General features: G+C 35.2%; 1 protein-coding gene and 1 pseudogene across 1 annotated transcript; both read right to left on the bottom strand.

The window, feature by feature from the left end:
• Positions 1-21272: 21272 nt before the first annotated feature.
• On the bottom strand, positions 21273-32246 carry LOC115960345 (annotated as a pseudogene).
• A 2345-nt stretch (positions 32247-34591) lies between these two features.
• On the bottom strand, positions 34592-44029 carry LOC115960332 (probable DNA primase large subunit). Its single transcript, XM_031079175.1, has 22 exons — positions 43613-44029; positions 42916-42975; positions 42754-42832; positions 42649-42658; positions 42587-42606; positions 42042-42103; positions 41863-41966; positions 41700-41781; positions 41567-41626; positions 41304-41366; positions 41094-41222; positions 40942-41006; positions 40296-40343; positions 40164-40212; positions 39982-40071; positions 39717-39776; positions 39000-39068; positions 38478-38552; positions 38066-38151; positions 37181-37274; positions 36977-37084; positions 34592-34897 (listed from the first exon to the last, which is right to left on the bottom strand). Exons 1-22 carry the CDS (start codon positions 44027-44029, stop codon positions 34703-34705), a joined length of 2025 nt encoding a protein of 674 aa, XP_030935035.1. The 3' UTR covers positions 34592-34702.
• Between the last annotated feature and the right edge of the window lie 18536 nt (positions 44030-62565).

Here is a 62565-nt window from a genome sequence, read left to right as displayed (position 1 = left end):
TTTTGACCCATGATCTTTGTACGATCACTTCTTGGGGCCTGAAACTTTGGCTTACATTAGTCGGTTAATTCATAGGGAAGAGAGAAGTAAGCGTTTGGATTTTGTGCTTTTACCTTGTCAATTTTTTACCTTAGTCAATATCTTCGTGGTTTTCTTACTTTGTTTTATAGAGATGGCTACTAGCTTTAGTTAGGATAAATATGTTTGAGCTAAAGGGAAAAAGAATGAGCCTTTGTCAAAGATAGCTTTGCCTTTGAAAAAGCAAAAAACTGGGGGCATTTCTAGGATCATCATTTCCAACCCCATCCATACCCCTTTGCCCTTTTCTCCTACTATGTCGATTGAAGAGTTTCCTTCTCCTCCTCGGACTTGGAAAGGGAAGAAGAAGAAATGTGAGAGTGTTTGGACTGATCCTGTGACGGCCCTTGGATGGATGCACAATATCATCTCTGAGGACGAGCTTAAGGCCTTGTCTTTAGTGCCTTCTCATGAGCCTGTTAGTCGTCATATTCACAAACTCGTGCAGGTGGGGTCTTCTTTTCTATTAACACTATTCTCTTTATTTTATTATTTTAAACATATTTACTTGTTTCCTATAGGTTCTTGGAGAATCATTGCGTATGATGACTGATTACCTCACGACAGAAGAGAAATTGGTGATGGCCAATTCTTGGGCTGAAGCTACAAAGGCCGAGAGCTCAAAGCTAAGGAAGGACCTGATAGAAGCAATGGGAGAAGCTAACGATGCTAAGACCAATTTGAAGGAAGTCTCTGACGAGCTAAGGATAGAAAAGATGCTCGTCATTCAGAAGGAATAGGAGATTTAGTCTGCCATGTTGAAGCTTAACTCTGAACATGAGAAGGCTGTGGTTGAATTTTTGTTGTCAAAAGACTCACTTAATTACCAATTTTGATGAATACTTTAACGGCTTTGAGCTTCTCCGACAATGGATAATGAAGCATCACACTGAGTTCGACTACTCTAATATTGAATTTGAGGCCATTAATAAGGAGATAATGGCTGATGAAGTTGCTAAACAGGCCTGAGCCAATAAGCAAGCTGGAATGGAAGGAGGAGATGAAGGAGAAGGCCAGGAAGATGCGCCAGTTAATCCCCCTGTTTAAACTTCATTTTTATTTTTGTTTTGATTTGCCCTAGTTTTTGGGCGAGTTCTCACCCATGTTTTGACGAGTATATTTCGAGAAGACAATATTTGTGTTCTTTATTTTGTGAACAACTGAAGTATTTTAAAACCTTCATATGCTTCTTGCTAATCTTGGTGCTTCTTTGATACTTAGAATATTTCGCTACTTCATAAGAATTTTGCTTCGTCAATATGGTTGCCCTCGTCGGTTTTACACTTCATGAATTTAAACATAGTACTTTGTTAAAATGGTTGTACTTCATGAATTTAACCACATAATATTTTTTTTAAAACTTGTGAATTTAATCATATAACTTACTCTCACTTTGAGAATTTGGTTGTCAATATGATTTTATTCGTTGGTTTTAACCTTGTGAATTTTATCATATGACTTACTCTCGTTTTGAGAATTTGGTTGTCAATATAATTTTACTCGTTGGTTTTAACCTTGTGAATTTAATCATTAGACTTTTATTCTCATTTTAGGAATATAATAGTCGGTCTGATTTTACTCGTTGGTTTTAATCTTATGAATTTAATCACATGACTACTTTCATTTTGAGAATTTAATCGTCAATGTGATTTTACTCATGCAGATTTAACCTTATGTGACGATTCTATTCTTGTTAAGGATTTTTACCGTCTACATAGTTTTACTCATTGGATTTTGGTGATGAACCTTCTGCTTGGAAACTTGCCTTTTGTATAGTAAATGAACTTGATACAGGACTTTTAGATCTTCCAAGATAAAGACATTTATTCATGTAAGGAAACTTGTCCTCATATTCATTCCTGTTTACAAAACAGTTTTGTAAAAGAAAACTAAAAACATTGCTTAACTAATAATAGTACCTCTTGAGGTGTTTTACATTCCATGGATGAGGTAACTGTTTCCCGTCAAGTAACTCGATGTAATAAGAGCCTCTTCTGGAATACTTGACAATCTTGTAGGAGCCTTCCCAGGTTGGGCTCAATTTTCCTTGTGTTGGAACTTTCGTGACTTCTATTTTGCATAGTACTAAGTCCCTAGGATTGAACCTTCTGAGCTTGACCCTTTGGTTATGATACTTAGTCAACTTTTGGTTGTACTTTGTCTTTATTTGCAAAGCTTCTTCTCTAACCTTGTCTAGAAAATTGAGGTCTAATCTGCAGCTTTCTTCATTAGCCTCCTCGTTGAAGGGTTCTCTTCTGAGGCTGGATAGGTTAACTTCCATTGGGATAACTGCTTTTGAACCAAAAACTAGTTTGAAGGGAGTTTCTCCTGTGTGAGGTCTTGCTGTTGTTTGATATGCCCATAACACACCAGGTAGTTCTTCTGGCCATGCCCTCTTTACCCCCTCAAGTTAAACATTGATGATCTTCAGTAATGTCCAATTTGTTACCTCCGTTTGTCCATTGGCTTGTGGGTGTTTTGGAGGAAAAATGATTCTTGATTCCTAACTCGTGACAGAAATCTTTGAATTTGAAATTATCAAATTGTCATCTGTTATCTGAGATGATGATCCTTGGAATGCCGAACCTATAAATGATGTTTCTCTAGATGAAGCTCTGGATTTTTTCCTTCGTGATTCTTGCAAGGGATTCCACCTCGACCCACCTGGCAAAATAATCAATTGCAACAAGTAAAAATTAAGCTTGCCTTTTTACCTTGTATTAGTGGTCCAACGATGTCAATTCCCCATTTTGTGAATGGCCAAGATGAGGAAATACTCAACATGTTCTCTACTGGAACTCTCTGAACATTTCCAAAACGCTAGCACTTGTCACATTTCTAGACTAGGGAGTGTGCATCCTTTTGCATTGTTGGCTCGAAATACCCAACCTTGATGACCTTATTTACTAATGACCTTGGACCTGAGTGGTTTCCACATATCCCTTAATGTACTTCCTTGAGTGCATAATTTGTTTCTTGTGGGTTCAAGCACTTAAGGTATGGTAGTGCATATCCTCGTTTGTACAAATGGCCGTTGAGGATGGTGAATCTTGCTTATCGAACTCTGGTTCTTCTAGCTTTGTCTATTTTCTCTGGCAACTTCCCTTCTTGAATGTATGAGAGAATTGGAGACATCCAAGTGCTATTGAACTCAACTGGTAGAATTTGAATATCTTCAATGCTCAACTTTTTTTGTATCTCCATCATCAAGCCTTCATCCTATGTTGTTTGTATGGACGAAGCTATCCATGCAACCTCGTCTGCTTCTGAATTCTCTTCCCTTGGCACTTGAATGAACTTGACCTCATCAAAATGATTGGCCATCTAGATGGCTAGTCTTTGGTACTTCTACTTCCTCTTTTGATTCACACTTATAGTCACTTGTCCAATGATCAGCTTGGAATCGCTTTTTATCACTAAGTTTTTTACGCCTAGGGCTTTAGCTAGTGAGTATTGCTTCATACTCTGCTTCGTTATTTGTTGTTAGGAACTGAGGCTGTACTCCATATTAGAGGACATCCTTATCAGGAGATATCATGATGACTCCCATGCCTCCTAGTTCTTTGATGGATGACCCATCGGCATGAATCGACTAGAGCTGTGTTTAATCATCACCTTAAAAAGTGAATTCAGCAATAATGTTTGCTAATACCTGGGCTTTGATTGCTAATTGAGGTCTGTATTCGACGTCAAACTGATTGAGCTCGACAACCCACTGTATGAATCGCCTAGCTGCGTTTAGTTTTCTCATGGCCTTCTTGATGGGTCGATTTGTCATTACAATGATTGGCTATGCTTGGAAATAAGGACAAAGCTTTCTTGAAGCCACAATAAATGCAAATGAGACTTTTTCTAGACTAGGATACTTTGCTTTTGCATCTTGGAAGGCTTGGCTTGTGTAGTATACTGGTCTTTGTACCTTGTTTTCTTCTTTGATCATGGCCAAGCTTACTACTATCTGGGAAATTGCTAGATACAGATAAAGGTCCTTTCCTTTTACAGACGGGCTTAGGAATGGTGGCTTTGACAAGTATTCCTTTAAATTCTTGAAGGCAATTTCTCATTCCTTAGTCCACTCGAATGCTTGTTTGAGTGTTTTGACGAATGGCAAGCACTTGTTTGTAGCGTTCGACACAGACATGTACAAAGCCGGGACCTGTCCCATTAGTCTCTGAACTTCCTTCATAGTTTTAGGCGAAGTCATTTCCAGGATAGCCTTCACTTTCTTAAGGCCTCAATTCCTCGTTGTTAAACCATGAAACTAAGGAACTTTCCAGATGATACCCCAAAGATGCATTTTGTTGGATTGTGCTTCATCTTGTACTTTCAAAGTGTGTTAAAGGTTTCTTTTAGATCGTCCAGATGTTCCTTAGTTGTCTTGCTCTTGACAAGCATGTCATCAATATAAACTTCTACGTTTCGCTTGATTTGTTTGTTGAACATCTAGTTCACCAACCTTTGATATGTGGCCTTGGCATTCTCCAGCCTAAAAGGTATCACCTTATAGCAGTAGAGCCCTTGGCTTGTGACGAATGTTGTTTTCTCTTAGTTTTCTTTGCTTATGCGAATCTGGTTATACCCTAAAAAAGCATCCATAAATGTTAGTAGTTCATGTCTTGCTGTTGAATCAACTAATTGGTCGATCCTCAGCAGGGGGAAGTTGCCTTTTGGGCGTGCATGGTTGAGGTCAATGAAGTCAACATACATCCTCCACTTTCTGTTTGATATCGTCACCATGACAACGTTTGCCACATTTATCATCCATTGAAATATTCCAAAATACAAGTAATCTTAAAAATAAAAATAAAAAACTTAAAAGTACTTATACTTTTCTATTGGAAAAGCTAAAAGCAAAAAGTGAGGGGGGGGGGGGGAATATGAGATTTTTGAAATTACTATTATAAATAATTATTCTAATGAGAGTTTAGTTTGAATTGTGTTTTACTCAAGTACAAATTTGACCTAAAATTTAGGTGTTTAAAATTTATTATTCCCTTATTTGATCATATTATTGGAAATTTTTTAATATATTTTGAGTAAGAAGGGAGGGTATTTTGAAGCATTTAAAAAGTAGATAATAAAAAATATATTTACTCTATTAAATAACTTTCTCCTCCATCCTTCTTCTTTACCAAAAATGAAATAAACTCCAAAAAAAAAAAAAAATGAAAATAGATATTTTTATGATTTTTTTTTTCAGAGAAAGATATTTCCATGATTTAAATGTAAAAAATCATCCTAAAGTATAAGGTACTCGCACTTTGCATCCAAAACAATAAGTCTTACATTCATTGTCCTAATTGTAGCAAACTTTACAACTTTCACCCCATGTAGCGTAATTGACCGTCAATATTAACAAGAATGTACTTGTCACATGATTATAAAATTTTAGTAAAATAACTAAAAGTAAAGGCCAAACGAAGAATTCAAATTTTTATGGTCATGTGACCGTTAATTTTAACAGTCAATCCGGCAATGAAATGAAATTTGCAAAGCTTGTTACAACCGAGGTGGTGATTGCAAGTTTTTATAGTTTGAACTCTGAGGTGAAAAGTAGTTCCTCGCAGGTTTTTTTTTTTTTTTTTTTTTGTGTGGTAATTAACCCTATTTCGTTTAATATTTTCCCACTTTCATATTCTCTAGAATTTTTACCGAATGCCTACCATTAAAAAAACAAAAATATCTTCTTTTGGCTCACTTTTCTATTCGTACTACACATTTTTTTTTTCTATGTTCCCTAATCCCTATCTATGAATCTTCATTTTTCTACTCTTCTGTACGCCCATCTCCCACTTTTTCTTCCTCCACTACCACTACCAACGAATGACAAAAAAATGGCCCTCCCAACACGTAATGAATCGAAACGTAGTCGAACACATTGAGGCACTAGAAACGGTTGGTATGCTCTATTGATTAACACATTTCTAGTCAATGTGCAGTGTTGCTGGAATATCTAGTCAAATCTCACTTATGAAAAATGCAAACTGTATGACGCAAAACCGTCCCCACTAGACTCAATTAGTCTTCTCGGTAGTCCTTCCCCCATCTCACACGGTTGGTCGTCTTACTCATAGATGCCACATGGACCCACGTCTTATGAGAAAAAATTATCTTATCGGACAGTTTTATGAAATCTCTTTCTTACAACATATAAAATCACACATATCTATATATAAAAAGCACGAATGCGCAAATGCACAGTAGTTACAATGCCTCTTGGTTTGTTCAATTGGCATTGTAACTACAGTGCCTACCTTTTCTTTTTTTTCTTTTTTATTATTTTTTTTAAATATTTATTTGAGTTGGAAATGGCATATATATTGTTATACTAATACAACAAATTTTGTAATATTTTCACAATTATTGAGGTGTTAATTTCTTATAGGTCGAAATAAAATAATAAAATATGAGATTGTGACCCACCATAACAGAAAATACATGTTTTATGAAAATGTTGTAACACTTGTTGTGTGAGTGTGTAAAAGCTACAATACTTTTTGATTTGTTCAATATGTACTGTTCATCACTTCATTGGTTTTTTTTTTTTTTATATATATTTTTTTATTTTTTAGTCATCGGTTTGTGCTCTTTTAAAAAAAAAAAAAATTATATGAACTGGCATATATATATATATATTGTTATACTGACACAACAATTTTTTTTTAGTCATCGGTTTGTGCTTTTTTGTTTTCTTTTAAATATTTATATGAGTTGGCAAATATATTATTATACTGACAACAAATTTCACAATAATTACACAATTATTGAGATGTCAATTTCTTATAGGTTGAAATAAAATAATAAAATATGAGACTATGACTAACCACAACTGAAATTTTTTTTTTCTTTTTCTGAAAATGTTGTAACACTTGTGGTGTAAATGTGTAAAAACTATAGAACATTCTGGTTTGTTTAATATGTACTGTTCATCACCTCATTGGTTTTTTTTTTTTTTTTTTTTCTTTTTCTTTTAAATATTTATATGAACTGGCATATATATTGTAATACTAACACAACAAATTTCATAATTATTGAGGTGTCAATTTCTTATAGGTTGAAATAAAATAATAAAATATGAGACTGTAACCAATCACAACTGAAAATAAATGTTTTTGAAATTGTTTTTATACTTGTTGTGTGAATGTGTAAAAGTTACAGTACTTTTTGGTTTGTTCAATATGTACTGTTCATCACTTTGTTGGCTTTTTATTTATTTATTTTTTCAGTCATCAATTTGTGGTTTTTTTTTAAAAATTTATATGAGCTGGCATATATATTGTTATACTAACACAACAAATTTCACAATTATTGAGATGTCAATTTCTTATAGGTCAAAATAAAATAATAAAATATGAGACTGTGACCAACCACAATTGAAAATAAATGTTTTGTGAATATGTTGTCACGCTTGTTGTTATCACAATATTTTCACAATTGTTGAGATCTCAATTTCTTATAAATCAAATAAAAAAAATGCTAAGTCCACAACTTTTTTTACATTAATTTCACAACAAATCATAGGTAAGCTACTATTGATGGATAAAAAATTGATATTAGTCGTGGGTCCATTTTAAAATTAGTAACAACTTGCCATTTAGAATTTGTTATGAGCCAAAGGCCTTGTAACTGAATTGGCACCTCCCCACGTACAAAGTGCTTGGGGGTCTAGGGGGGAAAAAGTTCGAGTTGCGGGGTTAGCAGCATATTGTAATTATTTCCAAAAAAAAAAAAAAAATTTATTATGAAAATATTATAGAGATAGCATTTCTATAAAATAAATAATAATATATCAAACTGAAACTTACCATGATTGAAAATAAAGGTATTGTGAAAATATTGTGACATTTTGTTGTGTTCTTAGACTTCTTTTTTGGTTTAGTCAAATTTGGTGAGCAAAAAATCACAGTTTCAGGCACAATTTTCTTTTGTTGGTTTTTTGTTTGTTATTTTATTTTAATGCGTAGTTTAAAGTGGTTGTCCCAATTAAAAACCAATAACAATTTACCACCTAAGATTTGTTGTATAAATGTTATGGATGTAGCATTACTCTAAAATGAAATTATAAAATATCATACTAGAGCCCACCATATGTCATAGTAAAATTGTAAAATTATAAAATGGTTTTAGGTATTTAATTTGATGAAGAGTTTCAATTGTATCATATGTCATTATTTATTGCGAAAATTAAAATATTATGACAATATTTTATCAAAACTTAATTATTTATTGTTAGAAGATGACGACATTTGTTATCATTCTTAGTAGATTTTTTTTTTTTTTTTTTTTTTTTTTTGTGAGTGGGTACTGTCTTTAGTAAATAGGTTCTAAGAAATGAAAACGTGTTTTATATCAAATGATATCACGTCATCCGTATCAAAATCTAATGAACAAAAGACATGTACAAAAATAACTACCCACTAACACGTGTCTTTCAATTGTTAGTGTGTTAGTTATTTTTTGTTGACATGTCCCGCACTTATTAGATTTTAATGCCGCTGACATAATGTTATTTGATACCAAATACTTTCTCCTAAGAAATTATCATACTAAATAGATAGTCATATGTTAAATAACTATTCTAAATTTAAACACATGGTTTGATACTACTTCAAAAAACAATTATATCTTAAATTTTCTCACTCAAGGGGTAGCACGTGCCTTGCACCTGCAACCCTTATTAGTTATAAAAATAAAATGTCTTATGAAACTATCTCATAAAATAATTTTTCTATTACAAGAGAAGCTATGGTGTAATGGGCATATATAACTCCTTTCTTGTATAGGGATGAATCTTACTTTTTTGGAATTCACGGATCTTATGTTTGTGGAAATTCCACAGTGGAATCCGCCATTGTGTGAGAGAAGTAATGTTACACAATAATTTTCGCAAAATTTTTTACAATAATTGAGTTGTCAAGCTTTTATTGATTCCTATCTAGTCTCACAATTAATATTACTTTTTAATTTACCATTAACCACTTGTCATTTTGATAGTTTTTGTGGAATTTTATGTTGTTGCGTGTGTGAATCAAGATGACAATTTTGGCTCGCCTCACTTGGCTTACTCCTCTCCGCTTCACCTTGCACGGGTTTTTCCCGTCCTGCAAAGGTGGTGGGACAGGGATGGGGCGAGATTTTAGCCCCGCCCTGCAAAAGTGACACTAATTTTCAGCAAAAACTGAATAATATTATCCAATTTTGGGTGTCTTGGAAGTAGGTATACAAACAGATAATTGCATTTAAACCTTTATACCTTTTCTTTTAGACAATATTTGTAAAGGTCCATTTTCAAAAAGTAGGGAAAAAAAAAAAAAAAAAAGGTATCAAATCAAAATAAAGCAATGGGAGAAAACAGTTCAAACTAAACAATCCAGCTTGCTTGGAAAATATTCCAAAGAGAAACTATGAAGCTTGACTTTGACTTGATTTGCCAGACGGATTATGTTAGATCGGATCTTTTATATGTTTGTTAGTTTTATTCTCGATAACCTATGTCGTGGCATGTTGAAACTTAAATTATGCTTTCAGGAGCTAGGAGAGATGAGCCAATCAAATGAATAATGCAGGGCTATGTACTTCTGTCAGACGTGAATTACACGCACTTCTCTACTTATTATTCAACCAGCTCAGGTTTAGTGAAATTGGCTGGATCAAAAGACTAAGGAGGGCAACTCTTCGTCTTCGTCTTCGTCAACATCTTCCGTCTCTACACCCCACATATGATGTGACACTAATCCGTGTGATCCACGGGGATGTACTCACCCGTGTGATGCACGATAACGTATTTGAAAACATTGTAAAGTCGGATTATAACATTTGCATGTGTTTTGAGTTTAGTTTAGATCATTCTATAGTAATACCATATCTTCCGTATAAAGGTTAGAACTTGGTGTGATGACATCTGCTTTCCAACCTCTCCAGAATTAAGAATAGAACTGCCTACTACTAACCACCTATTTCAGATTCAAAAATTGAGTATGAACTTGTTTTATCATATATTTGATATCAAAATTTATGCAGTGAATAATACGAAAGAATAACCATTAATCCACCCGCAATTTGTCAAACATCATTACAAATTCAGTCATTTCATCCATACATTTCAACAACAACCGAATTTAAGTTGTCAGTTGTAACTAGTGTGAAAAAAATATTGAGGCATCAAAGGCGAGTTTCTTATCAAATATCACTCTAGATTTACATCAAGTATTAGTATTAAGACAATATACCTTTGTACTAGTGATGGAAAAGTTGACTAGAACTTTTCAAGATCAAGTCTCTTGCATATGCCTTTTGCAAATGATATAGTTCTAGTGAATGAAACTAGACAAGTAGTTAATAATAATATCAAGTTAGAAATTTGAAAAGATGCTTTAGAATCTAAACGCTCTAGGTTAAATGGGACCTAAACAAATATACTTTAGAATCTAAGGACTAAAACAAAGATGAAGGGTTTGTAAGACTTTATTGTTAAGATGTACCAAAAAGCAAGAGCTTTTAATATCTTGGATCAATAATTCACAAAGATTGAGAGATTGAAGAAGATGTGAATCATAGGATAAGAGTGGGGTTGATGAAATGGAGAAGTGCACAGTAGACTACATATTAAGTTAACCAAAAAAATTTATAAGCCTGCTATGAGACAATTATACATTATGGTATTGAATGTTAAGCTGTTAAGAAGCACCATGTTCATGAAATGAGTGTAACTGAATTGAGAATACTAATATGGATAAGTGAAAATACAATGAAAGATAGCCTTCGAAAAGAGAATGTTCACTTAAAAAAAGGATGGTCCATATTGATGAAAAAATGGAGTCACTCAAGATGGTTTTCTCAAGTGCAAAATGATTTTTTTTTTTTGATAAACTTCAATATATTTCAAAGTCAAACTGAAAGTAACAAAGCCTGGGCATCTTCCTTACAACCTGAAGCCACTCTGGCTGGAAGATTGTCCAAACACAAACAAAAGGAAATAAAGGACTCTAGTGCCTACTTTGCTGCTTCATTAGCAGTAGCATTTCCACTTCTTTTTACCCAAAAAAACAAACATGAATCAAAAGATTTTGCCAAAAACAAAATGCCAGACACTAGAGAGGAGATAGCCCATTGGGGGCAACCCATGTAGTCCAGGATAGCATCAGTACTGATTTTTGAGTCACTTTCCACAATGATAACCTTCCAGTTTTCACCTCTGGTTAGGTGCAGAGCCCATAAAATAGCTTCAGTTTCAGCTGCAATTGGTGATCTCTTTGGCAGAATCTTGGACCATGCCTTCAGTACAGTTCCATGTTCATTTCTAGCAACAACTGCTAAAGCTGAGTTATTTTGAGCGATAGCCGCATCCACATTGAGCTTGATAAATCCCAAAGGAGGTGGGGACCATCGGATCATTGTACCATAATAGGGGCTTAAGGTTTAGAAAACACTATAGGACATTCTTTAAACTTTGCCTCGATTCTACCAATGTATGCCTGAAGGTCAACAGAACCTCTTAGGTGGATAACAGCATTACGAATACACCATATCTCCTCCATAGTGAGCGCCATTTTAAGTGATACAAGCCAAAGATCTTGCACTTGACAGAAGGTTGATGGTGGTTCCAGGATTAACTTAATGATGTCACAGGGATGGGCTAAGTGATCTTCATCTGACTTGAATCCCCAGCATGTTGTGAACCATAATGGCTTGGCAGCAGGGCATTTAAGGAAAAGATGAGAGGCAGATTCCACCTCCTGGTTACACAGAACACACTATGGCTCAGGAATGTCCATTCGGCTCATCAAATTTTCTCTTGTGAGGAGTGCATTGGCGGCAACTCTGTAGAGGAACGTTTTGATTCTTTCGGGACCTCTAATCTTCCAGCGTTTTGACCAATTTACTTCAGTGGCAGCCCGGGAAGGGGTGCTTGGCAGAAGCTCTTTATAAGCCGATTTTATCGAGAATAAACCTTTTAAGTTTGGAATCCACATAAGCGTGTCTGGGCTCAGCCTAGCTGGGATGGGAATGGAGAGGATAGCTTGAGCCGACATGGAGTTGAAAATATCCAAGACCATGGATGTTCTCCGAGTGTGTAGCTCATGGTCAATAAGTTGAGATACCTTCATATCCGATTGAGTATATGACTCATCTTTTGGGGAGGGGATGAAACCTTTAATCCAAGGTACCCAAAGGTCCAATCATACATCAACCGATTCACTGTCTCCAATAATGAAACATGCTCCCTTCCAAACCACTTCCCTTGCTTTCTCTATAGCTTTCCAAATGGAGGATGCATATCTAGTTGCTTTTGTCCCAAGCCAATCATCTTTTACCTTATATTTTGCTCTGAGAATCCTCATACAGAGGCCATCTCTTTTGGATGAGAGTGATTAATGCACTAGTGAGGAAGAGTTAGTTGATTCAAGTCAAACGAATGAAAAAATATAGAGAAATACCTAAAATAACATTAGTAAAAGTTATAAAAATAAAATGACATGTCAATTTAGCAAGTAACAAGGAGTATGACTTTGAATAGGATAGAATGACATAAAAGAATACTAACTCCGATTAGTCTATTGAGGATCCATAGCTAACCCAACATTTTTAGGACTAAGGTTTAGTGGTTATTGTATCAAGTCCTGAATTGATTATGAATATGACAAGAAGCTGATTACAGGAGTTACATTCACTTCAAACTGAAATCCCTACCCAGAGCATTGTATTTTTGTTCCTACTTTCAATAAGAAAGTGGGATATGAAATCCTACAAATTCACTTTCATTCCATTGGACTCAGTGAAAGAACTGCCCAAGGAAATTGTGATAATATGTCTCAGATCATTAGAGGACCAAAGAATCAACTTAATCTAAGTTATAAGCACCTAATCTAAAAAGTATCAGGTTGTTCTTAACCAAACAGAAGCAATACACAAAAACAGCATTAAAAAATTCAGAGAAACGTGCATACCTGAAAATGGAGGCAGACATTTGATAATGATGTTCGAACATGAAATTATGATGACTTTGACTTGACTTGACTTGACCAGACCTTGTGTCACTAACTTGACTAGATCTTGTGTAAAGTTCGATTGGATCTTTTTGTTACCTTCATCCTCAATAACCCATCTCATGCCAGGTAGAATCTTAAATTATGCTTCAGGTGAGCTGAAAAAACCCAGCAAAAATCTCCTTTAGTTGAACATTAGAGGGCTTGGCTTATATCCAGTTGGCAAATGCACCAGACATGCATCCATCTCTGCAAGTGTGATGCGTCCAGCGCCAACTTGCATCTAGTACACAAATTCACAGAACAACTATTAGTAGTCTCATATCTTCATACCCCACTATCAATGAGGATGGGTCGTGTTTCCCACAGCCACAAGATGGCAGACTGCATCTCCTTCTCCACCCTCACCATGCCAAGAGAGGAGGGAAAAAAAAAATTAAGGATGGCATTAAATGGTACAGATTGTGAAGCAGATACAGGCATATAAAACTCCAAATGCATTTCCTACATTAAGTCTTGAATAAATCCTGAATATGACAGTATGCACATTCATATCAAACTAAAGTCCCAACCTGAGCCAAGATTCAGAGCGGTCTTTTTTGGTTCATTCTCTTCAATAAGACCATGATTTGAAATTATATGAATTCCCCTTCATTCTATTGTGCTAAGTGAAGGAACTGCATAAAAATCCTATTTTGATCCATTCTCAAAATCCAAGATTCAAGAGTGGGTAGTTTGTCTATGAAATATTTGGAGATGCCGTTGGGAACTTCTTTTAAGACAGCCTCGATTTGGAATCCTATTTTGGAGAAAATGGAGAAGAAGCTTTTTGGGTGGAAGCGTCTCTATTTATCTAAGGATGGTAGGCTCATGTTACTAAAGAGTACTCTCTCAAGTCTCCCGACATATTTTTTATCTCTTTTTACTATTCCTAAAGCTGTAGCGGCTAGATTGGAAAGTATTCAGAGGAATTTCCTTTGGGGGTCTTCTGAGAGGTGCTTCAAATATCCTTTGGTAGCTTGGGATAAGGTGTGTTTACCCATTGAGATGGGTGGTTTGGGGATAAGAAATGTGATGCCGTTTAATCAAGCTCTATTAGGGAAATGGCTGTGGAGATATGGTCATGAAGTTACCCATCTATGGCTTATCTCGTCAAAATATGGCGAGGGTCAAGGGGGGTGGAGTACTAATGTTTGCAGGAGGTCTCATGGGTGTGGCTTATGGAGAAGCATTAACGAAGGATGGGAGAGCTTTTCTAAGCATCTGTCTTTTGTAGTGGATGAAGGCACTCGTATCCACTCTAAAAGATCTCTTTCTTGAGCTCTATGTGTGTTCAGTGGTCAAGGATGCTTGTCTCTCTGAGGTTTTGTAGATTCCAGAAGGGGGTATTGTTAGAGTGTGGAATTTAATGTTTTATAGAGCTTTTGAAGATTGAGAGTTGGCTGCATTGTATTCTCTACTTCAGCTTATCCAAACTCGTATTCCTCAGGGTACTAGGAGAGATACCCTTTACTGGCAGCTTAAAGGGGATGGTAAGTTTGACACTCGGTCTTACTACCTTGCGATCTGGGGTGCTTTGAATTCTTTGTTTCCTTGGAAGGGGGTTTGGAAACCAAAGATTCCTAAGCACATGACGTTCTTTCTGTGGATTGCTGCACATGGTCGGACCCTCACTTTGGATAATCTAAAACTTAAGGGTTGCCCTTTGGCTAATCGGTGTTGTATGTGTTGCTATGATGGGGAGTCGGTTAACCACCTTCTTCTTTATTGTCCTGTGACCCATTCCCTTTGGACTTGTATGCTTCAGGCCTTTGGTATTCTTTGGGTTATGCCAGGATCGGTGGCAGGTTTGTTGTCTTGTTGGTATTAGTGGCATGGGAAGCATAACTCGGACATTTGGAACTTGGTTCCGGGGTGCTTAATGTGGATTGTGTGGTTGGAACAAAATCGTCAATCCTTTGAGGACAAAGAGAAGACGTTGGATGAGTTAAAAGCTTTTATGCCATCGTAGTCTTTTGGAGTGGTCTCATTGTTGGGGTTTTACTGATTGTTCTTCTCTCTCTGAGTTTTTGTCCTCCCTTAACTTAGTTTCCTGATTACCCTTCTTGTTCATCATCATGAACTTCTTGTATTTCTCTTTTTTCCATCATTTATAAAAGTTTTCTGCTTACCTATATAAAAAAAAAGCCTCAACCATTTTATTCCGCACTGTTGTGGGGGGGGGGGGGGGGTTAGGTTGTGGGATCTATAAACTTTAGTGAAATCACATTAAGGTCCACATCTGGGTCACATGGTTCTGTAGAGAATTGAAAAATGATTAGAAATGTTTCTGAATGAAAAAATTAAAAAACTTAGCCAAAACGAAAATAAAAGAATGAGAAACTAATATTGAAAGAAACAAAAATCTAACCTCCTAAAGTTCACGTAGGAATTAAGACCACAAATAAAAATAAAGAGAGGGGGGGGGGGGGGGGAAACCTCATGAACAAAATTTGCATGCAATTTATGAGTTTAAACATGCAAGGCACCAGCAAAAGTAGATCAAAGGATAATAAACTTAAAAAAGAAAAAGAAAAAAGAGAGACACATAATAGAAGCCAGTTCTAATAAGAGGACAATCTCATTCCCCTTGTTTGATAGAATTATACACTTGTATAAAATTAAGTAATAAATAAATAAATAAACTCCTTATAATATTCTGCTAGGTATAAGACATTTGAGAAGTTTTAACTCTACCTTGTTAGGCAAGTGGTTATGGAGGTATGGTATAGAGACAGATGCTTTATGGAGGAAGGTTATAGAGGCGAAATGTGGGAATGTTTGGGGTGGTTGGTGCACAAAAAAGGTGACAAGTGCTTATGGTGTTAGCCTTTGGAGGTATATTAGAAGTGGCTAGTTGATCTTTTCTAAACTCCTACGGTATGAGGTGGGGGATGGTACTACAATGAAATTTTGGAAGCATGTGTGGTGTGGGGATTGTACCCTCAAAGAGGCTTTTCCAAAACTTTACTGTCTTAGTAGGGCAAGAGATGCTTCGGTGGCAGAGGTGATGGGTTGGTCTGGTGGGAGGATTCATTGGGATGTTAGATTTCGTCATCCACCATAGGATTGGGAGCAAGAATCTTTTGATCGGTTTATGGGCATTATCTACTCTTTGACTGTGAGGGGGGTTGGCCCTGACAAAGTTTGTTGGAAAACAGCTAGGAGTAGAGGTTTTGAGGTTAGAGGATTCTATCTTTCTTTCTACCCTCCTACTCTTACTTCTTTCCCTTGGAGAATGGTGTGGCAATCGAAGGTTCCTCCAAGGGTAGCTTCTCTTCATTACCTCATAGCTTTTGAGTTGTGGTCTTTAGTGTTTTGTTTGTTTGGAATTCACTGGGTTATGCCACATAAGGTAATTGAGGTGTTTGAATCTTGGCAAGGTAAGTTTGGGCGTCACTGCAATATAGGCCTTTGGAGACTAGTGCCACATTGTTTGATGTGGTGCATTTGGAGTGAAAGGAATGCTAGATGTTTTGAGGGATGTGAATGGTCCTTGCTAGAGATTAAATCTTTTTTCTGTCACACTCTCCTTACTTGGAGTGTGGCTTTATCGTATTTTACTTGTTCTTCCATTCCTGTTTTATTTGATCATTATAATTTTGTTTCTTGATTTTTGCCCTCACAGTACATCCCCAATGTACTCGGGATGACTACTTTTTTAATAAAATTTTTCGTTATCTATCAAAAAAAAAAAAAAAAAAGGAAATCTTTTGAACTATGGTTACATTAAAAGGCATTTGTGCTTTTATTTTATTTCCTTTTTTCCTATAGCAAACAAGATAATGAAGACAATCTGCTTTACTTTGTCATTTCCTTCTGGCATATTAATGCAAGGAGCCCAAGTAAAATCATCTATTTTCTTCTGGGTTTTATTTTGAATTTTGAACCAAACTTCTTTTTAAATTTGACTTTACCGTTGTTGAGAATCATGAGGGATTTTTTTTATTAATTATTTTCCTTATTGATGTACTCCTTGAAAGCCCTTTTAAGAAGGCTCTAGTTAACATAGAAGAAAGAATATTGAGTATTGAAATTTCATATTGGAATTTTTCCAGTTGCTGAGTATTGATTCTTAGCAACTTAGGTGCTGTTTCTAAGTTTTTAGCTTGGTGCTGAATCATAAGGGTCTATCCTTTATTTTTTGTTCAATTTTATTCCTTATATTCAATTCTATTTCCCAGTCCTATACCCTCCTGATCTGGACCTGCTCCAACTAACATGAAGCCCTGATGGCTCATGCAGTAAAGAGTTCAAGGAAAAACAAAATCAAATACCAGAAGGTTGAAGAATTGTGGTTTAATTTCAATATAAGGCCTTCTTGGAACCTTTCATAGGCTACTTTAGTTATTATTGACTCTTATTAGTATTATATTCCTTTAGGTTAGAAAGTTCTTAGTTCAGTTTTAATTAAGTTTTACTGAATTAAGGCAATCTTATAAATTCAAAATCTTTTGTCCTTGGATGTACAAAAGGCCCATGAGATTTTGTTTTGGGTCATTTTTCTATTTGATTTAGTAGTTCTTAAGTACTTTTTTCTTTGTTATTGGTAGTCTTAATTTTTCTAGAAATAACTTATTTAGAGTCCTAGTCCTTCTAGGAAAGAATTTGGCAATAACCTATATAAAGGCTTAACTGAACTCAATAACATTAATAGCGAGATTGATTTTATTAAAATTCATCAACTTACTTAATAAAATACAAAGGGTATTAAATGCACATAGAATTCTTAAATTTAACTCAAACCTGTTGTGTTACCTTAGAGGTTCTGTTTTACCTGATTTTGTGGGGGGGGGGGGGGTGGTGAGGTGAGAAGAAAAGTTAAAAGCCCTTTATATAGGTCTAAACATGCCCCCTGTAATAATTAAGGGAAAAGGCCTAGCATGTGATTGTCTTCTCCTGCCCATGTGTATTGCTTGGGAAAACTGAGGTGTGATTGCCTTGTGTTTATCTTTCTTTATTTCTTAACACCAAACAGCCATCAAACATATTCAAAATCCAATCTTTTTATTACCTGAACCTACCTAAACCCTTAAGCATCAACACTTATTCAAGAACCTTTCAAGATCTGATAAAAAAGTCTAATTTAGCATTGAACTACTAAAGATCCTACATCACTTGAACATATCTTAATGGATGTAAGTAGCAACACTTGGTCAACCTTCATTAGTAGAATTAAAGAACAAGCTTCTTAGACAGTGAATCAGAAATCATATGATTATTGTTGGGAGAATCATAGGGAGAAGTAAATCAAACATCTGTTATGATCGTTGAACTTCTCAAATTCCTCAAGGGAGATGTGTAAAAGGACTCTTCTTTTTGTTTTGATATCCCAGTTACATGCTAGGTTGCAATCAAAGCAAAATGAAACCGAGTATTTAATAAGGGATTCACCTGTGATGGCAATTACCACAAAGTAATATGTTTACTGTCCCAAACATAGAAAGAGATAGAACCATTACATATGCTTGACTTCCTAGCTTACCACTCAAAGGTTGCAGAAAATCAATTTAAAGCCCATATCAATATATGCCTTGTTTGGTTTGATTAAACAAGGATGGTTAGTGTATGCTGATTTAGCTTCTCAAGGCAAGTAGGACCTTAACCAACCGATATATTCTTTTGATATATACCTTACACCTTGAATTTTAGAATTTGGGAATTGTTAGAATACATCCTGAACGTGACATTTACAACGTAGCAGAACAAATGTAGGGAAGAATGTGCAGCATTCATGAATCATATCTAAAAATTCACCTATGAGTGGTGTGGGGAACATGTAATCACTAGGCATATGGTGCAAGTGATGATATTTCTTCTTCAATACAATGTACAAGAATTATGCAAATTGCTGTATCTGCTTCTTCTTTCCCCATAGGTTGCTATGGTACAACTTTCACTGTATCACATAAGGTGTCTGCTTGCTCGTGGCTAGAGAACATAACCAAAAGGTAGGGGAGCCAAGACCAAGATAATTATCCCTTTCAGCAAGTAACCTTCTTATGTTGTCCCCATGCAAAGATCATGGAATCAAGCTAAAAGGCTCTTTCAACTTAGCAAGTTATTTATACACTCACTAGCTTTTAGTCACATATACCTATAGAAATTATTTTGGCTTCCATAAACTAATTCTGCATCCAGCTTGACATTAAATGTCAACAACTTGCCCTACAGTGTACAGACCACTCGTCAAGAAGACAGAACCATATCCACATAAGTAAAGCACCAGAGTTTTTTTCTTATTGGTTGTCCTACATGTCCTAATGTCTTTCATGCTTGCTCCTCTTAATTCCAATTCAATCCTAAGAACTTTGGAACCTCATAGTTTCTAAAATGTCAAAGTGACCATGATAACAGCAACATGACATCATGAAAGCAAAGCACAGTTTCTTAGGAATCTCATGAGATCAAATGCCTCAAAAGACTAAGTAGCAAATCATCCTGCAGAACACAATGCACAAACTAATAATATTTAGCATCCTAAACCACTTAAACTGAACACATTTGGTTGGCTGATGACTAGGATGTTAATACAAAAACTCAAGCATATAATGCCATATTCCCGATCCTCAAATTTCTTTATTTCCACAATATGCGTTACAGCAACAAAAAACTTTGTTAACAAAAATATCATAGACTCGAGAGCAGCAAATAACACACATAAGGAGATGGCGAGCAAAGTCTCAAAATACCCAATGCCAAAAATAAAAAACCAAAAAAAGAAGAAAAGAAATATGTCCCAGTTTGAGACGAAGTAGCCGCTGCAGATTCATTCAACAGAAACAAACTCACATCGAGTTTAGCCTTGTGAGCGTAGACCACCAATCCAATCCAACATCGTGATCTTAATTCGACCTTCGCGAATTGGACTTTTCCAGAGGCTGGACACCCATGTAAATATAATTAAGTTTTATCCAAAGAGTGGGTTCAGACGGTGAACTACGGGCTCGTCCCCGCCGATGATGATCGCCACCGTAAACATTTTCGTCATTTCGCTGGTTGTTGTGTTAAAGAAAAAGCAAGAACTCATACTTCTCCGTAACTCTATCAAAATAAATTACTAATAAAGAAATAAGATTGAGTGTTGGTATTGGATTTTTTTTTTTTTTTTTTTTTCAAAAAAAATCTCTTTATAAAAAAAAAAAAAAATTACCGCAAAATTTGCAAACTAAAATTTTATAGATTTTCTTATCAAAGAAAAAAAATATAATTGCTTAAAAGTTAAAAGGTTAAATGGGTTATTTTTGCCTTAATTTTTGAACTATGTAGTCAAATAGCTCATTTTTAAACTATGTAGCATAATGCCATTATTTTGATATTTGATATTGCTAATGTTAAGTTATGCTTGAGGTAAAATAGGCATTCCTAATGTCTAGTTCTTCACCAAAATTTACAAAAAAAAATTAAGTGGTAAAATACACATAAAACTTGACATTGCTAAGTGGTATTTTGCTACATATTTTGAAAATGGGTCTGTTTGACTACACAATTAAAAAATTAAGGCTAAATAGTCAGGGTGGTCCTGTGGGCTGTGACCACCCTAGCTTCAATGTGGAGCTGGTCCTGGACTTACTATTTTTTCTCTACTACTCATAGTTAGTCACATAAAAGACTTGTGATAAAGAGTGAGTAAAATGATGCGGTCATATTGATATCATTATCCTTTTTTTTTTTCATGCGACTTCTCCTTTCACCGAAAAGATATAGGCTTTCTCTTTTCTATAATTGAAATTTTTGGAAGAAAATAAAGTCGTGACATGAAATGCTGGAAGTAGCAGCAAGGACTAAAGATCACGCAAGCAAATTTTTTTTAATTGATTAAAATGGTTTTTCTTAGTCGAGACACATGGCTCCTATATTTTCAAATCATTTTGAATGTTTGGAGTGGAATGGACTTAAACTTAGTAATGTTTTATGTAATAGCCTATCATTGTCCAATCTTCTCATGCAATTTTCCTTTCTTGTAAAGATTTTTTTCCCCTATTCTAAAAAAAATCTCTACAATTATAAAAAAAAAAAAATCTGGGAAAAATATAAAAAATAGCACCAAGGGCTAATTTTCTTGAGGTTTTGTGCAGAATAGATGTCTTCATTGATTCAAAATAGTAAGTTAGGAACGTTTTGAAAGAATTAAGAAAAGTAACATCTCGAGTTTTTAAAACTCGAGATTCAAGTTAAAAAGCGAGTGTTATAAAGTCGCTTTGCAGTTATTCTGAACTGCTGAGGTGGCAAAAACTGCCACGCAGATCTCGAGTCTTAAAGACTCGATTTCAACATGGTAAAAACCGAGTCTTTAAGACTCGAGATTGAATTAAAACAACCGTCCCTTTTTAGTAAATTTTGAACAGATCTCGAGTCTTATAGACTCGATTTTTGCGTAGTGAAAACCGAGTCTATAAGACTCGAGATTTAAGTAAACAAACATCCTTTTAAGTAAATTTTGAACAGAACTCGAGTCTTATAGACTCGAGTTCTCCTGGGACTAAATATTAATAACGCGTTTTGCAGGATTTTATTCAGTCCACACTCAGCCTCACTAACCTCTCACCCAAAAACAGAGCATCCTCAACTCTCACCCATACACTCAGCCTCACTAACTCTCACACCTCTCACTCTCACTCACCACATTGCCTCTCTCACTGCTCGTCCCTCTCAACAATTTCATATTTCAGGTAAGGGTTTTTTGATTTGATTGTTATTGTAGTTGGGTATTAGTTGTGTATGGGTTTTGCCACTAAGAGAACTTTCCAATGGTTCTTAGTGTCTTTAAATCTTTTTATTGACTTCTTATCACAATTCATGTTCCCATCCTGTGCTGCCAAACGCTGCGTTAATTTATTTGTTTTGAGTTTTGTTATCTGATTTATTCTGAGCTGTAACAAAATTTATTTATTTGTAAGGATTTTGGGCTTTTGACTTATCAACATATGTAAGATATATAAGCTCATATTACACCTGGTGTAACTTTTTTCAATGTTGCACTATTAAATTAATAACTTTCATTGGATTTCCATGCTTGCAAAATTCGCAGATGAGTAGATATATATGTAAATTTTAAGGGTTTTTTTTTTTTTTTTTTTTTTTTGTGCTTTAAAAATGTTCGGAAAAATATGAGTTTATGGATTAGAATTAAATAATGGTTGAGTAAAAGTGTTTGATTAAATTGTAGAAAACTTTCCAATGGTTCTCAGTGTCTTTCGGTCCATGGGTATTAGTTGTAGTTTTCTACCAGATGGTTCTTTGTATTTGATTAATGGGTTAAACATGATGCCAGCCTTAGTGTATTGGAAATTCCTCTTAAGATCAACTTTAACCTGCTTTCAAGCATGTAAGAAGGTCCAATAGCAAGGTTAGAAATTTAAGGTAATCAAGGTTCTGGTATCTTCCGTTTTGTTCAATAATAAGCTCTCTCTACTTCTTTTTGAAAAAAGGTTAGAAAATATGCTATCTACTTGTAGTATAGGTTAATATAGATGTGTATGTGTGAAAAAAATATTATGGACTTTAATCTTGTAACGACTTTTCATGGAATCATTACGAAAGTGGTCTGTATAGAATAGCAGAGGTTCTCTTATTCATTTTCGAAGGGGCTTTTGTTGAGAACAGTCACAATCTTGAAGTAGATTTAATTTGTAATGAGTGTGTATCGTGTGTTCATTAGGCTAAAAGGTCCACTCTAATGTGGTTATTAAAGGTAGTCTTGGAATCTAATAAAATGGTTGACTGGGATTTCAGTTGATACTAATGTCTTAAGTATGAAATATGTTGAAAATACTGAAAAGGTCTCGATTCTTTTTTGTTGGGGGGGGGGGGGTTTGTATGTGTTACCAAAAAATGTGGCTGTGTTTGTGTTACAAAATTATATGATATATCTTTTGCAATTATTTAGTCCCCCATTATCTTTTGCAATTTTGTATGTGTTACAAAAAATTGCGTTTGCAATTATCTTTTGCTTTACATGTGTTTGCCTCTCATACCATGCTGCTGTAATTAGCCTCTTGTATATAGGAAGGACAGATGGATTTGTATATGTCCAATTGTTAAATATAGTTGTACTACAGCCGAAATTGTAGGAAAAAATGTTTAGTTTGTATGTATCATGAAAAGCAAATTATAAAAATTTCTCGGCCGCATCTTTTTATTAGAAAGTTAAAGACCTGCTTCAAGTTTCTTTTAGATCAGGGAACTTGAAAATGTTTGTTAACTAACATAGTAACTTGACTTTAACAGGTTCACAATGCCTGAAATTGATATAATCATATACCACGGTGGTCCGTTGAAGAATGCCAATGCGAATAAGGGATTGCCATTTGAAGGGCCGGGTATAAAGACCTATTATACCTAAATTGATCGTAGGTTGAAGACCCTTGACGAATTGAAGATGATGGTTATGGAAGAGTTATGTGAGAACCCTGCTATGCAAAACATACACATTACTTATCGTATGCCAAATGAAATCCTGAAGCACCGGATTAATTACACGTATATGGCGACAGAAGCAGACAAACATGTGAAGATCATGTTTGACAAGTTGGAGAGAATACCTGAAGTAATTAACATTGAGTTGTACATACAGTTGGAGCCACGTGCACAAGTTGGTATTGAGGAAATCCAAGAAACACAAACAAGTTTACAAGTTACAGTTCCGGATGCTCAATATGAGTATTTTACACATGTAGAGCATGATGATGTTCATGCCGATGATGATGAGGATGAGGATGAGGATGATGATGATTATGACGATGAGGATGAGGATGAGGATGGGGATGATGATGATGACGACGACGACTATGTTGATGAAAATATTGCCATTAACGGTGAAGATTTTGGCGATAGAGATGAGATTGAAGACAGGATTGAACAAGGGGACTTTAGGGACTTTGAGAGGGACATTGATGACGATGAGACATTGGACGGTAGTCAACCTGATGCATACAATGTTCTTAGTGTCCAAAACATTACAAACACAATCCCTGTGTACTCACCACTTGCCTTGTCATTTTCCGAAAATACTTGGGAAAATATGGTTGATCCTTCACATATTGAGGCACCATTTGTGTCTACTTAGAGAGAGGGGATGAATTTGTGCAAAGGCTTGACTTTTGCCAATAAAGTGGAGGTGCAACGCGTATTAACAAAGTGTGCCCTCAAGGAAAACAAACATTTTATGATCAGCAGGTCAACCACGACAAAACTTTGTGCGAAATGCGTGGATGAGTCATGCACGTGGTATGTCTGCGCAGTCATGAAGCCCAAGTTCCACAAACTATGGATGGTCACCGTGTACAAGGGTCCTCACACGTGTATACGAACTGGGGTACGAAACGATGGTAGAATGATGAGTTGTAAATTTATTGCAGATGAAATCCTTAAGAAGTTATGTGAGGATCACACTACCCCAATTAAGTATCTCAGATCTATGATAGAGTCGAAATATGAGGGACAAAAGCCTTCTTACTACAAGGTATGGGATGCAAAACAAAAGGCGATTGGGAAGATGTTTGGGAATTGGGAAGAGTCTTACCAAAGGTTGCAAAAGTTGCTAATGGCATATATTGATCAGGATCCGACTACCCAGGTGTTCTATCGTACCACATCCACCGGTGAAGATGACACAGTATTTTTAAATTATGTGATTTGGTCTTTCGGTCCAAGCATTGATGGATTCAAATATTGCAAGCCAGTTATCAGTATTGATGAGACTCATCTGTATGGTAAATATCAGGGAAAGTTGTTGGTTGCAATGGCAACCGACGCTAACAACAAGGTATTCCCTCTTGCCTTTGTTATTGTGGATTCTGAGTCAGGGTCTAGTTGGAGGTGGTTTTTACAATGCCTCAAAGATACGATTGGCCGCGTGATACCTAACGAAGGCATTTGCATAATTTCTGACCGACATCTCGGTATCAAAAACGCCATTGCAAACTGGCCTAGAAGGGATGATGGAAGACCACTGGTATTTCATAGATATTGCCTTCGACATGTTGCTAGCAACTTCAACACACATTTTCAGAACTCGACTCTAAAGTCAACGGCGTTGAAAGCGGGATATGCTAGTTAGGCAGTGAAATTTTATACCATAATGGAGACCATTAAGCAAGTGGAAATTGAGGCCATTAGAAATAAGAAGAAGTTGAAGGGGAAGGATGGCAAGGAAAAGAATCAAGATTATCTTCCATACACATACCTAATGGGCGAGCCTGTGGATATGTGGACCCAGTCACATGATGGTGGGAGACGTTTTGGGGCAATGACAACCAATATATCAGAGTGCTTCAATGTTGTACTGAAAGGTGCACGGGGCCTTCCTATTGCCGCATTGGTTGAGTTCACTTGGAACAAACTTGTTCAATACTTCCATGACCGTCGCAAAGAATACCTTTTTGAGTTCTCAGAGGGTAAGAAATGGAGTGAATATGCCTTCTCCAAGTGGGATGAGAATAAGCGTAAATCTGAGAAACACTATCTCAAGCCATTTAGCAATGAAGAGCTGATATTTCAAGTAGTTACCCAACTCAACACGTGTAGTGCAGGAGGGGGAAACCACAGTTATGAAGTTCGGTTACAGGAAAGAACATGCAGTTGTGGGAAATGGCAAAACATAGGGATCCTGTGTTCACATGCAATTAGAGTATGTGACTATTTACATATTGATTCGACGACATATATTCACCCGTGTTATGGTTTGAACAATGCCATTAACACTTATGAGCATGCATTTGTGGTTCCTAAGTCGCAGTCATTGTGGAGGGATCCCATGGGGCCAAAGTGGTTGCCTAATCCAGCATTGTTGCGGGCCAAAGGTCGACCAGTGAAGTCGAGAATAAGGAATGAGATGGATGGAGTGAGGAATAAGGATCGAGAACCGGGATGGCGGAGGGAGGACGCAGATTTGATAGAGAGTCAGCCCAAGCAGACATGTGGACTGTGTCATGCTTCCGGGCATAACTGCAGAAAATGTCCGTAGTCCCGTGGCGCTTCCACAAGCGGTCATGTTCCACACTAGGTAGGTAGATGGCAAATACTTATGCATCGGTTAAATATTTGTTGTTCATTCCATGTTGACCTAATGTTTACTATCTTCTCTCCTAACGTGATTACTCTACGTTTTTCAGGCATGCTTCCAAGGACGATGTTTTTGTTGTGCGGACCGCCGATCTTAGGAAAAGTGACTACGTTGTATTGGCTCTATGTGAACTTTTTGGTTTTTGTTGAATGTACTTGTAAATCTCTATTCAATGTATCTCTATGAAGATTGTGATTTGAGTAGTATGGTTAGAACTGCAAATTAAGCGTGGTTGGGCATGTTTAGAATGTTGATATTGAGAATGCCTTTTGCTGTGATGTAACTGCATTTGCATTATAAAACCATGTTTATACAGAGAGCGTAAAAGTTTCTATAGTTTCGTGCGTACTCAGAACGCGTTTTGATGTAATGTACGTGTATTTACATTCTCAGCTTCTTTGCCTCTCAATGAGTGTTTATGGATTACATTCGCAGTTTGTCTATCTCTGTTTCTCAGCAGGTGCATGCACACGTTTCAGTTTTTGGTTTGTCTGCGTGACTAGGAAAAAAAAAAATTTTCCGCAGTGAATGATTCCAGGAATGAGTAGAGGAAAACAAAGCAAAACCAAAAAAAAAAAAAAAAAAAAAAAAAAAAAATTTCCATGGAACTCAAGTCTATGAAACTCGAGTTCTACTGGAAAAAACAGAGGAAAATAGAGCAACTCTCTCGGACCTCTCGGAGTAAACAGAGCAAAACCAAAAAAAAAAATTTCCCAGTGGAAATCGAGTCTATGAAACTCGAGCTCCACTGGAAAAAATAGAGGAACCCTCTCGGACCTCTCTGAGTAAACAAAGCATTGATGCTCTTTGGTTCTCGAGTCTTATAGACTCAAGTTCCATTGGGAATCTCAATTTTTATTTTATTTATTTATTTTTTTTAAGCTCACAATTTTTGTTCTTTTCTACAAATAAGCTTTTTAGAACTTTTTAAGGGAAAAAGTTCTGTTTATGTTTTTGTAATTTTTTTTTTTAACTACTTGGCCTCCTTTTATGTGGGGTAGATGTGACACTGGGATTTTTTTTTTTTTTTTTTTTTGGTTTTTCTTTGTAACTTTAATTGATTGAGCTCCTGTGTTACCCAAACCCCAATGCCAATACTAAAACCAATACTATTAGCTCTAAATTATAATAGATACATGTTCTAACATTGGTCCTCCTCATGGAAGTAGCTTTTGCCGCATTCAGTCTTCAATTAATTGGAATCATCGGCTCCTATATTGTTATGCCTTCCAGCTAGCATTATTGCTAGGTTATATAAATGACATGCATATGACTGATCATTTTAAATTCACATATAGTCTATTTTCGAATATGAAATTTTAAAATTTTTATGCTCATTGTAACCTATAGATGCATTGCATTCAATAAATTATTCCACTCCATAACACCAAATGAGTGCTTTTGACAATATAGTGAAATGATCTTAACTCCAAATAATATGAGACACAAGCTTTTGATATAAAAAATGTGTCAAGTACATAGTTCTCTCTATACAAAGCATAAAATTTCTGCCAATCAAGGCTTAAATATCCATAGCTCAATACATTGTTCTCTCTATAAAAAATTTGCAATCACACTAAGAAATGGCACAGAAAAGAAAGTTATCCACCCTTTCAAGACGGTAACCAAAGCAAGATAAGGTGGCAATGACAATGTTGGTCTCAAATATTTCATTCAACTTCCAACTGTCAGGCATTGGAGATGGCTTTACTCGGTCCTTTGAAATCGCCATGATGGTCCCTAATACAAATCACAAACAGAATTTGATCACATTTCCCATATAATGCATAAAACAAAAATCTATCATTCAAATCTTTATCAATTTAATTAATTATATATTTTTTGCAAACTCTTTAGTTTCTTTACAAAGAAAACGAGGCCAAGAATACCAGCTAAGTAATAGAAAAAAGAAAGAAATATTTGCAAGAGGCTCTTTGAAATAATACCATCATTCATTATTGCGATTATCAGAAGCATGAAAGGTGGGAACTTATCTTCCCATATCAAAGCTAGAAGCACGAAACCAAGTTGCAAAAAGGTTGCGTTAACGAATTATACGAAAGTTGAAACCAAAAAGCAAGAATTAAACCTTTAGCACTTAAGCTAGTGAAAATGAACTAAACAAAAAGTACTTAAATGCAAAATACTCCTAGCTTACCAATGTCCTTATGGTTATGGAGACGGCATATATCTGTATATTCATGCAAGCTAATTAGTTTTACCATTAAACAAAAAATATATAGAAACAAAACTATGAAGAAAACACATGACAAGTTATGTGTAACAATCATGTTTGGTACTACAAAAGTTTCTGATATATTTTGCATGCTTATTGCTTAGACATAAAAATGACAAGTAGCAACTTCAAGTTTGGGAATCAACCTTCCAAGGTGATGTTGAGAAGCAAGTTCTTGTTAGAGATTATGAAATGGGAAAACCACTTGCTTTTCAGCAAAGGATCCTGAATTTGAAGGAGGTTCACACTTTAGATGGATATCAAATGTAAGTCCAACTTACATTATTTATGTCTTTATCAATTTTTCCCTAGTCGATGCATCTTCTGGCGCTCATGCATATGGTGCTAAAGCAAATGCATCTTCAGCATTGAATGTTGATGAGCTTCATCAAGAAATCTCAGTTTGTTCAGCAGTAGTCATAATTCCATTGATTATTGTGTGGACACAGACACATATTCCTTGGAGTATTTTCTAGAAAATCCATAGAGGAGGTACAAGAGAAGAAGATGTTGCTGGAAAAGCTACAAGTCAGAATGAATGAAGCAGAAGCAAAGGCCAACAAGCTTAAAGTGTCATTGGAGAATCTATGTGGTATACTAACAAGGTTTTTACATTTCATATTTTGTTTTTATTATAAATAATTCCAATTATACATTAATTTTTCTTCCATAATAATATGTTAGAGCTCAATTAGACAATGGGAAATTGAAAGTAGGAAAAAGCAGAAAATGATCTGATAAAGCTTGAACAAGCCCTGCATGATGAAGAAGCGGTCTGCCTTCTTTTCCTGGAATCTTCACCTTCCAATGCTTCAAGAGGTTTGATATAACAATGATATCTGTGTCTACAAATAAAGCAATAATTCTAATCAAAACCCAATGCAATTGAAAATTTGAATATGTATGTGATAATATATTTTTTTTCAAAACATTGAATCTAATACTTGCCTAAAACGAGTATGTTTCTCAATGAAGGAATACAACTGGCTGCAATGTTGTAGTACTAAGTGCACAAAACTTAGTTATATTTGTGGGGTTTTTCAGTGGTTAAGGTTGAACCCACAACTACTTTTGGTGAAAGGCACTTGTCATTGCAACAAGGCTTGACCACTAGTGCAACTACTAATTCAGACCACTAGTGCAAGGCTCGATTGAAGGCACCATTTATATGTGCAACTGCTAATTCTCACTCTTAACATTTTCAAAACTCATTATTAAAAGAAATTAATTTTAAAAGTCAATCGACCATACCTTAACCCTTTTCAAAAGATCTTTTGCATTATTTTCATGCTTGAAGTGTTCTCTTACACACTACAAACAGACAGAACAAAGATGTTAGACCACAGAATTAACGAATTTGATTATTTATAGGCTCCCTTGAGCATACTTTGCAATAGCCTCATAGTGTCCAAAAATTCACCCTATGTTTGGATGGGTCAATTCCAAAACATACCCTAAAGGATGTGGGCCAATCAAATTAAGGTCCTAGCAATTTAATCATAGCTTCAACATGGTAATGGGTTGCAGAAGTCCAACATCATTTATACAAAATGTGTAAAGTAGTGGCATGACTCCCCAAAGTGATGGGGAATCAATCTACCTAAGAAGCATTAATTAGAGCTAAATGGATAAATGGAAACAACATACCTCTAGTATTTTATTGAAAGCCTTTGCCAAGGCTGGTTTAATATCAACTCGATGTAGCTTTCCACTTTCATAGTAAGCAACCAATTCTTCAAAGCTTTCGAAGCTCTTGGATTGTAGAGAAAACTTACATTAGAAGAAAACAGTCTGAGTTACTATTCCCAATGAAAAATGATTTTGGAAAAATAGCTCAAGCAACTATAGAAATTACTTAAGGAGCACGGACTTTGAACAAGATGTAAGGGTTGACCATCATGTGAAAAGGCAGATGTCGTACCATTAACTAAATAAAATAAGTAAAGCTTTCATAATAAAATCCTTATGACTTAATTATCACCACCATTCTCTGCACTGCGCTCTATTACAAACTTTTTAAACCAAGGTAAAATGAGGTACTTCACATACTCCAAGCATGGATTCCCTTCCACAATATCTGGAGGACAGTATGCTCTCTTTATCTTCAAATTTACTTTGGCCTACAACATGGAGGCAGACTAAATCTAAGGTTAACCTAGTTTATAATCCACTATCCTTATGCTATGCGCAACTAATAAAGAAAACACAATGTAACCCCCTAAATGGCAATTTGATACCCCTATACATGCACCCTACCTCGTCATCTTCCATAAAAGTTGAAGATAGTGGATCACTTTTCGACATCTTCTCCTGACCTTGTTGTAAACTAGGTAACATGTTTGTAAATTACCAGTAAGCAAAACAAATAAAGACCACACATAAGCACATTGCATGCATGGGTAGAAAATTTGTGCTGCAGTGAACTCTTCCTCATCACTTCGACCCATAATGTGACCACACCTGCAGCAAAATATAATAGAAGTAAAAATAACGACTACATCACCAGCATATTAAAGTAATAATAATAATCATCATACCATAATTCACCTTTTTATCCTTGAAACCGTATTCCTTTGTGCTATATGCATCACAAGAGGCTAGTACTCATGAGCTTGATTCAATTTATCTCCTTCGAGGACCGCAGAAACTCCACCTTCCCTCCATCAATATCCATCCCAACGGCCTTCCAAATCTCAATGAGGTAGCGCCCAACAACATCAATTTTCTTCAACTGACCTCCCATCTTATTGGTTAGCTGGGCAAACCAATCTACAATCCATATTTTCACTTTGCACCCAGCAGATGTCGACTTGTTCACATTTATTGCCTTCATAACTCCCTGCAGAACAAAAATAAAAAAGAATAAACAATATTTACAATCTCCAACCTCATAACATAAATCATACCAAAACCCAATAAAGCAACACAATTCTAAAGCCAGTATGACAATATCAATAAATACACAAATATAACGTATACGGACTGTAATCGAGTGTTATCCCAAATACACAAACGTGTCCCAATATTATGGATTGCAGGTTCTTTGAGTTAACTTTATGATAAACGCCACTTGCTATAATGTTCAACATAATCAGATTTAATAGTTTTATCCATGAGAAATTATCATAGTATTCTGAGTTCAAATCATGCAGCCACTATCACGGGTAATGATTAAATTGAACATTAAACCTTTAATACAAGTGCTGATTTTAGGACTAAACCATTAGAGCGTACTTATGAAGACTGCTAAATATTTCAGCATTTACAATTTCAGTTCAATTCCTGCTTTATCAATTTTAACATACCAATTTACAATCCACCAAATATCAAAACTTCCATTATTTTACCATTTCATTTAAATATTATTTTGTTATTCGTTCTTTATGTTTTCTTTATTCTTTCTGTTTATGTTTTCAAATAACTACCATTAAACAAATATTAAGTTTTTTCAAATAATAAACCTCGGGTTTATTTTTGAGAAGATTCTCGAATGACACTTTAAGCTTCTTGGCCTTTGCTTTTGCTTCATTCATTCTGACTTGTAGCTTTTCCAGCAACATCTTCTTCTCTTGTACCTCCTCTATGGATTTTCTAGAAAATACTCCAAGGAATATGTGTGTGTGTCCACACAATAATCAATGGAATTATGACTACTGCTGAACGAACTGAGATTTCTTGATGAAGCTCGTCAACATTCGATGCAGAAGATGCATTTGCTTCAGCACCGTATGCATGAGAGCCAGAAGATGCATCGACCAGGAAAAATTTGATAAAATTTAAAGGACCTGCATATTCCAGCCCATAACAGACCTGCAGATTCTAGCCCATAAAGGACCTGCATTTGGGAAGTTAAACGAATAAAATTTAAAACAAATTTATGCAATAGGTCTTCCATGAAATAAGAAAAATCAAAATAATTTAGTTATTACATAATAATGCAATAAGTATGGGATAAAAATTATGTTACCAAGAAAGTAATAAGCAATAGCCACTCTAGCACATACACCAATTATGTTAGTGATCTCGTACACAAATGAAGATTACAAAATTAAAAACATCCTCTAATCCAATCAATTGACAAGTCGCTCATCTAGGAAGTGGTACTGCACATAAGCCCATACAGAGGTACAATATTCTCTACGCAGAGATGAAAGGGGATAAAAAGATTCTAACTTAAATAAAAGTACAGCATAAATTTTAAAACTTCAATAATTTATTTTAGAAATTTTTTTAAATTCAATAAGAAGAATATAAATTTTATTTTTCTCATAAATTATTACATTATAGATGTCGCACGCTATCAGTGATTTTACATTCTTAACAAAATGAAATTAATCACCACTAATGAACTGTGATATAATTAAAACTAGCCTCTGAGCACGCGCATGAGCTCTTCTATTTTTTTCGGTAAAAGTTAATAATATGCATAAATTATAATTTGGGATTAATATATTTTCCAATCAACAAAAAAAACGTAAGGGTGTGATGAAAAAATTATTTTACCACAAACGCTTAACACTCATCACACCCCTAGGTTTTTTTTTGTGATTCGGAAATATATTAATCCCAAATTATAATTTATGCATATTATTAACTTTTACCCAAAAAAAATTGAAGTGCCTCTGAGCACGCACGTGAGCGCATGCTCAGAGGGTAGTATTGTTGATTTAAGTAACTACATGACTGAATTTTAAGAAAATAACCTAAGAAATAACACCTAAGGTACTGTACTTCAGACTAAAAATTTGTAGTATTTTTGTTTTTTTTTACAATTCAAGCCACAAACAAATCCTAAATTTTAGGATTTCAGAATCTCTACTAATGGCCTACTAACCAGCACAGTTTCCCATTATAAAAAATAAAATAAAAAATTTCATGTTTTAGGATTTTAGAATCCTAAATTATCTTTTTGTTTTACATTTGTTTTTTTACTTTCCTTATTATGTTTCACGGTTGAGATTCAGGATTTTGGATTGTGCAATATTGTTAAGGAGAAATTGCTATGTTTAAGGATAACAATATCCAATAGAGTTTTGGTGAAAAATAAATCCATTACTTTTATTGTTTCAGTTAATAAATTGTGATCCTTGAACGTTGCTTTGATAATTTTTTTACAATTTCAAGCAAAAAAAATAAAAATGAAAAAACCCATGATTAGGTATTTTTATTCCTAAAAGTTTGCCTATTATTTAGAAGCCATTTTTTCTATGATTTTATAATTATAACTTTAAAGAGAAGAGGAAAAAAAAAACGTTTTTTCGTTTTTACCCGGTATTTTTATTCCTAAAGTTTTGCCTATTATTTAGAAGCAATTTTCTCCATGATTTTACAATTTTACCTTTAAAGAAAAAAAAAATTCAATAAATAAAACCCCCGCGTTTTAGGTTTTTATCCGTAAAAGTTAGTCTATTATTTAGTAATAATTGTTCCATTTTTCTCAATCTGTGGCAATTTATTTTTTATTTTTTTTACAAATATATTAGTAATATGTATATAATGGTCAATCACTCTCCTTTGCCTATATATTGTATGCTTCGAAATAGAGGTCACTGCAATATAATTAATTAATACGTGATACTTATCCAAATTGCACAATTTGTATTTCTTGTATACAATTTGATACTCATCCAAATTCCACAGTTGTTGTATTATAATATTGTAATCAAAGAATTCAGAGTAATATTGCAATAAAAAAGAAGAAGAAAAGCAATGACTAAGCTTTAACCTACAAATGCATAGAAAAAAGAAAAATAGAAAAGAAGAAAGAGGATAATCATAAGGAAATAAGAAATTAAAGAAAGAGCCAGAGTAAAAATAATTAGACTGCCATTAATTTCTTTATAACAACAAAATAGAAAAGCGCAATGTACATTCACATACCTACAGAATCGAAACAATTAGAATTGAACTTTTGTTTTTGTAAGTTAATTTTTTATTTCTTCTTTGGATTTTGAATTTAGGATTCAATGATGATTAAGAATACCACAATCAAACAAACCATTAACCATCATAACTAACCATTTACAGTAATTATTTATTCAATATATATTGCCTGAGATAGTGAACGTCGAAGTTGATGACTTTGTTTTTCTAATTATCATTGCAAAACACAAATAGAAATATAATCACGAAGGATCAAATAAGATCAGATCTAAGATGTAATGCTTAACATATATGAAAGATCAGAATAAGACTGAGAAATTACAAAATACGAACGGCGACAGCAAAATCGGAATCAAACAAATAGTTTGAATTTATAGCGAAAATAAAGAGGAAGTAGTTGATTTGGAGGGAACATTACAGCCTTACGCCTTGGCCCAGGCTCTTCCTCACCAAATTCTTCGCGAAATTCCCTAAACAACTTGTCTTGAATTCTTTCCAGCTTTCAGACTTGGAACCATCACCCATCATGCGGTAGTCGATGAATTTTATTGCGTGACTGGTAAATACGTGGTACAATTCGTCCAGATTGGGTTTCTCCATTCTTGTGTTCTGTGCAAGAGAAAACCATTAGCGAAGAAAATTACCTACCTTAAAATGTCAAATGCTTATAAACATAACTAACACAAACTTATTAGCACATTCTACGAAATTGCATGATAAGGCTAATTACATGTCCAAAACACGTAGGGTAAGAAAAGTTAACAATTGTTTTTTCTTTCCCAAATCATAACTGCTTTCAACTTTTGTTTGCCGGAAAAGCACAAGTATATTCATCTGAGTCAAACTGTTAGTTCTGAGCTTAAAGAAAAACCAAAAAAAAATAAATAAATAAAAAACCCAAATTTGTAAATATAAATTTACTCACTTTTTTTACACAACAAAATACATACAATCAGTCGATCACGGTGTTACTCTTATCCCTAGACCACTAATCCCTTTCGCGAAGCAAAATCAAACATATACAAACAATGTTCAAAAAAAAAGATAGGAAAAGATCCATACATACCTAGAATGAAAAAACAAGTTCTTGCACAAAAATTAAACAATCATATTGCAACTAGCAAAAGTGCTATTTAATGCTTGCAATCCTGATAAAATATACCTAATTGAAACACAAATTAAGAACTGCTATTACGTCAATAAAAAAGAAAAAGAAAAATGTAATGACTGACTATCTGAAAAAAAAATCTAAGGCCACAATGAAACAGAGTTAACATTTCTACAATCAACAACTATTAAAACCAAGACAACCATGATATATGATATCTTTTATATATATAAGACATTTTACGGCGACCCAATTAATCATTGACATTATTTATAAATGTGAAATACAACCATGTACAAGAAGAGAGAATGGTCATGAAGTAATGAACTAACAACTGACAAATCCTTAGAAAATAATATCATTTGTTAGGGGGACTTTTTAAATAAAACTTGTATTAGGCTTGCACCATTTGCACATTTTCAATGAAATTATCAGTCTTAAAAAAAAAAAGAAAGAGATAGACCATATGCGCAATGAAACATGTGCATCAAAAAATGTTCTTCTTCGTTAAATAATCTTAGATTTGGTGAATACAAAGATGCAATCCATCACAATACAAATATTTTTCATATTCTTAGGAAATGAGATTAGGAATAAATAATAGGTAAGTATAAAGTACAAGTACAATAAAAAATGGCTTTGGATTGGATTGGATTGGATGGAAAGGGAAGCTGACTTGAACGATCCAAAGAGCAGTGGTGGTGGCGGCGACACCCCAGAAGGCAGCAGACTGAACATCAATGGGCTGAAGTCTAGGCCGAAGACATTTCATGAGTCCTCCCGATCTAGATGCGATCCCAGCAGACATTTTCAGATATATTTGTCTCAAATCCGAATATGTTAGAGTAAAAGCAAATATAATGAACAGACAGGTACATATGACCCTGCAACCAATACACATCGAAGGAAATTAGACCAAAGAAAAATACAGAAAGTTAAGCATTAAAGCCTACCATGAAGAAGTTAAAATGGATGCGTAAAAACAGAATTGGTAGCAGATAACCAATGTGCCACTACTACTACAACTACAACAACAAAGCCTTAGTCCGAAAAGAGTACAGAAACAAATCTTGACAATTTGTTCCCTTGCATTAATAGACATTCCTGTGTCATTTGGTGTTTTTTTAATTTATATTTCTTTCAAATGATAACATTTCAGAATTTAAGTGAAAAAAATACAACCAGTTACAAACTTATAAACTTCTAAAAAATACAAGCAGTCACGGAAACTCATTTGAGATTAAGTGGAAAAACTTATAAATTTGTCCTAACTTGGTGCTTTCATTAAGCCCTCTAAACCTGCCTAAGGAACAGGACACTAATGGGAATAATTTCACTTCATTTTTTTTTTTTTTCAAAAAGCGGGGGATGGAGGGGCTATTAAACTAGTATATACAGTTAGACCCAAGTGATGTGTGAGACCTAATTTTCTCTGTGGTGGCACCGACTGTGTGGCACCATGGGGATTTGGACACTAAACAGAGTTTGTTCATGCAGATTTGAAGTATTCCTTGCAAGGTTGATTAGAAGTTCACACCAAGACAATTACAGAGAATTAAAGTTCAAAGCAGAGGAACTACCTTTGATTGCAGGACCTTTTGACTGTCACTGAAATATTGATTTGGATGATTAATCCCAGCATCACATGATGTTCCATTCACAGCTTCAAATTTCAAGGTGCATGCCAACTGCATATATGTTATGAAGTTGTTCACTAATCTTAACCAAGATTTCAGAACTAATACAAAGCCAACAGGAAGCAACTTATAGGCAGCTGTCCAAACCTGATAATGTATATTTCGCACTTTGTCCATTACATCTTCAACTGCCCTGTTAGTTATTCCCATTTTACCAAGGGCAGCTCTTACGTTCTCCTCACTGTTACAAAATAATTGATAAGACAATAGGAAATATCAAATAGAGTTCCTTCACAAGCTCCCCAAAGTGCCGTCATTGTCAATACATTATGCGCTGCTTAGGTAATTAGAAGTAACTAAGAAATGCAGCATCAGATTTATGAATAGATATGAATGATGTAGTTTCCCTAGTCAACCTAAAGTAAAAGAAAAAAATAATTTCACACATTGACTCATTTCATGGACACACTTATTTGGAACCTCACTGGTTTATCTTTGTCCTGAAGAAAAGAAAAATAGAGAGGATCACAAAATAAAAGTAATAACCTAACATATTTATCTCACATAGAAAATATGCCCTACCTTGTAATTGAATCTTAACATATTAAATAGCTTCTACCAAGCTAACAGGAAGGATGATTGCTAAAGGTGGATGAAAAAGCATAAATATGTAAGTAAAATTTCCTAGCATTAATACTGATATTTGTTTTTTGATTTAGAAAGTTCTGGTGATGGATTTGTGAGGTCTTTTTGGGTTAAGAAAGAAAAAGAAAAACGAAGACAAAACCACAAGTTGGCTAAAAGATGAAAAGAACTAATTCAAATACTTTTGGACTTGAGCAACAAGTACGTTAGTATATCCGTAGGAGAAATGCAATTAGGGTAGCAGGGATTCATATGGTGAAGTCCAGAAAGGATGTGATCACGATTCTGTGATTTGACCGTAAGTTTTATAGCAGTTTAGAGAGTTTAATTCCATCAATTACTAGTTGAAGATACTTACAATAACTATAATAAAGCTATAGAAGTGACCTGAAATGTCGATAGGGGCATCCATGATGATCTCCTACGCCAGGAGCTGAAGTGATGATCGTTTGACAAGAATAAGGTGTATAATCCTGCATACATATAGAAATAAGCAATATTTAAATGTGTCACAAACACATTCATACAAGTACACCAAGGAAGTACAACTTCCTCTCAGGAAATTTTCTGACAAGAGGTCAGCGCCTTTAAGAATAACATGAGTAGGAAACTAAGACTAGTTCCACCCATTTCTTTTCTTCATTAGATGTTCCTTTGATTTTTATTATTCCTGATATGAACCACTGAACTCCTGTAAAACTCTAATAATGAAATCTCTAATCTCCAGCCCAACAATCTTTTTAAGCAAAGAAGAATACAGCATTTAAAATTATCCTCTTAATGAAGTTTGTTCACTTACAGTTCTCTTCCCTTCTCTTCCATAATTATGACGAATGCTGTATGCATATTCCTTGTCAAACCTTTCAGACCCAACCTGTAACAACAAGATTAAGCACTAAGCATAGATTGAATAGTACTTGCAAGAAACAAGGCACTGCATACCAATCCGTATTGTCACAAATAATATACCAAAATTTCTGCACATATATGTGGGAAGAAGGAGAGAGAGGCCTATCAAATAGTGTTTGTAAGGACCAGGGCACTGTATACCAAGCATAATCTCACTGTTGACATAGCAAAATTTCTGTGCATGGATGACAACCATGTATACATATTTTGCTAGATTTATTTATTTTTTATGAAAACACATCTATTGTTAGTTGTTACTAATAATTGATCTATGTAATGTTCAGGTGAATCCATAATTAAATATAACATTTGCAGTTGCCATTTGTTTCCAACTTGTAATTGACAATATGTAGAATATGCATATGCACAGAAGGCAAAGGAAAACATATATGCAAAATACTTCAAATAGCACCATGCTTATCCTTTGGGAGAACTCAGCTTTCCAAAATGCAAGGGCATCTTCCAGCTTCAATCCAACACCCTGCACATGGAGAAAAATTAATACACAGTAAAATAACAACTAGTAACAAGGCACAGAAAAATATGTGATTTATAAAAGGTAAGTTGGTAACTATTTCGGCTTCCACAACATCACTACAAATAACCCTACTACTTTTGCATGTCTGATGCATGCAACTACTAATCGAACTATGCATAACAATTATGCATGATATAGTAAAGCTTGGATGTGATTAACTACTTGCATCACTTGTGTGTGGGTGTCTGCATGTGTGTGTACATAAAAAAAGAACAGAATCAATTTAACCCAGTTACACACGCTTACATTGAGAATATGTTGTATACATGCATGAAATAAAAATAGAAATGCAAGTCGTGATTGATAAAGCAGACCCCCAAGCAAATAAACTGCCCATAGATGCTGATTGCGAAGTGTGCAACACACTTATGCAGGTCATGTCCAACAAGGAAAAACACTCTTTAATTGTTTGTAGGAACATAAATAAGCAGATCTATTCTATACCGATAAGTAGCAATATGCAATTAGAAGTTTACTTGAATCATGCATCTAAAATTTGTTGGTGTCTCGTAATTGAAATGTTAATACAAAATGTGTAACAACTAACAACACACAATAAAATGCATATCCAAGCAGGTAGTGAAATACAACCTTGAGAAAGAGACCTAACTGCATCCTCCCTCCATGCTTTAGATGATGATCCTCTCTCAGCTGCACAATTGGCATAAAGAACCACATGGAAACGAAAACATTAGTTTATTCAGAGAATACATTATATACACATAGATGTAAATCAATACACACACACACACCAAAAATATAGAACATACAAGAAAAAAGAGATGAAGGATATAAATAAAATGATGAACAACTAATTACAAAAAATAATAACCCAATTCTATGAAAATTGTCTTACCTTTTCAAAAAGGTGGCGCATGCACAAAGGAAATGAATTCTTGGCTATTTGGTCAATGTCCTTTATTGATATCTCAGCAAATTCCCTTGGCTAAAGTGATATTCAACCAAAATTAATGACAATTAATTTACAAATATGTGATCCATAAGTAAGAGGATTAGCAAATATAATAAATAAAGTACCTGAGAATGGTCAGGTCCCAAGTAGCTTGAGCATAGGGCTTGTACAATGCAGGCATTAATATAAAAATTGTCAAGCACCATACTTGAAACAAAGTCTCTTCAACCAATAAGGTTCACAATCCAATACTTACAGGAGTCAACCTATCCTTCTCTTGTTCTCTAATTGTAGATGTCCACTTTCTGAAAGCAGAAACTGAAAGTTCTATCAATCTGAAAGTCTAGACCCTTATTTTGACAATAAAGACGAATAAATTCTGCAAGTTTATGCCTAATTCATAAGCAAATCATAGGCATGATGTGGACTAAATTAAGCAATAAAGATGATGTTTCAACATTAGATATTGAAGAATAAACAAATTCCTTGTTTAGTGCATTTCCTCTCTTTCTTAATATTTCTCTATGGAGGGTGACTACCTCGAATTATGTCAGTTCTCCTACAATTCCTATCCCTCCCTATTAAGAATCACTAGGTTCCTAACAGAATAACAATTGATATGGATCCAACAGAAGTACAACTAATCTATGTGCAAAATTCCATATGTATAAAACTGTTCTTCCAGTAAAACTATCTATAGACAATAATGTATGTCCTAATTCCACATATTCAAAAATTTAAGGTTTCTCCCAACGGAAACAAGAAGGTTATGCAGCTCAGTTTTACAATGTCTCTACACACCCTATCAACACTGCAATCTGTTTACTAGTTAACAAAGACCAATGTAGATATTGCAAACATAATAATAGAAAGCTTTATGAACTTTAAATAGCAAACAACAACCTGTTTGTCAGAATGAGTGCCTTTGACAGATCACTACGGAATTGTGTGGCAACAAGGGAAACCACCTATGAAGGGGGAAAAGGAAAAATGAGCTAATAAACATCTATCACTTATGAATGTGAAAAAATTTAATGGCACGAACAGTTTATAACCTGATTCATGGCGATGTATGCATACCCTTTATGGATAAATACTCTTCCACCAGCTACAAGTTCTGGAACTTCTTCAAACGGTACCTTCATTGGGGTTGGGAAAAAACATAGATATATATTACATTCAGTCTAGTTTATGGTTGGCACCTTCATAATCAGGAAGAAAAAAGAGCAATAAAATGGTTATTAAGATAATAAAAGGCCACAGACATCAATACCAGCTAACGGCTGACCAAAGGATTGAGCAACTTGCTTTAAGCCTTCCTTCACACTCTGTGGAGGAAAATATGTTAATATAAGCATTAAAGAGCATGATAGTTGAAACTCTAGAAGGCTTGGGGACTATATATTTGAGAGGAAGCATAGGCTAAGAATGTTTGCCAGCAAGTGTATCTTACTTTACAGTGATTACAAGTGTTTGCTAAGTGTTCTCTGAGAGAGAAAATCATTTTAACCAGATGGGATGTAATTACCTCTAATTCTGCATTGCTGGCTGCTCTGTAAGGAAGATTGAATTCTGCCATGAGTGCTCTCTGCAATCCAAGCAAAGCATCAATAACTGGCTTGAATAAAGTACATACACTATATAGAATAAGCAGATCCTACCTGAGTTTCAGGTCTTTCAAACAGAAGCTGGTAACGAAATAGGATAGTCTCCATGGAAAGAAACCATTTCCTCAAGTCCTCCCTAAGACACCAACAAAATAAATCAAAAAAAAAAAAATTTGAAATTCATAATAATAACTAAGAAAAAAAAAACCAATCTTACGTCTTGCAATACACGAGACGAAGAACAAAGTGGGATATTATATCCTTGTTGACAACCTTGAAGGCGTCTGGATGCCTCATCTTTGCTTTCCATAGATGATCTGCCTGTTCAAAGCGTATAGGTTAATTTGGCATAAGGTCTATTACAGTGAAGTAATCAATTTTATTCGAGAAATTTACCAAATTTTTCATTTCTTCTGATTTCTTTCCACGGGATAAACCATTAGCAATCCCTTTAAGAACTGCATCCACAAATAGCTATAAATTACCACAACTCTTGAAGCTTTAAATTCAAACTAAAAATGAGAATTTTTGCTTTTCAAATTAAAGAAATCTATAAAATTGAGCCATACAACTTGATTAATTGATTCACACCACATTTTCTAAGCTTGATAAGGTGGTTCTAATGATGTATCTGATTAAATTTTCTGAGTGCCGTAGATGTAATCTGAAGGAGCCCCCCAATTGAGTATAGTTTCCATAACAAATGACAGCACACAAAATAATATAATCTAATCAACTTTTCTTTTTTGATAGGTTAAAAAAAAGTTTATCATCTGTTTAAATTTAGATGTAATTGGAAGGAACCAACTATATCATTGATCATACACTATACTGCCCAAATCCATGCGAACTGCACCACTGCTGTTCTAACTGAAATTTTGAATAAAGCTGTAGTGCTACTACTGATGAAGGAAAAAAAAAAGTGTAACGCTATTACTTACAGTTACTGCAATTCGTGAACCTTTATACCATGACTTGTTCTCTTTCCTATTCTCCAAGAAACTGAAGACATCCTGTAACAAGAAATATAACATTAGCCTCGAGCCTGACTTTGGAAAGTAGTATGACAATATTCATCCAAAAAAAAAAAAGTATGAGAATCTTTTACCCCTTACATCAGATTCCACCACAGTTTCCTTTGAATCTTGAAGAATCTTTTTCAGTTTTGTGGCATTCTGTAACTTTGTCTGAAACAACAAAATAAAGGAAGTAAATCAAGCACACATGACAGGAATCCTTGCCTAATTTATTTTTATACAAGAAATATTACTCTGAAAAAAGGGAACAACAACTTCGCTGCTGCAGATATAGGCAGAACAACAGTAATTTCCTGTACACATGTATTGGGACTATAAATGTAGGTATGCCTATTGGAGTTTATAGGGACACTTTTTTCCCAAACAAGAATTACTCATATGTCATCCAGCAAGCTTTATTACAGTTGATAAGCTGCAGAAGGGCCCACAACCTCAACTTTTGAGGATGGCATAAACAAAGACACTTGTACAAGACCAACTTCAGGAACAAAAAATTTGTTGTTGTACATTGCCAAAGATCTTTCATTTTATAGTGAAATTTTTACAAAATAAATAAATAAAAAAGAAGAAATATCTATCTTTTTGTTTATGTGATTTCATCAACTAAAATATATCTTTATGTAGAATTTTTTTTGCAGCAAGCAAAACTTCACAAAACAATCAAACCTGTAAAGAATGCAGTAATGCATATTGAGAAGTCAATATTATGGTCCAATTCCATGACTTTAGCACTTACTCAAGGTTCACCAATTTTGTGTTTTTTAGCCCTCGTGTAATGTTTGGGCGGGGGAGGAGGCTGTGGGACATCAACCTTAGGGTCATCATCGTGCTGCAAATTCCATTAAATGCATGCAATCAATATTCGGTATAATGATAAGAATAAAGTGAACTAGAAAATATATTATTACATTCAAATTAATGTTATCATACCATAGAGCTGCCTCGATGTCCTATTTTGTGTCCACCTGTCCCACAAGTGGGTGCTTTTCTAGTGCGTTGCGGTCTATCTCGTGGGGGTGAGGGCTGATGAGGGGGATGCTCATCCGGTACATCAGTATGTGGCTGTGGAGTGTCAATACCAACTGGAGGTCCTAGAGGGTCAGATGAGGATGCGGTAGGTGGGTAATCATGCTCTATGTAGAGGTCAGGAGTGGGTGCAGTAGAGCCGGTGGGTGGGTATGAGGGTGTCTCGAGGAGTATAGGAGGGGTCACATTTTGATCAATACTGACATCGAAATTGGGCTGCAAAGGTGGGCTGGGTGAAGGGACCTCAGGCTGAGGAGATGCATATGGGATGGGTGAAGGGACCTCAGGCTGAGGAGATGCGTGCGGGATGGGTGGAGGCATCTCAAGACTAGTTACAACCCGAGGGGTTGTTGCACGCCGACCACGGCCCCTGACTGCACTTGTGCTTGGGCTTGCTGTAGCAGGCCGACCACGACCCCTAACTGCGCTTGTGCTTGGGCTTGTAGTAGCACGATGACCAAGGTTGGTGTACTTACAGGTACTGCGCTTGTGCTTGGGGTTGCAGTAGCTGCTAGTTCAGTCTCATATCCATTGTTTGCATGGCCATTTACTGCAGGACCACCACCAAGGCCAGCCACATTATTTAGGACACGCCGGACATGGTTGTGAGCTTGGCTGCCTTCAGGAAGCATCGCCAACAACGCTAAATGGATTTGAATCTGAAACGAAGAAAGAACCAGTACAATCAGATTTGAGACATTTATGTATCAATTAATGAATGAATAATATAATACTTATGAATCTACTCAAAACTAATAGTTCTATTAGAATACTATATGTATCAGAAACTCTTTAATTACATGTCAGTCAAATCAAACCAGATTTGCTGAGAAATTCATAGAAATTGATTCTACGTTCATACATGTACTCAAGTAAAACGAAGTAGGCAATAAAATGTAATTAGAACACATTACCATTATATCTAATTTAGCGCTGTTGCGGTCGACATACTTTCGAGTGACCGGACGGTACCAGACGTAATAGGCATGATTGCGGGGCATCTCACCAATCTGAGGAGGTGCATGACAAACTTGTTGTCGTCTCACTTCCCATGAAATGATATACGGTCCATGCTCCTCCCTCCAATTCTTTTCCACCTTCCCACGTAAGTCTATTTTATGCAGTCTATCATCGTAGACAACATCGTCAGGTTGCTCCTACGCCAAGCCAAACTGTTAAAGGATACGGTCCGGGTGGTGTCTCTCTACTATGCAAAAACACACAAGCGGCACCCTTGCTGTCCACGTATCCCTCCCTGCAACGCAGAACTCAGGAAGGTGGCCGAAGGCTGCCTCGTATGGCTGCCACACAATCTACAATAAAAAATAAAAAAAAAAACAATTATCATAGCATCTTAAAATGTGAAACAAGGGAGAATACATAAATAAAGGGTAAAACTAAAATTATAACAAAAGATATGTTAAAGGATGAAGCAATCATATTCTTAAGGAAAATTATCATAACCAAACAGAATTTTTGAATATTATTACCTAGTCTGACTGCATTGTAACTAATTGCTCGTGATAGTGGACCAAGGCCATACCGGATGGCCTACTCTTCGGGCTTGGCACCTGCACCCACCTACAATTACGAGCAAATAACATAAGAATAATAATACAATTTAGTTACTAAGAAGAGTACATTGCATAACACACTTGGTATCAGGAAAAGATTTACTTAAATGCAAGTGGAGCATATGGCCATGGGCCATAATCACATCCAGGTGGGGGCTCTATCCTCGGGCACAAGAATGGCAACCTTGCCTATGCCCAATACTGGACCAAGGTGCACGCCCCACCAATCTGTGATGCCCCTTTCTCGCTTGCCCAACACAACTCCCTGTATAACCAGGCCAGGCAACCACTACCCCAACTATACTGTGGCGGATCACAAAGGTTGCGCATGAAGTCCAGGAACATCAGATGCACTCTATCTCCTGACTTGTCCATGAAAATTTTATCCCCTACTAGCGCTAAAATATAGCACCGGGCATACTGGTGTATTTGCATCTCCGTTGCGTCATGAGGCAGTGGCGCTGCAATGGCCTCAACAAGTCGGCTGATGAGAATTCTTTGCCCTACCAAAGTTTTATTGTCATTCGGCAGAGTATATCCAAGCAACTCTGTACACAGTTGCCTCCAACCCCCATCATCCACCACAGCAGTTGGCCAACCAAGACGTCACCGTCTATAGGAAGTCCGAAAATTACCTCTACATCTTGTAGGGTGATTGACATCTCACCATGTGGAAGATGGAAAGTATGAGTCTCCGGCCGCCATCGCTCAACTAGGGCCGATATTAGGCAATGATCTATCTCTCTAGAAGGGGCTCTAAACAATCCTTCCAGCCTTAGCAATTTGATAATGTCAATCACTCGATTATCTTGCATCTGAACGTTTGCTATTTCCTTAGTGCGACCACGGCATGTAAGTGGGCCCGAGTCCTACAAAATCGATAAAAATTATAGTGGTTGTTAGAACTAGAAATACAACATTGAAAGAACTTGCTAACTAAAAGTCAAAGACAACGTAAAAATTAAAGCGGTTGTTAGAACTAGAAATTTTACCTCGCCATTCCAAATGGCCTCTGATCGATGATGTGGTTGTCGTGTCAACAATGACCTCTGAAGCGGATTGGGGTGCAAGATCTCTAGCTCCTCATCGATCCGAGGCTCCATACTGCAAACAGTGCTACTGTGAGATCATTAATAGTGTAGGGGCAAATGAGTGCTATTCTACATGCAAGGAAAATCTATACTGAAGAGCAGCTTATTGGCATTATTTAATAAGACAACTTTGTTTACAGAAAACTCAAAAACAATGATGAGTAATTATGTCAAAATGCTTGAGAAGCATTAATAAACACGATGTGCTTCTTCATATAGTAGTTCATTTTGTTGTTCTAAAAACACATGGAAAGATTGTCAAATTAAGTAGAATGTAATAGAAGCTTTAACTTCTTCACTATAAAGATCACTAATAGAAACACCTGTCCATAGAATCTTCAGCCATAATGTTGAGTGGGATTAGCTACATTAGAGATGTTTTCTGGTAATGGCGGAAGAATTGACCACATTTGACAAATCAAACTACTTCATACTAGTAAAAACTATTAAAGGATCCTCTAATTTTCCAGTTTCATAGGATGGCAGAGGATAGCACCAAAATGCAGTACCAAATTGATAGAAAGAATGAGTTTACGACTTGGAAAGATGGGCAAGGCTAAGTCTCTTAGAGCAGGCTGGGGTTGTTTCAACTCTTCAAGAGACAAAATCTTGGAAAATGCCTCTCAGTTATTCTTTCTTGTTGATTATAAAAGATGACTATACTATTTTTTTGATAAGTAATTATAACAGATGACTACAATATGCACTACTTTGTCTATTTATAGTTACACAAGGATGCATGCCATTGGCTAACTGCAATGCTTTAAATATATATATATATATATAAGTAATAAAGATTTATGTACTATATGTGGGACCTACACAATGTGAGTGTGATAGTGAATAGTCTTACTAGAGTACCAGTGTAGAACAAGGCAATTGATTCTTCAATTTTTCATTTTATTTAATTAAACACAAGCTTGACCAAATTGAGATTTAATTGGTTTGGTCGAAGTAAACCTGGAGTGGGAATATGGATTATATTTTAGTGCTAGGAGGCTACTAGCTAATAAGGGCTAAGGAATGGCATCATTAATATTGCAGTGATATCGTACTAATAATTGCTATTTGATGAAACCAATATCACTACGTTTTAATACTAATTAGTTGCTGACAAATACTATTAGATTTTCTTTTGAGTAATCTCATTAATTCATTGGATATTTTATATTTCACATATCAAATGATTCATCTAGTCAAACAAATGTGGTTTCAGTCAATGTGCCCATTAATTTAAAATAAAAAGCAAGTCCACTTTTTAGGGATTCAATTCATACATAAATGACCTGCTACTGTAAAATAGAATTTTCTTCAAAAAAAGTAAGTTTGCAACCTACCCCAATTAAGCAAACTACTATAGCTTCTATTTCTAGAAGTTATCATGGTATGTTTTATTCCTAAACATTGTTAGTACTATTAAAAGAAAATTACTATTTGGGAGCGGGTTGTGTTCTTATATTGAATTATTTTTAGTAATAAATTATAAATTAGGACAATATTTATCTAATCACCCATGTAAAACCTTTTATTTTTTTTTCCATATTTGCTTCCCATGTTGGGAAGATTAAAAGTATGAACCCATATAGAAAATAATAATCTGACCACTTTTAATTTTTTCTTAATTTGAACTACTCCATTCTACCAAACATGGGGAAAAAATCAATCTTTCATTTTGTGTTTACTGAGCTTGAGCCATCTCATTGGAGACCATTTGTCAACATTTGAGACTTCATAGCAGAATTGTCATCATATGATTCGAGAATTACTATTTTATTAGCACCAAGCAGGGTTAAGTGGTTAACCAGATTTAGTTTGTTGCAAGTCTTTTTGTTCTTGGTTCTTAGCCACCATAAAAAAGAGTGGGGTTATAAGTGCTTAACCAGTATTAAGATTGGTAATTTTGAGAGGGCGCCATAAAAATTTCAAGAATTAACCAATTGACAAAGGCCAAATACCAAATTTTGCCATTTCTTTTGAAGCACAATCTAATTGTGTCATTACGTACATAGACAGAGGAAGGTCTATAAGAGATCGGAGGTTGGAAAGTTGAGACTTAAGGATTGGTATGAGAAAGTTTTTGGGAATCTGTTGCAGTAAGTTGAGAATGCTGGAGGAAAGCTAGAGGTTGTTCAAAACAAGGTGCTAAGTTTCAATTTTATCTGGCATGACAGCAAATGCTGCTAAGAGTGAAGTTTCCACTTTGGGGTGGATCAACAAAAAAAATAATAGATTCAAGATCTTTTAAAGTTCAATCATTTAAATAACTAGTACCTAGTTGTCTTGTAAATATTATAAGCCTTTCATTGAGAAAATCACAACTCGTATAATCTCATGAACTACCAAGAATCTCTCTATTGTTGGGAGACTCTGACTTATTCAATCTATTCTGTTCAGGGTTCAAGGGTACTGGCCTGGGGTTTTTATTCTCCCTAAAAAGGTTATTAGGAGCTTGGACAGTAACTTTAACAGTTTCATAGGAAGGGAAAGAAGGGGGCTTGAGGTTAAAAAACTTGAGGATTGGAATAAAGTTTTCATAATGAAGCATATTTGAAATCTTTTTGTCTTGACCAGATAAATTTGGGTGGCTTGGGTTAAAAGCTTTTGGGTTGTTAAAACTTAAAGGTCCAGAGAAAATTTATCTTGGGGTTGGAGGACGATTTCAAAGCAAAGGGAAGACTAGGGACTACATTTTCTTTGATTGCTCCATAACTAGAAGGATTTGGCATCAGGTCAGAGTTTAGAGTTTGATGGAGGAATCTGGTTATGACTGGGGTTAGGTGCTTCAATGGAGTAACGACACTTGAAGAATAAAAGATTTTAAAGTGCTCTGTCAGCAGGCTTGTGTTATCTGCTGTGGTGTACCACATCTGGTTACGGAGAAACACTATATATTTTTACAGAAATTATAAAATTGGTGCCTAATCTCAATTTGGTCCCTAATCTTTTTGTTGTGTTGGTTTGGTCCCTAATCTTTTAATTTTGTGTTAAAATGGTCTCTGTTGTTAAGTGATAGATTAAAAATGTTATATGTCTAACTAGTAAAAATAAAATATTAATTTCATTTACATAAATGGTCATGTGTACTGCCACGTTTGTCTGCAAAGATAGAAACTTTTACTTCAAAAGTCAACTAGGAGAAGAACATATAAATGCACATTAAGAAAATATTGGGCAGCAGGTTAGCACAAGAAAAAGGAATATACATCATAAAACGGAATAAAAAATTGTTAGTTCAAAGCCTGCAAAGTTTTAATAGAAAGAAAGGGCCTAGAAATGTGCTCTAAGGCAAGCAAGTGAAGCAGAAAGTGTATTAAGAACACGTTCGACCAGTAAACAATTGACCCATGCTTATGATTTTTAACTAAGCAGGAGCATCATTACACGTTTATTTGAATCAGGTTGGAGGCCAACCTCTAGAAGTGACCAGTCACCTGCCCCCATATCCTTTTCATACAAAGCAACAATCTGGCCATTATATTATGTAAATGCAAGAACATAATTCTTTAAGCAGATTGTGAAATAGTATGACTATATTTGGGCAAGTTGTAAGTCTGAAAAAAAAAAAAAAAGGATAAAACAACAAACTTATCCACTTCACAAACAACTTGCTAAGGAAAATCAACATTGGAATTACTACGCAAAAGTCCAGGCAGGTGATCATAAGCATGGCATCAAGGCCTCAATTGGCCAAGGAAACTGCTGAAGCCACCCCACTTCTTTAAAAGGAGCAATAAGGAAGGGAGATGGCCTCTTAGTTGGAGCTCCAATGCTGCACATACATTAACTTCAAGCTACTAATAATATTGTGAAAAACCAAAACAATCATACCAGAAATAGAACTAATGCAAATCGATGATGTTTAAGCAATCAAAGAAATTAGAATTGGTAAGTTAGAAAAAAACATAATGAATTTTTTGGAGTTGGAATAATTTTGTAAACTTTTACAATTAAAAGAAATTGAATTCTGTAACAAATTAAATTACTACTTTCATTAATTCTGTTTTTTCTTTGAATCAATGTACTTTACAATTGGGTTTATACCCCCACAAGAATAAGCTTGTTCATTTAGAGAGAGAGGTAGAGAAGTGACAAAGACGCCTACAAGAATGAAACAGTGCAACTAAAGGAGACATATCTATACTATCCAAAAAATAAAAAAGAGGAGACACATCTTGACATTAAACAATGCAGTTGTAACAAAACAGGGACAACACAAAAGAAAATTATTTCAAAATTTTCATTGTGGTACCTTGGCATATTTCTTCAAATTTTGAGATTAAGAGGTTCTCATTCTCTTTGTCCTCATTCTCATTTCGAATTGGTTAGGGGATATATATAATCTTCAGCCCGCCAAGAATCTTAAAATCAATCATTTCATATATTTTGTAAAATTACCGTAGTATAGAACATGGTTTCCCAAATCCAAATGTATATTTATTAGTATCCAATTTTGGACCACAGGATGAAAACTGTGCCTTTATTTATGGAAGAAAGTAGGATTTTCATAATGATCCACACACACTTTTATTTACATTCATTCGATTATGGTAGCCTATGGTTCTGTCATGTAACACGTTCAAGTGAAATTGTAAAATAGTCCGTGTATCGCACGGGACATCATCTAGTTTAAATTAACTATAAGAGCATTATAGCTAAAGTTAATTTTCACAATGATGATGGACAAATTGAAGCTCTCAACATCGAAATCGATATATACTATCAAAAGAAGTAGTTTATTCCTAACAATATGAAGAAAGGAGTGAGGAAGCTACTTTAGCTCTTGAATTAACAACAATAAGCCTATAAAAACAAGAGCAAATTACACTTTTTCACACTAAACTATTATCTTGATTACACTTAACCCATTGAACTATTAGAAATTGAGTTTTATCAATGATTTCTTTGTTTTCTTTGGTCTCTTTCTGTTTAGAATGATAAAGATTGACAGATATCAATCTATGGAAACCAAACAATGACTCATTCCTTATTCCCATGGCTGAACAAAATGTGGCACAACCCCAAAACCCTGTCCACGCTCAAATACAGATGTTTTGGTGTAAGTTCTCATTTCATCAAACCCATAATTTGCATTACAAACCCACAAACAAAAATACATACAGAAAATTAAAACAAACCCAAAACAAATCAGTGAAAATACCATGAAACAAGATACACAAACAAATCAAACAAAACCCACAAACAAATAAAAAAAAAAACCCACAAACAAATCAAATGAAACCCAAACAAACTAGATTAAATATCAATGTAATCCAGATATTAACACTTTTTACACTAATGAAACCCAATCGAATGCTCAATCAGTTAAAAAAATTTAATTTTCCAAACAACCAAACAGAATAATATACATGCATTCACTGAAATGACATGAACCACCAAAACCCAAAAAGATCCTAAATTGAAAAACGAAATAGGTAACATCATGAAATTCCAAAACCTAAGATTGGAGTTGGAGAAAGAGAGAGTACCTTAGGCGCACGGTGGTTCAATGGGAGCAGTACTGACTTTGAGTGCCTGACTATCAATGGAAGCAGCACTGAGTTTGAGTGGCTGAGTGTCAATGGGAGCAGCACCTTCGGCACAGTGAGTTTGAGCGAGCGGAGTGTCTGAGAGTGAGTTGATTTTGAAATTTTCACAGTGAGGGGATGAGTTTGAGAGAGCGGAGAGCGGAGTGTCTGAGATTGAGAGATTTTGAAAGGATCTGAGACTGTAGATTGTTTTAAGTGGGAAGGGAAAAAAAACGTTAAAACGAAACCGAGTTTATAAAACTCGATTTTGGAAAGCAAGTTTTATAAACTCACCATCCAAGTGGAAACTTTCGCCATGTTGTCAACTGAAAAACCACAAAAACGAGTCTTAAAAGCTCGATTTTTAATTGGATCTCAAGTTTAAGAAACTCGAGATGCTATTATTATATATACTTTCGTAATAGGACAACTAACGAAATTCTTAGCATATTACAGTTATTTAGAAACGAAATTCTAATTTTCTTTGTTGATTGATTACTTTTCTTTTCTTCCTTCAAACGATGGGACATAATATATATACATTTTGTGGAAGCACTTATGTCAAAGTAGTGTCATTGCCAAGAAAATCTTGGCAATTTGGACTGGCCCATTTTGTCACAAAGAAATCTCACTTTGTGATGAACCAAAATAGTAATAAAGGAATTTGAAGAAGACTTATTAGTTATTAGCAGCACAAACTGTATTATATGAATTTTAATAATAAAAGAATTGAAATTTGAAGAAATTTTTTTTTCTCAACAAACATTTTTTAAAATAAAGGAACATTACAAACTTTAATAAAAAGTTATAGTAATTTTTAAGGAAATGTATGCTAAGTTATACTATACATAATATACTTTTTAAAATAATGTAAGACAATTACCCTTTATTTTAGAGAAACAAACACACGTACACATTCTCAACAAACACTTGCATTATGAATTTGAAATAATATCTTATATATAATCACTTCCTAACTTAAATCTATCTATAAATTTTATCAACAGAAAAATTTGTACTTATTAATAAAACTTATATATATATATATATATATATATAAAGACCAAAAACCAAACCCAAATCATTCTTTTAAAATGCTTTCATTACAATGAATGAACAAAGATTGCAGCAAAAACATACTTAAAAATTACTATTTGATTGTTGTGGGGGACCTGATCCACCATCGAAAGGATAGTTTTACGATGGAACAAAAACATATAGTGAGAAATAAATAATAAATAAATAAAAAAGGCAATATATATTTGACGTGTTAGAAAGCATAGTTATTCCAAACTTTTAGAAATTAAGGGCCCATTTGGTAATGTTGTTCTAATAAGGTTTTTTGTATTTTTTGTAAATACGTGTGAGTGAAAAAGTTTGTGAAAATACATGTAATATTATTTAAAAACTGAAAACATATATTTAAACACATATACCAAATGGGCCCTAATAGGCCATCTTATACAAGGTTCCTGATTTTGGGTTTTGAGAAAGGTGATTGGTAAGTGCACTGACTCTCAACTTTGGAGAGGTTGATTTTTGGACTCAAATCTGTGACTCTTCGTTTGGTGGGTAAGAGAATATTTGCCATCACAGTAAAGTCTGACATGGGTCCATCTATTCTTTTGTAAACTATATCCCATGGAACTGTTTTGTGACCAGTTGTCATTTCTCAGTAATCCAATGCATTCAGTAAAACGTTTTATTTTTCTTAATTAGAACCTATACTACTGACAGCTAACAGATTTTATATGACAATGGTCACATTTTATTGGGGCAGTGTTGTGGGTAAACACCCATGGAAGCATAACCCACATTAGATACACAGATGTAAGATCATGATGTTATATACTCTGATATGAGTAGAAGCATTTTTTATTTCCAATTTTTTTTAGAGCATATGGAATATAATTGTTCAATAGCTTTGGATCCATTTATTTAAAGGTGATACTAGAAATAAATGAATGCCAGTTATGTCGCTTTGTTGGACTTGTAGTTTAGAATTGTTCTAGATGTCATTGTCACTGATTTAGATGTCCTATAATTCTTTCCCTTGATTTTGAAGTACATACTGATTTTGCTATTATTATCAGCATCTTAGTCATCATCATATATAATCAGAATCTGATCCATTAGTTACCCTTTTTTGTGTGTAAGTAATCCATTAGTTGTTGTTAATAAGCCGCATGGCGTTAATGTGAAGCACCAAGAGTATTTTGTTGATAGTTGTAAGGTTGAATTTAATCAACCATGTGTTGGCTTTATTCCGTGACAAATTTGCTTGTAATACAGCACTTAGAAACCCTGTATTTAGGTGGGAATCATGTAAGGGTAGTGTGTGAGAGAGTGTGAAGAAATGCTCAAAACAGTGCAGTGAAGCAGAGACTCGCGGCTAGGACTCGCAGGAGGCTCACGGCTTGCAAGCCGCCAAAAGTTACACACACGCAGAGCATGCAAGGGAGCTGAACAGTCATGCCAGCTGGAGCACTACAGGACAAAAATCCAGACTGGCCATTCAGCTAGCTCGTGGCTTGAACTCGCGACTCAGTCAAGTCGCGAGGTCAAGTCGCCAGCCAGCCCTGTTTTGGAAAAACTGACTCTTTGCATTCCATTCTCACACCAGTATAAATACCCCTCATTCCCACAAAATATGGGTGGCTATTCAGAAAGAAAAACCCTAAGAGTGGTTTCTTCAAAACACCCACCCAATTAGAGAGAGCTGCTCATTCTTAGAGAGAAACCTTTGTAGTCTCTTCTCATTCCCTCTCTCATTGTCATACCTATTGAGAGGAGATTTCTATCAAAACACTACCCACACCAATTTAGAGTGTTGAGTGTTTTTGGAGCTTTGGGAAGCATTGGAAGATGCCAAGGATGGCGGATGCTACGGTCTAGTAGTGGAATCCGGTAAGCTAGAAAAGAAAAAGGTTCGGTGCAACCTCGTTGGAGCAAGAAGCTTGAAGGGCTTAGGTACATCGGGTAGATTAGGCTTGGAGGGTCTATTGCTGTTCATGTATCCCAACTACATTTTCTAGTGGATTATTGACCGCTTGGAGGGCGGCAGAGAGGTTTTACGCCGAGGGCTTCGGTTTCCTCTTCGATAACACATCGTGTGTTGTCCTTGTGTTTGCATCTCTCTTCCCTTTATCTTTGCCTTTTATTTTCTGTTGTGGATGTGATTTTAATTGGCATAAATTGTTTACCAATCCTATATGACAGCTTATGTTCATTTTCCGCACACTAGTTGTTTGACATAAAGCTTGAATTGGTTAATTTGTAAATTGGGGGTTTAAACGTTCAAGGGTGTTTATACACATATTTGAACTTTCAGTTGGTATCAGAGCAGGTACACTTGTTGTGGTTTAAATACCTAAGTGTGATCCTTGACCCCTTGTGTTTATTTGCCATGGATTGTGCTTTGTATGCCTCTTTGCATGATTTGGTTGGTGATGAATGTAACATGCCACGTGTTTGTGAAAATGCCTCTATGAGTGTTAATCCTCATAAATGTGATGACATGTTATTTGAATTTATGGGTGTTGTTGACAAACTCTTAAATAAAAATGTTAAGAAGTTTCAAAAGAATTTAAGCAAGTTATTTTGTGAAAAGGATGATTTGATTTGCTAAGCTCAATGAATCCAATAAATTGGTTGAGAAATATAAAAAACTTACTGAAGATTCTCTTGAAAAGCTGAAAGAGTTTGAATGTTTGAATATAGACTTAGATGCTAAACTTGTTTTGTCTAACAAACTTGTTGATGAGTTAAAATATGAAAATGAATCTCTTAAGATGCATGCCAAGTGTATGATTGCTGAACCCATTGATAAAAGGGATGATAATATTTGTTGCAATCATGTTGTAGTACCCAATCTTGTGCCTATTGTGTATTCTACCTCTACGGACAAATCGGTGTACGTTCCTCCACACAAAAGAAATCAAAATGTGGAGAGAAAGACTGTTAAGTCAAAGCCTCTGTTTAGGTCTCAACCTAAGGCTTTGGATGGATCTAAGTTTATTCCAACTTGCCACCATTGTGGTGTGATTGGTCATATAAGACCTCAATGTCATAAGTTGAAGAGGGAACAAAACCATATTGATAGATCCCTTCCCAAAAGGCCTAGTGGACCTAAACACATTGTGTGTCACCATTGTGGTGCTTTTGGTCATCTAAGACCTCTTTGTTCTAAGTTTCATGCTCTTAAAAGAATCAAAAAAAAAGAGAAACTTGAACTTCTTGGAAGTTGTGCTAAAAAGAGTAAACCGGTTTTGAGTGAAAATAGCATGTTGTTAAAGAAAATGTTTAATGCTCTTAACTCCTTGACTATGTGCATCTCCGGTTCTCATTCTTCCAACCGTCGTCTCACTTCTCTTGAGACACTCATTCCAAACAATCGTTCCGTTTGGATGAGGAAGGGTTCCTATGGTTGAGCTTTTGCTCTTTTGATCCTTGATCTAATTCTTTCGATCTTTGTAGGACCCTTCATGCATTAAATGTTATATCTTCATGCATTTTGTGCATCTTGCATTTATTTATATGCATTGTTTTGTTTTTGATTTTACTTTTATATTTCAGTTTTGTGTGAGTAAAAAAAAAAAAAAAAATCCAAAACCACATAAAAAGTGAAAAATTCAAAAAGTTTGATCGTATATGTTTGAGCACATATCACATGTGAGTTTGGCCTTGTACCTTTGTACAAATGGCTTTGTGCATTGACGAGCTTAACCTGTTATTTTTGCACTTATATTTTTGTGGGAAAAATCTTGACATCTTTGTGTGATTGTTGTAAATCGATCTTCAAGCTTGTCATGAATGATTAGTCAATAGTCATGTTGGTTTTGATACATGCGTAGACTTGTGCTTATATCTCTTCCCACTCTTTTATTTTTATTACTTAAAGAGCTTTATAAATGTAAATCTCAAAATGAAAAGAGATAATGAGCTGCAAAAGCCGTCGCACATACTAGTATTCGACTAGGAAAAAGGGAAAGCGACTTATATGAAAATGTATGATGCCCAAAAAGCCAAAGGCTTGTTCATCAAATTGAAATATCACAAATTTCTGGCATCAATCTCAAAAATGAGATGTATTGCTCAAAATGAGTTGTATTGATTCAAAATGATCAAATGATATGAATTGTAAGAAGCTAAATGAAAAGTTTCAATCTTATGTAATCATTTTCTTGTGGGAGGTCATATATGTTCATTTCTATAATTGAGATAGACCACTTGACTTAGTATTAGTTGTGTATGACTTGATTGAATAGATCATTGAAGCTTCACTCTAGACTAAGGACTATTCCACATTTGATACACACACAACACACATGCCTAATGTTCAATAAATGTCTTATTCATTTGTTAGATTGTACTTGTCTAAATGTGATGTGTGTGTGCTCAATCATATATGGTTCAATCCAAAAAGATTTTTGATCATTTTATATGTTTTTGGAAGTGATTTTTATCACTCTTTGTGTTCATGTTTAGTGTTTACTTTGTTTTTCATTGTTTAACCATGTTCTGTATTAAAAAACAAGTGTTAGAGTTTTTCGTGGCTCAGCTGGCGACTCGCCAGTCGCGATACCCCAGTCGCGAGCTCATCCAGAAGCTTTTGGCGACTCACTCGCGGCTTACTCGCGACTCACTCGCGACTCGCGAAAATTTTCGCAACTAAAACTCGTGACTCGCGGCTTGCTCGCGACTCACTCACGACTCGCGAAAATTTTCACGACTGAACCTCGCGACTAGCCCAGTCGCGAAACGTCTAGAAACAGCTTTTTAAAGGGCTTTTTGTGGGAAACTTATTTTAAACCTCTCCCATCCTCTCTAAACCCCTTCTTTCAATATTTTTACATCAAAACCCAACCAATTTGATTGATTTTTCATTCTATTAACATTTCTAAGGTAATTACAAATTCTTTTCATTATTTTTGATCCTTGGATTATGTTTTGGAGAGTTTTGTACTCATGGTTAGGATTTTTATCATAGGGGTTGGGAAAACTTAATTTTTGTCAAATTTCTTCATGGGATTAGTTTCTTTTGTTGATTTGCATTGGATGTTGGCCCCTTGTGGCAAAAAGAACATGTATTAAGGGTGAATTTTATGATGTTCATGCATTATTTCACATTATTGTTCATGGTATGCATGCTAGGTGTTTGATAAAATGTCTCTTAGGCATTTTCTCGCTTGTTTGGACTCCGATGAGTACCAAACTTTGGGGTTTCTCATGTTTCCTCATTAGGAACATGTTTGGTTCATTGGTTGTGTATTTAACACATCTTGCCCCACGTGCATTTTTCATGCATTGTTCATGCATTGCACTTAGCCACCTCTTGCACATACCTTTGCTACTCTTGTCATGCATTGGACTTGACTGTGCTGTTTCATCCTAGCTGTTTCATCCTAGCTTGTCATGTCTACCTTATGCTCTGTAGCATTTTACTTAGTCTTTGATTTGAGCTTCATTTTCTCATTCATCTCACACCCCTCATGCATCATTATCATTGTTCGTTTCTTCATCTCTTGCCCTCGTTTCTCCTTGACCCTTTGTCTATTCCTGACAAAAAGGGGGAGAGTATACTCTAGAGAGTATACCGAAGTGTTTTGTCATTTCTATATGACTCTTGTGCACATCCTTAGGAGGAGAAATTCTATTTCTCATGCACATTTATAGGGGGAGAGTTATTCCATAGGGGAGATGTATATACCAAAGGGGAGAAGACTTCGAGTTCATAAGAAAACTTTGTTCTGTTCGTTTTCTTGTTGGCTTTATGGTGCTTTGTGTTATGCTTTGTTGTTCTCATTGCATCATGTTTGTGCTTTGGACATGCATATATCCCTATGCTATTGTGCTTCATTGAATGCATGTTTGGATGATCATTTGCTTTGCTATGTGATCATTGTAGTAATTTCTATATGACTATTTTGGTGTATAATCAAGTTGCTCACATGTTTCACATCATGTTTACTTGATCGCAATTTACTTGTTACATTATACTCGTCATTTTATTACTTGCTTTACCTTGAGGGTCTAATTTGTTTTGTGCAAGTGTTTCAGGTTACAAGTTTGTATGTTCCAAGTGCATCACAGCTTCTCATCATTCTGAAGGGGAGAGAAATTTTAAGCACTTTTAATTTATATTGTTTAAGTTTATATTTAGTATTTTGTGCTTTGTACCCATGTTGCTTATGTAAGCTTTTAGGGTTATGTTTTTATGCATATCTGTAGGCTTTATGGTTTGTACCATGCTTTATGCAGCCTTTTATGCTTTGTTCAAATCAGTACTTCTATCTAAATGTCTTGCATTTTCTTTTAAGTACTGTCACTCTTGTGCCCTTGTAGGATTGTTCCTAGATGCATATACCTTGTGTATTATGCATTGGTTGAGTGTTGAGCATACAAGTATCTTGCCTTGTGCTTGTTAACTTGTATGTCCTTGTGTTCATTCCAAGTGTGAATGAGCACTGTGATCACTACCTTGTGGTGTTCACTTGGTTGATCAAGCCATGGTTTGTTTCTTAACTCCATCTTTGCTTGATCACATATTGCCTGTTTCATATGCATTTTATGATTTTCTGCTTACAATGATCATGGTGTATTGTTGTGTTTCAGGAGATTCATGTTCATATGATTCAAGAGCTGCACAGCTTCTAGATTTAGGTGTGAGTGAGTTTTGCCATTGTTCCCAAACTCACGTTTAAGTCTAGAGTCTGTTTTAGGGTGTTTTGTCACGGAATAGCCAAAGGGGGAGATTGTAAGGTTGAATTTAATCAACCATGTGTTGGCTTTATTCCGTGACAAATTTGCTTGTAATACAGCACTTAGAAACCCTGTATTTAGGTGGGAATCATGTAAGGGTAGTGTGTGAGAGAGTGTGAAGAAATGCTCAAGACAGTGCAGTGAAGCAGAGACTCGCGGCTAGGACTCGCGGGAGGCTCGCGGCTTGCAAGCCGCCAAAAGTTACACACGCGCAGAGCATGCAAGGGAGCTGAACAGTCATGCCAGCTGGAGCACTACAGGACAAAAATCCAGACTGGCCATTCAGCTAGCTCGCGGCTTGAACTCGCGACTCAGTCAAGTCGCGAGGTCAAGTCGCCAGCCAGCCCTGTTTTGGAAAAACTGACTCTTCGCATTCCATTCTCACACCAGTATAAATACCCTCATTCCCACAAAATATGGGTGGCTATTCAGAAAGAAAAACCCTAAGAGAGGTTTCTTCAAAACACCCACCCAATTAGAGAGAGCTACTCATTCTTAGAGAGAAACCTTTGTAGTCTCTTCTCATTCCCTCTCTCATTGTCATACCTATTGAGAGGAGATTTCTATCCAAACACTACCCATACCAATTTAGAGTGTTGAGTGTTTTTGGAGCTTTGGAAAGTATTGGAAGATGCCAAGGATGACGGATTCTACGGTCTAGTAGTGGAATCCGGTAAGCTAGAAAAGAAAAAGGTTCGGCGCAACCTCGTTGGAGCAAGGAGCTTGGAGGGCTTAGGTACATCGGGTAGATTAGGCTTGGAGGGTCTATTGTTGTTCATGTATCCCAACTACATTTTCTAGTGGATTATTGACCGCTTGGAGGGCGGCGGAGAGGTTTTACACCGAAGGCTTCGGTTTCCTCTTCGATAACACATCGTGTGTTGTCCTTGTGTTTGCATCTCTCTTCCCTTTATCTTTGCCTTTTATTTTCTGCTGTGGATGTGATTTTAATTGGCATAGATTGTTTACCTATCCTATATTACAGCTTATGTTCATTTTCCGCACACTAGTTGTTTGACATAAAACTTGAATTGGTTAATTTGTAAATTGGGGGTCTAAACATTCAAGGGTGTTTATACACATATTTGAACTTTCAGTAGTCCTTCAATTGGTATGGATCCTACTTCAAGAGATGACTGAGTATTGGATTGGATCAATGCCAAAAGTTTAAAGGGAAATGCTAACGAGTGCCCTTAGGGCACTGGTTAATAATTCATTTAAAGAAAGTTTTTATGGGAAATGAAAAAAAAAAAAATTTAATATTTTGACAGCTTTTTTCATTTCCCATAAAAGTGGTATCAAAACTTTCCTAAAATAGATTATTAATGAGTGCCCTAGGGGCACTCGTTAGCAAAACCCAAGTTTAAGGTGCGGTTTGGATACACAGCACGTTTACGTTTTGCGTGATTTACTTCCTTTTTTTTTTTTTTTTTTTTTGCTTCAGCCGCAGTTGTTGACCAAGTCAACAGTGAACTGTGCACCCGTGCATTGTTCATGAGTCCCAAAAACTTCACTTTTCAGCAATTTTTTCATTAAAAATGGGTCCCACAGCACTATTCACACATTTAAAAATTATTTTGCTACAGTGTTTTCAGTTTTCAGTTTCAGCAAAATAAGTTCTATCCAAACAGACCCTAAATATAATGAACATGCACACGGACGAGGTGGCATTGGAATATAATAAATGGCCAGTGCGATTCTCCATGCCCCACCTCAACAACCACCATTCCATATATACACTACCTAATACGTATACTATACAACTCCTCATTTATTCGACACGTGTATGCTGACGTGGATGTTGCCTTTGCTCGCCCATTTCTACTTTTTGGATGGAACACCATTGCCTTTCTAGAACAATGATCTACTTGCGCGATAAATTTTATGCGAGAAATTGTTATCGAAAATAATCGTTATTTTTTTGGGTTTATTGGAATAATTTTTTTTCAAAAATAAAATTTTGGATAAGTTTGTTTTGAAGATATTTTAAGTGGAGTTAAATATATATTTTAACTGGTTTGTCCTCAAATTTTTTTCCTGTTAAGGTAAGATTGAGAGGTATTTTTGAACTATATAAAAGTCCAATCCAAAGAGGGAAATCCTCTTATAAATAGTATAGATAAAATGTTATAGATGTAGCATTATTTTTTCTTTTTATATGGGAGGAAAACCCAAACTCTTTAATTTAGTTGAAGAAAAACAGTACAAAATAAATTTTCCATAGTAACCATTCACCTTAACTACACTAATCCTTAAACTATTGAAACGCATAATTGATCCTCAATTTTAAAATATTTATATAATGTACACTTATTGTTTGTGTTAGTGTTAAATCTAATAGAATTTAACATTAAAAATACTAATTTATCCATCTTGCCATAAGATCTTTCAATGTTAATTTTGTCATACTTAACAAAAACCAAAATAATCAACATTTGAAACCACCTTACAATTTTGGAGGTCAATTTGATATTTTGATAATTTGAAGATTAAGTGTAATCATGGTCAAAGATTATAGTACAAAAGTATAATTTGCTCGAACAATAAATATAGGAAATATTATGTCCATAACACTTTCACAAAAATGTCTAAGTAGAAGGTTGTTATTGGTTATTACAGGTGTGTAAAAAAATAAATTAATTGTGTATTTAAATTAGAACTAATAACAACTTACCGTTTATGATTTGATTACCGCTTTAGATTTGACGTGAAAACTATGCAGAGATATTATTTCTAAATTTCATTTAAAAAGAGAGATGAAATAGGTGAAAGCTACAAAAGTTATTTTTGTTGGAGATACCAAACATTGCCTCAGATTCACTGATCTAATAATGCAGATTCAAAATCAATTGTTCAGTCCAAGTGATCAATAATTCAATACCAAACCTTCATCGAAAAAGCCATGA

The sequence above is a fragment of the Quercus lobata genome, chromosome 2, assembly GCF_001633185.2.
Source record: "Quercus lobata isolate SW786 chromosome 2, ValleyOak3.0 Primary Assembly, whole genome shotgun sequence".
Lineage (NCBI taxonomy): Eukaryota > Viridiplantae > Streptophyta > Magnoliopsida > Fagales > Fagaceae > Quercus > Quercus lobata.
Note: the sequence above shows the minus strand (reverse complement) of the source record. Positions and strands in the feature narration are given on the sequence as shown.

What these genes read in the sequence shown, in the direction of transcription:
- LOC115960332 (XM_031079175.1), bottom strand. Translation starts at nt 44,029, where the DNA reads ATGCCTCCACCCATCCCGCACGCATCTCCTCAGCCTGAGGTCCCTTCA. An exon ending in CCAGCAATGCAGAATTAGAG is followed by an intron (nt 41,367 to 41,566) that starts GTAATTACATCC and finishes TTTCCTCCACAG; the next exon opens with AGTGTGAAGGAAGGCTTAAA. An exon ending in AGCCGTTAGCTGGTATTGAT is followed by an intron (nt 41,223 to 41,303) that starts GTCTGTGGCCTT and finishes ACCATAAACTAG; the next exon opens with ACTGAATGTAATATATATCT.